The 72,089-nt window shown below is 43.9% G+C and overlaps 1 long non-coding RNA gene and 1 pseudogene across 1 annotated transcript in view; one reads left to right on the top strand and one right to left on the bottom strand.

The window, feature by feature from the left end:
- Positions 1-2,045, bottom strand: part of LOC137348467 (uncharacterized) — a 13,766-nt gene extending 11,721 nt beyond the window's left edge. Inside the window, exon 1 of the long non-coding RNA XR_010969112.1 lies at positions 1,852-2,045. This is a non-coding gene — a long non-coding RNA (uncharacterized lncRNA). The remainder of the gene's footprint in view (positions 1-1,851) is intronic.
- A 29,348-nt stretch (positions 2,046-31,393) lies between these two features.
- LOC137348927 (Ig heavy chain C region-like) lies at positions 31,394-44,083 on the top strand (annotated as a pseudogene).
- Positions 44,084-72,089: the final 28,006 nt, after the last annotated feature.

Below are 72,089 nucleotides of genomic sequence, written 5' to 3'. Positions count from 1 at the left end.
ATGCAATGTGTTGTAGGTCCCTAGGAAGTACAGAGAGTCACAAGGGCCTTGGCGGACTTGTCCATGTATCACTGAAGACTGAAGGCAGCAGCACAGGTAGATAAGGTGGTTAGGAAGGCATTTGGGATATTTGCCTATATTATGCGAGGCATAGAATATAAGAGCAGGGAAGTTATGATGGAGTTGTATAAAACACTATTTAGGCCACAGCTGGAGTACTCTGTACACTTCTGGTCGCTACACTATCGGAAGGATGTGATTGCTCTGGAGAGGGTGCAGAGGAGCCTCACCAGGATGTTGCCTGGGCTGGAGCATTTGAGCAGTGAAGAGAGAGTGGATAGGCTAGGGTTGTTTTCCTAAGCGCAGGGAAGTCTGAGGGGGGACTTGATTGAGGGGTAGAAAGTTATGAGGGGCATAGTTTGGGGAGATAGGAAGAAACGATTTCCCTCAGCAGAGGTGTCAATAACCAGTGGGCATTGATTAAAGATAAGGGGAAGGAGGCTTAGATGGGATTTGAGGAAAACAAACCACCCAGAGTGCGGTTGGAATCTGGAACACACTGCCTGAAATTTTGGTGGAGGCATGAACCCTCACAACATTTGCGAAGTTTAGTTTAGTTTAGAGATACAGCACTGAAACAGGCTCTTCGGCCCACCGAGTCTGTGCCGACCATCAACCACCCATTTTTACTAATCCTACACTAATCCCATATTCCTACCACATCCCCACCTGTCCCTATATATTTCCCTGTCACCTACCTATACTAAGGGAAACTTATAATGGCCAATTAACCTATCAACCTGCAAGGCTTTGGCATGTGGGAGGAAACCGGAGCACCCAGAGGAAACCCACGCAGACACAGGGAGCACTTGCAAACTACACACAGGCAGTACTCAGAATCGAACCCGGGTCCCTAGAGCTGTGAGGTTGCAGTGTGTATTTTGATGAGCACTTGAAACGCCATAGCATACAAGGCTATGGGCCATATGGTGGGAAATAGGATTAGAATGGATAGGTGCTTGATGGCCGACGTGGACAAGATGGGCCGAAGAGCCTGCTTCTGTGCTCTATCACTCTATGATTCCAGAAAATCGGTTTTAAAAGATTGTTGATTTGTAAGTGTATCTTCCTCTCAGAAATAGAACAAATAAACAAGTCTCTGTAAGTTACGATTCTTACGACTTCCAATACACTGCAGTCAAAATTCACTTGCAGTCTTCCATGGTCCCATGAGAAAAAGGATACCTCAAATATAAAGGTTCAGCAGTTCGGCAGTTGTTGCATTAACCTCTTCTTTTTTTTCCAGCGATGAACACAGCAGATATCAATAACTTGTTGTGAAAGAAGAAGCCTTTTCTTATTTTTTATAGAATTAATTCGGCTTGACGCTTTGCAGAATTTTGAGAGAGAAATAACACAGTTTTTTTCATTTTAAATTGTCTCTGAGCTCCGCTTCTGACAGTTGTTCGGCTAATTTTAAAAGTCTAACCTGTAACATTGAATCTCGTGTCCTCTCTTTCTCTGTGGCTGCTGTTTGGCAATCAGAATGCACCCTGGCTCACTGACCCTCCGGAACTTACTGCCTGAAAGATGCACTGCTCTTTTACAGTCTTAAAGGAACAGCACAATATTTCCCAAAGAGAGAAATAAAACACAAGACCGTGATAATATTTAGGTGTAAATGAAAAGTAAGAGGGAAATAAACAGGCAGAAATTATTTTCAGATTGAAGACAGACTGACTCGAAACGTGAACGAAATATACAGACACATTTAAATAGATCTGGAAGCAGCAGCATTATGAAATGGTTTTGCATCCAGCACAAATTAAATTAAGAAATTAACACCGATACCTTCAATTATATCAACAATGGCTCCGGAGCTCGCAGGTCCTGTTGCTTGATGGTCTAGTGGTTAGAATTGGGAGTTCCTGCCGCCACGGCCGGGTTTGTTTCCTGACCAGGGAAGCAAGCGTTCAATAAAAGGAAAAACTGCCGATGATGGAAGTCTGAAATGAAAATAGAAAATGCTGATCTGTGTTCTGAGTTAAGGCCACAGACCTGAAAATTTAGCTCTGCTACTCTCTCCACAGATGCTTCCAGACCCGCTGAGTAATTGCAGCGCTTTCTGCTTTTATCACAAAACAGTTCATCTGTCAGGCGAATGATAATAGTTTACATTACTGTTAGTAAACCAGCAACATCCTGTCACAAACTGAATGAAATGTTTCCCAAGTGACCAGGGACCTTTCCCGTGTCAGGTAATGCTGATATCAGCTACACTACATCAACATCTAACTTCTTGGCCTCAGGTGCTGAGGAAGAAGGTGAAATACTGAATCCTCTGAACTCACTCATTCAAACAAACATTTCCCTGTTCCAAACCACACAAATCGCACGGAAAAATATCCATGACAAAGTTTCCGCTGGCAGGAATGTTGACAACGAGAGGACACAGATTTCGATTCAATGGTAAATGAAGAAGGGAGAAGATGAGGAGTTTTTTTTAAAAGTTCAGCGAGTTGTTATCAGCTGGAATGAATTACCTGAAAGGTTGGTGTAACCACTTAAAATTGTAACTTTCAAAAGTGTATTGTATAATTACATGAAAAGGAAAGATTTTCAGGACTTTGGAGAAAGACCAGGAGAATGGAACTGATTGGATAGCTCTTTCAAGCAGCCGCCACGATGGGCCGAATGGCCTCCTTCTGTGCTGTCAGATTCCATGATTCAATGAATTTCAATTGTATCAATCAAAAGTTTTGTAATTGTAATCCAGAAGTTGCTATTTGTGATATCAGTATACGGAAGCGTAACAGCAATGGTATTCACCAATGTGGATATAAAATGTCACCTGGACACAGGAAACATTTCAGCAGCAACTTGGGTAACACAACTTGACTCTGATTTCAGAATCAGTAATTTGTGGATTCCATGTCAGCTTCAGAAACTGAGTATATTAACCAGGCTTCAATGGGTCCATTAATGAAAGGGCAATATCATTCCAGGGACATTTTGAAACAATAATCTCTCCCCCACCCCTTTTTTGTTGAGGTGGACATTAAAAGTCCCATAGTTCCACACTGTGTCCTGGTCAACACTCCTCCCTTGAACCAAGATCAACAAAAATACATAAACTGGAATTCAACCGCTTTGCACTGTTCCTGATGTATCGAGGCACAAATCGGCCACGTTCATCTGGAATTAGTTGAGTTGTTTCTTGACACATTACGACAGAAACAGTAAGCGACATTGACATTTTCACAGTAGGAGCAATGGCAATGTCTGGCCAGCGGATGGCAGTGAAAGTCTATTTTATTTAGATTAGATTAGATTAGAGATACAGCACTGAAACAGGCCCTTCGGCCCACCGAGTCTGTGCCGAACATCAACCACCCATTTATACTAATCCTACACTAATCCCATATTCCTCCCAAACATCCCCACCTGTTCCTATATTTCCCTACCACCTACCTATACTAGTGACAATTTATAATGGCCAATTTACCTATCAACCTGCAAGTCTTTTGGCTTGTGAGAGGAAACCGGAGCACCCGGAGAAAACCCACGCAGACACAGGGAGAACTTGCAAACTCCACACAGACAGTACCAGGAATCGAACCCGGGTCCCTGGAGCTGTGAGGCTGCGGTGCTAACCACTGCGCCACTGTGCCGCCCTAATTATTGGTTTAATGGGTTGTGGGTGTCGTTGGCCAGGCCAACATTAATTGCCGTTCCATAATTGCCTTTGAGAAGGTGATCGTGAGCTGCTTTCTTGAACCGCTGCAGTCCCTGTGGAGTAGGTACACCCACAATGCTATTAGGAAGGATATTGAAGTAAAAATCTCTCTTCGTTTATTTTATTTGAGGTCATGCATCTTTATTAGCATCACTTGGCCCTCTCTCAGTTCTTGCTATATTAACTGGTGATTCTGTTTACAATAAAATTGACTGTTTATGTCTCTATTACTCGAGAACATGTCTCTGGTTACATTACACAAGGCCCTCACATACTTTTTATTTAAATGACCTTCTTTTTGTTTATATTCCACTAGGCCGCCCCCAGTCCTTGCTTATATTACACTAAAACATGTCCAGATTATTACTCCGCTAGACCATGTATCTGGTTATTTTACACTCGGCAATGTCTCAGTTATTACTGCACAAGGCCCAGTCTCAAATTATATTACCCACAGCCCTGTCTCAGTCAAGACTGCATTCTCTCCTGTCTCTTTTTATAGTACACCAGGTCCTATCTTATTTATTGCTGCACTGTAAAACATCTCTGACAAAGATTGATAGATAAACAGCCACATTGATGGATGGATAGATAGATAGATAGAGGGAAAAACGCAAATGTAACACCAAGATTCAAGAAAGAAGGTGACAGAAAGCAGGGAACTATAGCCAGGTTAGCCGAACATGTGTCATTGGAAAAATGCTAGAATTCATGATTAAGGAAATAGAAACAGGTCATTTGGAAAATCATTTGGCAGACAATGAGGATGATACAAATCAACTACAAAAGTACATAGATAGGCAAGTATAACGGACAGGCAAGTGGCAGATGGAAGTTATTACAGAGATATGTGAGGCGATGCATTTTGACAAAAGGGGTAAGCCGAGGCAGTATAGACCAAATGTTACAGTTCCAAAGAGTGTCCAGGGGCAGAGGGAACTGGAGGTTCATGTGTATAGATCTTTCAACGTAGCAGGACATAGTAAGAGAGGAGTTAACAAAGCATTTGCGATCTTGGGCTTCAAAAATAGAAGCATTGAGCACAAAGGCAGGGATGTTCTGCTGAGCCTCTGTAAAGCTCGGGTTAGGCCACAACTAAAGTATTGCATCTAGTACTGGTCACCACACTTAGGAAGGATGTGAGGGTGCAGAGGAGATTTATAAGAATGGCCCCAGAGATGAGGAATGTTAGCTACAAGGTTAGGTTGGAGAATCTGGTGTTGTTCTTCTTGGAGCAAAGGCGACTGAGGAGAGAGTTGATAGAGGTATGCAAGATTATGACAGGGTTGGATAGAGTAGATAAAGCAAATCTGTTCCCATTCGCTGATGGTGCAAGGATTAGAGGATACAATTTTAAGGTTTTTGGCTACAGATGCAGTGGTTATATAAGGAAGAACTGCTTTATACATCGAGTGGTAATGACATGGAACTTGTTGCCCACGAGAGTGTGGAAGCAGAGATGATGAATGATTTCAATAGGAAATTGGATGAGCACTTGAGAGAAATACATTTTCAGGGCAACAGGGATGGAGCTGGTGAACAGGATTGATTGGATTGCTCTCCAGAGAGCCAGCATGGACTCGGTGGGCTGAATGGCCTCCTCCTGTACCGTTATGACTCTATGACTCTATCATGCAGCCAGGTAGAGTCAACATGGTTTATGAAAAGGAAATTGTATTTGGCAAATTTATTACAGTGCTTTGACGATGTAACAAGCAGGGTGTATAATATGGAACCAACAGATGTGTTTTTGGATTTCCAAAAGGCGTTCGATAAGCTGCCACAAAAAAGTTTATTACACAAGATAAGAGCTCATGGTGTTGGGGGTAATATGTTCGCATACATAGAGGATTGGATAATTAACAGGAAACAGAGAGACAGGGTAAGTGGCACATTTTCAGGTTGGCAAACCATAACTAGTGGACTGCCACAGGGATCAGTGCTTGGGCCTCAACTATTTACAATCTATATTTATGACTTGGATGAAAGGACCGAGTGTATGTAGCCAAATTTGTGGACAATTTTTCGGAAAGCAAGTTGTAAGGAAGACACAACTGTCTGCAAAGACATATAGATAGGTTAAGAGACTGGGCAAGAATTTGGCAGATGGAGTTTAATGCAGGAGGATAGAAAAGCAGAATAATATTTACAGGGAGAGAGACTGCAGAATGCTGTGGTACAGAGGGATCTGGGTATCCTTGTGCAGGCATCACAAAAAGTTAGCATGCAGATACAGCAAGTAATAAGGAAGGCAAATGGAATGTTGGTGTTTATTGCAAGGACGGTGGTGTATAAAAGTAGGGAAATTTAGCTGCAACTGTACAGGGCATTGGTACAGTTTTGGTCTTCTTACATAAGGAGGGATGTACTTGCATTGGAAGCAGTTCAGAGAAGTTTCACGAGGCCGATTCCCTTTCTTTTATTTGTTCATGGGATATGGGCATCTCTGGCTAAGGGAACATTTATTGCCCATCTTTATTTGGCCTTGAACTGAATGGCTTGCGAGGCCATTTCAGAGGGCATTTTAAGAGTCAACCACATTGCTCTGGGCCTGCAGTCACATGTAGGCCAAACAAGGCAAGGACGGCAGATTTCATTCTCGAAAGGACATGAGTGAACCAGATGGGTTTTTAGAAACAATCGACATGGTTTCATGGTCAACATTAGACTAGTATTTACAATTCCAGGTTTATTAATTGAATTCAAATTTCACCATCTGCCGTGGTGGGATTCTAACCCATGTCCCCAGAGCACTAGCCTGGGCATCTGGATTACTAGTCCAGTGACTGGGATGAAGGGCTGTCGTATGAGAAATGGTTCAGTAGGTTGGGCCTATACTCATTGGAGTTTAGAAGAATAAGAGATGACCTTATTGAAACATATAAGATTCTGAGGGGGTTTGAAAGGGTAGCTGCAGAGAGGATGTTTCCCCTCATGGGGGAATCTAGAACTCGGGGGCACAGTCTCTAAATAAGGGGTCTCCCATTTAAGACGGAGGAAGAGGAATTTCTTCTCTCAGAGGGTCGTTAGTGGTTGGAATTCTCTTCCCCAGAGGGCAGTGGAAGCTGGGTCATTGTATATATTCAAAGGTGAGTTGGACAAATTTTTGCTTTATAAGAGAGTCAAGGGTTATGGTGGACAGGCAGGAAAGTGGAGTTAAGGTCATGAGCAGATCAGCCCATAATCTGATTGAACAACAAAGCTAGCTCGAGGGGCTGAATGACCGACTCCTGCTCCTATTTCTTATATTCTGATAGATAGATAGACAGATAGATAGATAGATAGATAGACAAATAGCCACACAAATAGCTTGACAGCTAGCTAGCCAAATAGCGCGACAGACAGACAGATAGATTGGGAGATAGACAGACATATAGCTAGATGGGACGACAGTGACAGTCATACATATTAATACATATAAAGATAAACATTTGTGTGTGAGGAATTATTCATTTTTCGTACGAAAAATACGTTTAGTTTTGTGAATAATTATCAGCAGCTGTTTTCAATTTCTAATTGCTCTTTATTATGTGGGTAATATTGGTGTTGAAAGGATGGGTTGAATCCTGCAACAGTCTCCCAGAGATGAACTGGGATTGAGGGACAGGACTAAAGGTGAGCAATAGTGCACTGCGCTTTACATTACTTAGTGACACACTCTGTTGTGTCAAAGTTTACTAATACATATTCTGAAAGGGGAGGGGAACAGTCAGAGGTCGTAGTACACTTTGGCACCAACGACATAGGTGAAAAGAGGGATGAGGTCCTGTAACAAGAATTTAGTGAGCTAGGAAGAAGATTAACAAGCAGGATCTCAAAGGTTGTAATCCCTGGATTACTCTCGGTGCCACGTGCTAGTGAGTATAGGATTAGAAGGATAGAGCAGATGAATGCGTGGCTGAGGAGGTGGTGCAGGAGGGAAGGCTTTAGTTTCCTTGATCACTGGGTCTGTTTCCAGCAAATTTGGGACCTGAAGAAGTTGGACGGGTTGCACCTGAACCAGAACGGGCCAACATCCTTGCTGGGAGGTTTGCTGGTGCTGTTGCTGGGTGTGGGGGTGTGTGGTTTAAACTAACTTGGCAGGGGGATGGGATACTGAGTGTAGGTATCGTGGAGGGTGATGCACAGTCATCGACATAAACTGAGTCAATCTGGAAGGCAGAGCAAATATAGACCTGTTAAGGCACAAGTGCAAAATGCAAGGCTGGATTGCATCTATTTTAATGCAAGGAGTCTTACAAGTAAGGCAGATGAATTGAGGGTGTTGATTAACACATGGGAATGTGGTATTATTACTGTCATAGGGTCATTGTTGAGGGAAGGGCAGTGCTGGCAGCTCAGTATCCCAGGGAATAGAATCTTCAGGCATGATAGGGGAGGGTGTAAAAGAGGAGTTGGCCTTGCACTGTTGATCAAGGAGTCAATTATTGCAATGAGGAGGGATGATATCTTAGAAGGTTCCTCAAATGGGTAGAACTTAAAAACACAAATGGGGCAATCACTGGGCTGGGAGTGGACTACAGGCCTCCAAATAGTCAGGGAGAGATAGAGGAGCAGATATGTAGGCAAATCTCAGAGAGATGTAAAAATAATAGGGTAATAATAGCAGGGAATTTCAACTTCCCCAATATCAACTGGGATCGACTCAGTGCAAATAGCTTAAAGGGGGCAGAATTCTTAAAATGCATACAGGAGAGCTTTTTGAGCCAGTACGTAGATAGTCCAAACAAGAGAAGGGACAGTACTGGACCTAATCCTAGGGAATGAAGCCAGACAAGTGGGAGAAGTGTCAGTGGGGGAACATTTCGGGGATAGTGTCCATAACTCTGCAAGATTTAAGGTAGTTATGGAAAAGGACAAAGATGGACGGAAAATAAAGGTTCTGAATTGGGAGAAGGCCGATTTTCGGATGATAAAACATGATCTGGCCAAAGTGGACTGAGAGCAGCTACTTGTAGGAAAGTCGACATCAGATCAGTGGGAGTCATTCAAAGAGGAAATAGTGAGAGTTCAGAGCCAACATGTAACCAGTAAGGTGAAGGGTAGAACCAACAAGTTCAGGGAACCCTGGATGTTAAGGGATATAGAGGATTGGATCAGTAAAAAAACGGAAACTTATGGCATATTCAGTGTGCTGAAAACAGTGGAGGCACTAGAGGAGTATAGAAATTGTAGGGGGGTACTTAAATTAGTAATTAGGAGAGAGAAGAGGGGACATGAAAAAACACTGGCAGGCAAGATAAAGGAAAATCCTAAGGCGTTTTGCAAGTATATTAAAGGCAAGAGGATAACCAGGGAAAGAGTAGGACCCATTCGGGACCAAAGTGGCATTCTGTGTGTGGAGCCGGAGAACATAGGTGAGGTTTTAAATGATTACTTTTCATCTGTGTTCACTATGGAGAAGGACGATGTAGGTGTAGAGATCAGGGAGGGGGATTGTGATATACTTGAACATATTAGCATTGAAAGGGAAGAAGAATAAGCAGTTATCTCGGGCTTAAAACTGTACAAATCCCCACGCCCAGATGAGATGTAACACAGGCTGTTATGTGAGGCAAGGGAGGAGGTAGCAGGGGCTCTGACTCAAAGTTTCAAATCCTCTCTGGCCACAGGAGAGGTACCAGAGAATTGGAGGGCCGCGAATGTGGTACCATTATTTAAGAAGGGTAGCAGGGATAAACCAAGTAATTACAGGACAGTGAGTCTAATATAATTGGTTGGGAAACTATTGGAAAAATCTCTGAGGGACAGGATTAATCTCCAATTGGAGAGGCAGGGATTAATCAGGGATAGTCAGCATTGCTTTGTCAGTGGGAGATCGTGTCTGACTAGCTTGATTGAATTTTTTGAGGCGGTGATGACATTTTGTAGATGAGAATAAAGCAGTTGATGTAGTATTTATGGACTTCAGTAAGGCTTTTGATAAGGTCCCACATGGGAGATTGGTCAAGAAGCAAATTGGCAAATTGGATCCAAAATGGGCTCAGTGGCAGGAGGCAGAGGGTCATGGTCGAGGGTTGTTTTTGTGAGTGGAAGCCTGTGACCAGTAGTGTACCACAGGGATTGTTGCTGCGACCCTTGCTGTTTTTAGTGTACATTATTGATTTAGACGTGAACATAGGAGGTATGGTAAGTAGGTTCGCAGATGACACGAAAATTGGTGGTGTCATAAATAGTGAGGAGGAAAGCCTCAGATTACAGGCCGATGTTGATGGGCTGGTAAGATGGGTGGAGCTTTGGCAAATGGAATTTAATCCTGAGAAGTGTGATGTGATGCATTTTGAGAGGACTAACAAGGCAGGGGAATATACAACGGATGGTGGGACCCTAGGAAATACAGAGGGTCAGAGGGACCTTGGTATACTTGTCCATAGATCACTTAAGGCAGCAGCACAGGTAGATAAGGTGGTTAGGAAAGCATATGGGATACTTGCCTTCATGAGCCAAGGCATAGAATTTCAGAGCAGGGAGGTTATGATGCAGCTGTATAAAATGCCAGTTAGGCCACAGCTAGAGTACTGTGCACAGTTCTGGGCACCAGACTATAGGAAGGATGTGATTGCACTGGAGAGGGTGCTGAGAAGATTCACCAGGATGCTGCTTGGGCTGGAGCATTTCAGCTATGCAGAGAGACTGAAAAGGCTACGGTTGTTTTCCTTGGAGCAGAGAAGGGTGAGGGGAGATATGATTGAGGGAGACAAAATTATGAGGGGCATTGATAGGTTAGATAGGAAGAAACATTTTCCCTTAGCCGAGCGGTCAATAACCAGGGGGCATAGTTTTAAGGTAAGGTGCAGGAGGTTTAGAGTGGATTTGAGGAAAACATTTTCACCCAGAGAGTGGTTGGAATCTAGAATGCACTGCTTGAAGAGGTGGTAGAGGCAGGAACCCTCACAACAAGAAGTATATAGATGAGCACCTGAAACGCCATATTATACAAGGCTCTGATCCAATGGCTGGAAAATGGGATTAGAATAGTTAGGTGCTTGATGAACGGGAAAGACACAATGGGCCGAAGGGCCTGTTTGTGTCCTGCATAACTCTATGATATTTGTGTTGTACTGTCTCCATTGCTGATAGTTTTTTTTTAATGTTAAGGATTTTTTTTTTCTGCAGGAATTTCTGTTTAACTTTCGCCTGACCCACAGATTGTGTTGGACAGAGTCTGGAACCGTGTCCTCCCAGCACCACCAGATGGGCTGCCATAGCGTCCTAATGTCCACCCGATTAGATTTTCATCAACTAGTTCAGTGGTGCAACTGAAACCAGCTAAAACAAAATGTTTCTGTGTGTGCGTATGTGCATGTGTGTGGTATGCTCTGTGGGTGTGGGTGTGTGGTTTGTGGGTGACCGTGTGTGAGGCACATGTGTGCGTGTGTGTGTGTGTTGTGTGTGGATACGGCGCGCCCAGAACACATACTTCTCAATGCATGCAATGCATTGCACTAACATAAGTGAGAATGTGCACAAAGCGTTTTACAACATTTTATTCAATTTCAATTTATTCAAAATGTAATAGTATTACGTATCATTCAATAACGATAACACCTATTCACAACACATTCTGTTGTGTGGTCTTGTTGAGAAAGTGATCTCACACAGACTCTTCCAATTCCCAGGCGAACACGTCTGTCACTGAACTCATTGAACCTCTCTCTCAGATGCAATGAAGTCACTGAAGCTCTCTCCTCTCTCAGACTGAACTCACCGAATCTCTCTCCTCTCTCTCAGACTGAACTCACTGAATCTCTCTCCTCTCTCTCAGACTGAACTCACTGAATCTCTCTCCTCTCTCTCAGTCTGAACTCACTGAATCTCTCTCCTCTCCTTCAGACTGAACTCACTGAATCTCTCTTCTCTCGCTCAGACTGAACACACTGAATCTCTCTCCTCTCTCTCAGACTGAACTCACTGAATCTCTCTCCTGTCTCTCAGACGGAACTCATTGAATTTCTCTCCTTTCTGTCAGACTGAACTCACTGAATCAATCTCCTCTCTCTCAGACTGAACTCACTGAACCTCTCTGCACTGTCTCAGACTGAACTCATTGAATTTCTCTCCTCTCAGACTGAACGCACGGAATCACTCGCCTCTCTCTCAGAATGAACTCACTGAACCTCTCTCCTCTCTCTCAGACTGAACTCACTGAACCTCTCTCCTCTCTCTCAGACTAAACTCACTGAACCTCTCTGCTCTCTCAGACTGAACTCACTGAACCTCTCTCCTCTTGCTCAGACTGAACTCAATGAACCTCTCTCCTCTCTCGCAGACTGAACTCACTGAATCAAATGTGAATTAAATGTGAATGGAGGTGAACGCGATGTTGAGACCAGAAGCAATTTGTGAGCTTGTTCTTGGTGCTGTCAGATTGAATCCACCCTCACAGGCAGGAAGACTGTTCATGGTGACGACCTGAAATTGACACCTGCTATTTCATTCTCAGGCAACACAACTTCCTGTTTCTCTTCTGCCGGTTCCAAACCACACATCTCACTTCTGAGCAGAAAATAAATCCAGGGGCCACAATCTGATGGAAACATATGCCAAGGCGGCCTATATCTGTCCACAGAGTCGGTGCAGAGTCACACAGATCACATTGTGGTGACATTTACAAATGAACCTGTTGTTTCTGTTTCGAGTCTCCATTTCCGGACACAACTGACCATGTCTGTGGATCAGTCACTGAGCTCCCTCTGCTCTCTGAAACCGGCAGCTGGCAGTTTGCTCCCTTTAATTTTATGCCATTCTCTCTGTGTGTTCCTTGTTTTCTCTATTTCTCAGCTTTTATCTCTCACCACCTCGTGTTTCTGCCTTTTTAAAAGTGTCTGTTTTTCTCTCTCTTTCTCTCTCTCTCTCTCCACCTGCGTGTGTTACTATTTAATAGAAGTGTTCAGAATAGGGCGGGTGTAATCATTTTCTGTCTGGAAGAATATCTTTAACCTTGTTAATAGCTATCAGTAGCTGTTTGAAATTTCTAATTGCTCTGGTATTATGTGGGTAATATTTGTGTTGAAAGGATGGGGTGAATCCTGCAACAATCTCCCCTCTCCCCTCAGGTATTTATCCAGTTCCCTTTGAAAGTTACTGTTCAATCTGCTTCAAGCACCCTTTCACGGTGTGCATTCCAGATCACAGAAAATCTCTGTATTAAAACAAAATTCTTGTCATCTCCCCTTTTGATTTTGTTGCCATAAAGATGGTTGTGGTGGAGTGGGGGTGGGGGGTGCAAATTGGCAGCGATATGAACAATGGGATTAATTGGACAGCTCACTCATTTTTGCACAACTCTGAACTTTCCTCTGGTGAGGTTTGAACTTTGAATTTAATTGGCTTTAGCAAAAGATTTAAAACATTGGTTTCTACGAATTGTCAGATCCGGCCCCGATGTTCCTGTGCAACACAGCGACTGCAAAAAGGAAAGGAAAGACTTGCATTTATATCACGCTTTTCACAACCACCGGACATCTCAAAATGCTTTAGAATCCATGAAGTACTTTTGAAGTGTAGTCACTGTTGTAATGCAGGAAACATATCAGCCAGTTTACAAACAGCAAACTCCCACAAGCAGCAATGCGATAAAGACTGGATAATCTGTTTTTGTGATGTTGATTGAGGGATAAACCTTGACCAGGACACTGGGGATAACTCCTTTGTTCTTCTTCCAAATAGTACCAGAGAGCTTTTACATCCACCCGAGCAAGTAGATTTGGGCCTCGGTTTAACATCTCATCTGAAAGACGGCACCTCTGGCAGTGCTGTGCTCCCTCAATACTGCACTACTGCATCAGCCTTGATTTTTGCTCTCAAGCCCCGGATTGGGTCTTGAACCTGGAAGCTTATGACTCAAAGGTGAGCGTTGTAAAAACTGAGGCACAGCTGACAGATGAGAAGAAACAGTTTCTTTTCAGTTCCTCTGAGACATGCACCATTGCCACCTCAGATATCAGAAATCTCTGGAGTACGCCCTGTCCTCATGGTCACCCCCTTTTGTGCATCAGCTTAGTCAGGTGGAGTCAGCCACATGTGCCTGTCATGATGTTTCCATTCCTATTTTTTCACACTACTCCATGTTTCACTCACCATAACACAGAAGCCTGTACTGGGCCCAAAACGTCAGTGCTTACCTACACTTTGTCTTCCTATTACAATCGGGTGTTTATTAGACCCCCTGCCTCTCTCAAGGTAAGAGTTCCTGCAGTAAAGGCAGCCTTTGTTATTGATACCCTTGAGCCGGCCTCTGTGATTATTAGTGGGAGAGGGGGAAGAGGTCTTTTAGGAGTGGGCAGTCACGTCAAACTTGCAATTATGTCACCAGAACCCCTGCCTCGCTGGATGGCGAAATTGCCTAGAATTGCTCCATCTGCCATTCCCCTCACTCCTTCTGAGTCTAACAAAATAGTGGGCAAAAGAACAGAACGACTTGCATTTATATTGGCAACGGGAGCATCGGCCTAGATTATGCAGTCGAGTGTCTGGAGTGGGGCTTGATCCCACACCTTCTGACTGAGGCTGAGAGTGTCAATGCTGACATGATCTTTTCCCAGCTCCCATTACACCAGACAGTGCCTGCGTTATTACACTAAGCCCATCCCATTCAAACTGCAGTGGACATTGACTCTGTTATGAGGTGTTAGGCAAAGTATTTGATGTTATGTCAATAGATTCTGACTCACTTGCACTATGAGAGGAGACCAAAGCTTTGGTTTTGATGCACTGGATACTGACTGTGTTATCATCACACTGGATATAGTGATGTGTTCAGTAATACACTGCAGCCTGCCTCTGTTATTATTGGATCAAACACTGCCTTGGTTACACTCAAAGTAAGCCACATCTTTGCTGTTATACTCTGGATCCTGCCTCTACTCTTATTGTATTAGACCCTGTCTGTGTAATTGTTACACATTGCCATTCTTATTTTTAGAAAAATAACCTGTCTGTTATTCCAATTCCAGTGCACACCTCTATTATTATTGCTGGAGACTTTGTCTCTGTCACTTTTCTGTAGGACCATGTTTCTGGTATTGTGAATGCTAACCCTGCTTCTGTTAGTCTTGCACTATAACCACTTTCAGTTATTATTGTACGAAGTATTGTTTCAATAACGATTACATCAAGACATGGTTCTTAAAGTTTCACCTGATGTCCTGTCTCTCTGTTATAATTGCACGGGGCCATATCTCTGTTTATATCACACGGTATTAAACAATCTGCAATTACAGTTTGAATAAAAGGAAATAAAATGCAGAAACAATCTAGTGAAATAGATTATATCACGATGTGGAACCACCTTGCAATCATTAAGGATGATTTATTTGACACACACACACACACACACACACACACACACACACACACACACACACACACACACACACACACACACACACACACACACACACACACACACACACACACACACACACACACACACACTCGCCGATATATAACATTGTGTGTTTTCATTTCAGTTGTCCCTGTTGATCAGATGATTGAACTTGGTGGACATTAGGACCCTGCGGCAGCCTGTCGTTTGGGTCTGCGGGGTCACTGTTCCAGGCTGTTTCGAACACAATCACGAGGTCAAGTGAACTCGAAATTGAAAATCCCGCAGCGACTAAAATATCCTGAACATTAAAAAGTGAGGAATTGTCACAGTACAACACAAGTGTGAATTAGTACACTTTAACACAACAGAGTTTGTTACCAAGTGTTGTAAAGTGCAGTGCACTATTACTGACCTTTAGTCCTGTCCTTCAATCCCACCCAGTCCGTCTCTGGAGCTTGTTGCAAGATTCAGCCCATCCTTTCAACACAAATATTACCCACGTAATACCAGAGCAATTAGAAATTTCACATAAGCTACTGATAGGTATTAACAAGATTAAAGGTATTCTTCCATACAGAAAATGATTGCACCCGCCCAACACACAAACACATAAGATGGAAATTGGTTTCAGGCAGTGGCACAGAAAGCGTCACTATCGGATTGACCGCCCGGGAGACACAGCAACTCCGTTGACTGCAATGAAATTGAACACCAGGCCCTGGGTCGAACAGGCGGCCGAGCCAAAAGGGTCCGTTCGGCCGTAACCTGATACCAATTTCCAGTCTAACATCCTTATTTATAATAATATCTCTTCATCTACTGGAAACATGGCCTAGTGCAGTGAAAAACCAACATGGCCCAGTGTAATATAAACCGAGAGAGGGTCCAGTGTAATATAAACAGAGACAGGGACTGGTGCAGTAAGAACAGAGATAGTGTCTGGTGTAATATATACAGAGATGCAACGAAGTCCAGTCATAACTGAAACATGGTCTAGTGTAATATAGTGTAAATGTTGTGAGGGTTCCTGCCTCCACCACCTCTTCATGCAGTGCATTCCAGATTCCAACCATCCTCAGAGTGAAAAACAAATTCCTCAAATCCCCTCTAAACCTCCTGCCCCTTACCTTAAATCTATGCTCCCTGGTTATTGACGCCTCCACTGAGGGAAACATTTTCTTCCTATCTAACCTATCACTGCCCCTCATTATTTTGTAAACCTCAATCATGTTCCCCCTCAGCCTTCTCTGCTCTCAGTAAAACAACCCCAGCCTTTTCAGTCTCTCTGCATAGCTGAAATGCTCCAGCCCAGGCAACATCCTGGTGAATCTCCTGTGCACCCTCCCCAGTGCAATCACATCCTTCCTATAGTGTGGTGCCCAGAACTGTTCACAGTACTCCAGCTGTGGCCTAACCAGTGTTTTATACAGCTCCATCATAACTTCCCTGCTCTTATATTCAATGCCTCGGCTCATAAAGGCAACAATCCTACAGAGTCATAGAGTTTTACTGCACAGAAGCAGGCCCTTCGGCCCAGCGCCCCTGCGCTGACCATTAAGCACCTGTCCAAAACTAATCCCACCTGCCCGCACTTGACCCATAGTCTTGTATGCTTTGGCATTTCAAGTGCTCATCTAAATACTTCTTATATGTTGTGTGTGTTCCTGCCTCTACCGCCTCTTCAGGCAGTGTGTTCCAGATTCCAATCAACCTCTGGGTGAATTTTCTTTCCTCCACTCCCCTCTAAAACTCCTGCCCCTTACCTTAAATCTATGTACCCGAGTTATTGACCTCTCCGCAAAGGGAAAATGTTTCTTCCTATCTATCCCATAAATGCCTCTAATAATTTTCATATGCCTTGCTAACCATCTTATCTACCTGTGCTGCTGCTTTCAGTGATCAATGGACAAGTACACCAAGGTCCCTCTGACCCTCTGTACTTCATAGGGTCCTACCATCCACGATATATTCCCATGCCTGATTAGTACTCCAAAAATGCATCACCTCACACTTCTCAGGATTAAAATCTATTTGCCACTGTTCCGCCCATCTTACCAGCCCATCGATATCGTCCTGTAATCTAAGGCCAACCTCCTCACTATTTACGACACCACCAATTTTCATGTCATCTGCGAATTTACTGATCACACCTCCTATATTCACGCCTAAATCATTAATGTACACTACAAACAGTCTGGGTCCCAGCACCGATCCCTGCGGTACACCACTGGTCAAAGGCTTCCACTTGCAAAAACAACCCTCAACCATCACCCTCTGCCTCCTGCTACTGAGCCAATTTTGGATCCAATTTGCCAAATTGCCCTGGATCCCATGAGATCTTATCTTTTTATGTGGGACCTTATCAAAAACCTGACTGAAGTCCATGTAGAATATCAACTGCTTTATCCTCATCTATACATCGAGTCACCACCTCGTAACATTCAATCTGGTTAGTTAGACACGATCTCCCCCTGACAAAGCCATGCTCCCTATCCCTGATTAATCCCTGCCTCTCTAAGTGGAGATTAATCCTATCCCTCAGAGTTTTTTTTCCAATAGTTTCCTTACCACTGATGTTATACTCACCGGCCTGTAATTCCCAGGTTTCTCCCGACTACCCTTCTTGAATAATGGTACCACATTCGCTGTCCTCCAATCCACTGGTACCTCTCATGTGGCCAGAGCAGATTTGAAAATTTGTGTCAGAGTCCTTACTATCTCTTCCCTTGCCTCACATAACAGCCTGGGATACATCTCCTCTGGGCCTGGCGATTCATCCACTTTTAAGCCCACCAGAACCGCTAATACTTCCTCCCTTTCAATGCTAATATGTTCAAGTATATCACAATCCCCTTCCCTGATCTCTACACCAACATTGACCTTCTCTATGGTGAACTCAGATTAAAAGTAATCATTTAAAACCTCACCAATGTCTTGCGGCTCCACACAGAGATTGCACCTTTGGTCCCTAATGGGTCCTACTCTTTCCCTGGTTATCCTCTTACCCTTAATATGCTTAGAAAACGCTTTAGAATTTTCCTTTATCTAGCCTGCCAGTGTTTTTTCTTATCTACTCTTCCCTCTCCTAATTACTTTTTTAAGTATCCCCTGCTGCACTTTCTATAGTCATCTATTACCTCCACTGCTTTCAGCGCTGTGAATCTGCCAAAAGCTTCCTTTTCTCCTGATCCAATCCTCTATATCCCTTGACATCCAGGGTTCCCTTCACCTTCACGGGTACATGTTGGCTTTGAACTCTCACTGTTTCCTCTTTGAATGACTCCCACTGGTCTGATGTAGACTTTCCTCCAAGTAGCGGCTCCCAGTCCACTTACGCCAGATCCTGTTTTATCGTATTGAAATCGTCCTTCCCCCAATTCAGTACCTTTATTTCTGGTCTATCTTTGTCCTTTTCCATAACTACCTTAAACCTTCCAGCGTTATGGACACTTTTGCCGAAATGGGTCTCGTGAAATATAAACAGAGACAGGGTCAACTGTAATATAAACAGAGTCAGCGTCCAAAGTAATATAAACAGAGACAGGGCCTAGTTTAATATTAGCAGAGGCACGGTAGAGTGTAATGCTATCAGAGACAGGGTCGAGAGTAATATAAACAGTGACAGGGCTTGGTGCAGAAAGAACAGAGATAAGGTCGAGTGTAATATAAATCGAGACAGGGCCTAGTGCAGAAAGACCAGAGATAAGGTCGAGTGCAATGTAACCATGGCCAAGGCCTGGTGCAGTAAGAACAGAGATAGGGTCGAATGTAATATAAACAGAAATGCAACGAAGTCCATTCGTAACTGAGTCATGTTCTAGTGTAATAGAAACAGAGAAGGGGACAAATTGAATATAAACAGAGGCAGGGTCTAGTGTAATATAAAAAGAGACAGGATCAAGTGTCAAATAAAAAGAGACAGGGTCCTGTGTAATATAAACAGAGAGTGTTCTAATTGCAATATAAACACATTAGTAATGAAAAGACAAGGCTTATTTTAATATGAACAGGGACATGTTCAAGTGGAGTATTAACAGGGACATGTTCCAGTGTAATATGAACGGAGACATTGAATGGTCCAGCACTGATTGAGACTGGGTTTAGTGTACTATAAACAGACACAGGGTTTGGTGCAGTAATAACAGAGACTTTGCCGAACTTAATATAAACAGAGACCTAGTCCTGTGTAGTAGCAGCTGAGATAGGGTCCAGAACAGTAATAACTGAGAGAGGGACTGGTGCAATATGATCAGAGACAGGCACTGTGGTAATATAAACAGGGACAGGGCCTTGTGCAGGAATACTGAGACAGGCTCCAGTGCACCAATTATTGATACAAGATCTACGGTAATATGAACCAACAATGCGTCTAGCTCAGTAAAAACTGAGATTGTGTCTCGTGTAGTATTAACAGACATGTTCTGGTGTAAGTTAAACAGATACATGATCAAGTGTAATCTGAAATCTGTCGAGTGCAATGATAATTGGGACAGAGTCTTGTGTAATGAGAACAGGGACATGATAGAATGTAGTCATACGTGAGACAGGGTCCATTAGAAGAAAAACCGAGAGAAGGTCCAGTGCAGTATTATTGATACAGAACCTAGATTTCAATGATCTGAGACATGGACAAGTTCAGCACCAGGTGAGACAGAATTCCGTGTAGTCGTAACAGAGAGATGGTTCATTACAGTAATAGCAGAGACAGGGCTTTGTGTGATAGAAACAGAAATGTGATCTCGTGCAGGAATGACCGACACAGGGTATTGTGTGGTGCAAGCAGAAACATGGTCCAGAGTATTAACACTTGAGATTGGGCCAATGTAGGAAGAGCTGAGCAATGGACTGTTTTTATATGTTCAGAGACAATATTTGTTGCAATACGAATAGGAAAATGACCGAGTATAATATAAACAGAGACAACATCTAGTGCAATAGAAACAGAAACAAGATCTGGAGCAGTAATAATGAAGGCAGCACCTGTTTCAAGTAATGTAAACAATCGGGCTTTCACTGACACCTTGTGGTTGTGTTTGGCTATTGCACCTCTTGTGAAAATGTCGATGTCAGTTCCTGCTTCTGATATTAATACACCAAGAAACAACTTGCGTTGATGTACCAGCCCATCACCTTCTCTAGGAGGTCCCAAAATTTGAAGTGCAACTAATTCCAAGTGAATGTGGCCGATTTCTGCACAGAGAAATTTGTAATAGAGCAAAATGGCTGAACGTTTGTTAGTTTAATTTGTTGATCTTGGTTGAAGGGGTTCCGCCACTTGTGGCAGAACCTGCCTCTCAAGGAATGGCCTTCACAGCTAGGTCATCGGCATCCTGGTGTACGAATGGGAGGAGGACATGAGGCCAGGCACAGTTGCACCAGCTGCTGAGACAGAAGGGTACATTGTCTGTACAGGTCATCCCTCCTCTCCTGGATCTCCTCCACCAGGACCGACAAGACTTTCTGAGAATCTGTGCAGCCACTCAGTTGGTTCCTGAGCCATCCTGAAACTTGTTACCGTGTGTCAGGCCAAGTGATGGTAAAAATGAAACTACCTGTACATGATGTGAAGTTAATAAATCTGTAAATGACTGATTCATTATTTCCATTGTTTGTAAAGGAATGAAACACTTGCTGCTTTAAGTGAATTTCGCACCATTTCTGCTTCCATAAAATTCATTTTAACGTTTTACCGTCACCATTTCCTCTCCGACATCTTCCAATATTTTTTCTGGTTACTTCACTAAAAACTGAGACACAAACTGCAACGTTATAGAATGTGACATCGTTTAGTGGAATGAATAGAAGTATGGCCTCGCCCCGCAACGTCTGAGGCAGCTGAGCAGAATAGAAACAAACAACATGGTCTAATGTAATATAAACAACGAAATCGATGTGTTCAATAAATCTCGAGCCTTGGCCAATTGTATTAAATGATCTGCAATTACGTTTTGGGTAGAAGGAAATATAATTCTAAAATATAATTTAGGACTTGAGATATTCTCCTCAGAACAAAGGAAATGTAATAAAGGTGGGACATGATTTAGTGCAGTAATAACGGAGCAAGGCCGAATGTATTATAAACAGAGAATTGGTCTCCTGCACTAATAACAGCACATGGTCTTATGTTGTCAGCTGAGACAGGGCTTTGCTTACTAGAAACAGAGATATGGCCCAGTGTAGTAATACGTGAGACAGGGCCTTGTGAAATGTGAGTAGAAGCGTAGTCTGGTGCACCAATAAAGGAAGCAGCGTCTCTAGTAACATAAAGTGGGACAGCGAAATATCAGCAGAATTAATTTAGTTGAGGAATAACAGAGGCAGGGTCTGGTGCAATGGGAATAGAGACATGGTTTTGTTACTGGGAAAGGAGGTGGTGCATTATAAACAGAGAGGGAGAGAGAGAGGGAGTTGGCCTCGTGCAGTAATGACTGGAACAGAATCTTGTTTGCTATACTAAGAGGCAAACGTTTCTGCATTTAAAACTGAGACAAGACCACAGTAACATCAACAGAAATAGGGCCAAATGTAATGTAAACAGGGCCGAGTGTCAAGTAATGTGTATTACCGGACCATGTATCTGTTTATATTTAAAATAGGCCTTGTTTCATTTCTCATTTCACGAGGCCGTAGACGACGAGTAGAAAAATAATGATGTTGCTAAATTTTACAAACAATGGTCAGCGTCAACTGGCGTAATGTAACCATCTCCCAGCGATCAACTGGGATTGAGGGACCAGACTAAAGGTGTAATGAACTTTACTCTACTTAGTGATAAACTTTGTGTTAAAGTTTACGAATTCACTGTTGTGTTGTACTGTGAAAATTGCTCACAGATTCCTTTTATTGCTGAGGGATGTTTTTCCTGCAGGATATTCTATTTAGCTTTCGTCTGACGAACGGACTGTGTAAGCCTGGGTCTGGAACCGTGACCACACAGCACCGCTAGATGGGCTGGTGCAGGATGCTAAAATCCAGCTAATGCCATAACTCTCAGAATAACATTGCACACTTTAAAATTGCAATTGGACAATAGCAATAAAAAGAAAGAAAATTACCCTATCACACAAAGTCTAAGTTGATTGAAATAGATGTTTAAAACTAATTTCAATGCATGAAAATAATCAATGAATCCCTTATGGTCATCCATTTCTCAAGCTCCCGTTCAAAGTTATTTCAGAGAGAAGCACGAACGAGTTCAAGAACCGATTTGTCCTGCATTCCCTGAACGCTTTGAAAAGTAAGATTGAGACAAGGGGCGATTCTTAATGTTCATAATGTTGTTTTGTACAAATTTTTTGAGAGCAGATGTTGTCAAGAAATATTTGCTCATCACTACCATTCCTGCTTGGTTCAGAAATCTCTGTACCCTTAAAGTATCTACATTCCGAAGACAACAGTACCAGGAAAGACATCCAAAAAGGACAGCACCCTCAACAACAACCGTATAGAAGAGTTTCATGATTACGGGTTCTACTCAAAAGGATTTTAATTTTCTGAGTAGTATATTGGTGTATGTCACTTGGCCACCACATCTCCACACTGTTCTCTCCAATTCAACTTATCATCAATAAAATGGAATTGAATTGAATTGAATATCGCATCAAACCATAACTCTGTTTAATTACATTAAACCATGTCTTTGTCTTTTGTTTATACGAGGCCGTGTCTCAGTTATTTTACGGCACCAGACCATTTAACTGTTATATAGATAGATGGATAGGAATATAAATGAAAATATATGTCTGTGTGTGGTGCAATCATTTTTGGTTGTAAGAATACGTTTAATCTTGTTCATAGCGATAAGCAGCGGTGTGCAATTTCTAATTGCTCTGGTATTATGTGGGGAATATTTTTGTTGAAAGGATTGGGCGAATCTTGTAACAATCTCCCAGAGATGAACTGCGTTGAGGGATAGGACTAAAATTAAGCAATTTACACTGCTTACTGACAAATTCTGTTGTGTTGATGTTTACGAATCCATCACTTGTGTTGTACTGTGATAATTTTCACCATTCTTTTCTATTGTGAAGAATTGTTTCCCCTGCAGGATTTTCCATTTAGGTTTCATCTGACCGAATGACGGTGTCAGACAGAGTCTGGAACCGTGACCACACAACACAATCCTATGGGCTGCCGCAGTAATAACTGGGACAAGACCTAGCATAATATAAACAGCAACATGGTCTAGCATAACATTGGTGGGATAGGATTTCGTGTAATATAAGTGGGACATGATCTAGTAGTAACAACTGAGCAAAGCCTATGTATTATAAACAGACAAATGGTCTCCTGCAGTAATAACTGCACATGGTCTAATGTAGTATGCTGGGACAGAGTCCAGTGTAATATAAACAGAGATATGGAGCATTGCAGAAACAACTGAGGCAGGGCCTTGTGTAATATAAGTTGAAGCATGGTGTAGTGCAGCAGTAAACTAGAATGAGTCGTGTGCAAAATAAACAAAGAGATGTCTCATGCAATGCCAAATGAGATAATGTCTACTGTAATATACATTGCAGCAGTGTCTAGTGCAGCAACAAAGGAGGCAGAGTCTAGTGTAAATTTTAACCTAATTCCATAGCTCTCAACTGCTAGATGGGAACAAACGAAAACTAATCGAGCACACACAAACACACATGTAAGTGTACGTGTATCTGTAATTGTATATGTGTATATGTAAAATGTGTGCGTTTGTGTAGAAAGCACATCATTATTAATACTTCTCAATGGATTCAACAAAGATGGATAATTACCTTCACAAATTATATTTTAGCATTTTATTTCCTTCTATTCAAAACGTAATTGCAGAACATGTAATATATTTAAGCATGGCTCTAAACCTATTACACAAAATGATTCCGCTGTTTATATTACTGAATGTCACATATCCATCTATATTACGCTGGACAATGTCTCTTTTATTCTTGCATTGCATAATGTGTCAATTTATATTGCACTAGATCCTGTCTCAGTTATTACTACACCGCACCATCCATCTGTTTATATTACATTAGTCCTCACCTCAGTTCTCATTGCACCAAGTTATAGACGACTCCAGCAGAAAAATTATGATTATGCTAAACTTTTACAAAACACCAGTAGGCCTCAGCTGGAGTACTGTGTTCATTTCTGGGTACCACTTTTTCAGATCGACATCAAGGCCTTGGAGATGGTCCAGAAAAATGTTCTAAAATGGTACCAAGGATAAAGATTTCTGTTAGATGGAGAGACTGAAGCAGCAAAGTTTGTTCTGCTGAGAGAAGAAAAGGTGAAAAGGAAATTTCATAGAGGTGTTCAAAATCATGAGGTGTTTTGATTTTTTTTTTAATCATGGGATGTGGGCATCCCTGGCTAGCGAGGCCAGCATTTATTGCCCATCCCTAATTGCCCTTGAAAAGCTGGTGATGAGCTGCCTTCTTGATCCACTGCAGTTTATGTGAGGTAGCTACACCCAAGGTGCTGTTAAAAAGGGAGTTCCAGGATTTTGACCCAGCGACAGTGAAGGAACAGCGACATAGTTCCAATTCAGGATGGTGTGTGATTTGAATGGGAACATGCAGGTGGTGATTTGATTTTGATATCCAGCACTGAAACAGGCCGTTCGGCCCACCGAGTCTGTGTCGAACATTTACCACCCATTTATACCAATCCTACACTAATCCCATATTCCTACCACATCCTCACCTATCTCGATATTCCCCCATCACTTACCTATACTAGGGACAATTTATAATGGCCAGTTTACCTATTAACCTGCAAGTCTTTTGGATGTGGGAGGAAACATCACTGGGAGAACTTACAACCTCCACACAGGCAGTACCCAGAATTGAAGCCGGGTCGCTGGAGATGTGAAGCTGTGGTGCTAACCACTGCGCCACTGTGCCACCCTGTGATGGTCCCATGCATCTGGTATTCTTGACCTTCGAGGTCGTAGAGGTTGTGGGTTTGCAAGGTGCTGTCTGAGGAGCCTTGGTGCGTTTGATAGAATATGTAAATTGTAAATATTTCCAGTGGTAGAAGGGTTGATAACGAGAGGACAAAAATTCAAGAAAAATTGCAGAATAACCAAAAGCTACGTCGACTTGAATCTTGGAATATGGAGTAGAATCTCCAAATTTGCTTATGACACCAATCTTGGAGGTATGGCAAATAGTGAGGATGATATATAACGACTGCAACAGGTCAGAGATAGGTCAGCAGAGTGGACAGCCAAGTGGCGGGTGATGCATTTTGGCAGAAGGAAAAGGGAGAGGCAACATTTACTTAATGGCATAGTTCTGAAGAGTGTACAGGGACAGGGGGACATTGGGATGCATGTGCATCGATCTTTGAAGGTGGCACAACATCTTGAGAGTGTGGTTAGTCAAGCATATGGGATCTTGGGCTTCATAAACACAGGTATTTAGTACAAAAGCAGGGAAGTTACGCTGAACATTTATAAAGCCCTGGTCAGGCCAATACTGGAGTATTGCGTCCAGTTCTGGTCACCACACTTTTGGAAGCATGTGAGGGTCCTTGAGAGAGATTTATTAGAATAGTTCTGGGGATGGAGGATTTTAGTGACAAGGTTAAGTTGGAAAAACTGAGCTTATTCTTCTTCAAACAAAAGAGATTGAGGGGAGATTAATAGACATGTACAAGATTATGACAGACTTAGACAAGTTAGAGGTGGAAAATAAAAGCAAAATACTGCAGAAGCTGGAAATCTGAAATAAAAACAAGAAATGCTGGATATACTCAGCAGGTCTGGCAGCATCTGTGCAGAGATAAACAGAGTTAATGTTTCAGGTCAGTGACCCTTCATCAGAACTAACAAATATTAGAAATGTAAAAGGTTTTAAGCAAGTAAAGCGGGGGTGGGGCAAGAGATAACAAAGGTGAAGGTGTTGATAAGACAGGATCACAGAGAATAACTGACCAGAAGGTCATGGAACAAAGGCATTAACATACCGTTCTGAGTACAAATGCTGCTGAGTATTTCCAGCATTTCTTGTTTTATTTTATATTAGAGGAGGAAAAGTCGTTCACATTAACTAATGGTACAAGGACTAGGAGACACAGAATGAAGGCTTTGGGCAATAGATGCAAGGGGAATATGAAGAGGAACGCTGTAACACAGCGGGTGGTAATGACTTGGAAATTGCTGTCGACAAAGGTGCTGGAAGCAGAGACAATAAATGACTTCAAAAGGAAATTGGATGGTCATTTGAAGGAAATAGACTTGCAGGGCTACGAGGATCGAGTGAGGCAGTGGGGCACTGACTGTAAAGCTCTGTGGAGAGCCAGCATGTACTCAATGGGCCGAATGGCCTCCGTCTGTGCCGTAAATGACTCTCTAATTCTATGACTCTATGAGGGGGAAGAGAAATGACAGAGGAAATTGTTATGATCTGGGATGCAATTCTTGAAAGGGGGGAAGTAGTTTGAACAATAACTTTTGAAAGGGATTTTCATAGATATTTCAAATGGAAAAAGAATGCACGGTTTTGGCAAAATAGCAGGGGGGAGTGGAATAATTGGATAGTTTGTCAAAGAGCTGGTACAGTCCTGAAAGCCTCCTTCTCAGCTTTATCATTCGAGCAGTGTATGATTTACTTGCTCAATCCATCACTCCTTTTTACAACTATCGTTAGGAAAAAAGACCAAAAATTGTTGCATTTCTCTCGGGCCTTTCACGACCACAGGACGTCTCAAAAACGTTGCAACTAATGAACTACTTGTGAACTACCGTCACTTTAGGAATGTCAGAAATGCAGCAGCCAATTTGCACAAAGCAAACATACGAACATGCGAATTGGGAGCAGCAGCAGGCCACTCGGCCCCTCCAATAACAGCAATACGATAATGACCAGATAGTCTGTTTTTGTGAGGTCGGTTGAGGGATAAATACTGATCAGAACACCTGGAAGAACTCTCCGGCACTTGTTCGAAATAGTGCCATGGGATCCTTTACACCTGAGAGAGCAGACAGCGCCTTGGGTTCTTGTCCCATCCGAAAGACGATACCTCTGACAGTGCAGCATTCCACTGTAGTTCCAGTGTAATTTTTGTGCTCAGGTCCAAGAGTAGAACATGAAACTGGGACCTGCAAACACAGAGCGGAGAGTGCTACCAACCAAGCCACGGCTGATGTTCAAGGATGATCATTAAAATACAGATCAAGGAGGTATAAGTAAATGGAACTCCAGGCATTCACAGTTAAATTCCATTATAGATACAGTGTTAAATCAGGCAGAATCCGCAACCCTCAGGTCATTCCCCCGTATGGTACAGAACGGCAGGTAGTTAGTTCAGAGTGCAGGAGGAAATTCTTTTCTAAACTTTGCCAGTTTTGATGAAAGGTCACAGACCTGAAACGTGAACTTTGCTTCTCTCTCCACAGATGCTGCCAGATCTGCTGAGCTTTTCCAGCACTTTTTGTTTTTGTTATAGTTAGTACAGTCACTGTCTGTGGGTGTGACCTTGAATCCAACACGAGAATAACTCTGCCATTTTGGGAATTGTATTGTAATTGTATTGTAATATTCAACCAATTTTTAATTAGTTCCTGCGATGTGGGCGTCGCTGGATAGGCCAGCATTTATTGCCCATCCCCAATTGCCCTTGAACTGAGTGGCGGGCTCGTCCATTTCAGAGGACAGTTAATAGTCAACCACATCGGCGTGGGTCTGGAGTCACATGTAGTCCAGACCAGATAAGGACAGCACATTTCCTTCCCGAAATGACAATAGTGCATCAGGTGGGTCTTCACAACAATCGACAATGATATCATGGTCACCCATTTTTGATCGACAAGGGAATCAAGGGTTATCGGGGATTGTTGGGGGAGGGTTTCGGGGTAAGCAAGAAAGTGGTGTTCAGGCCACAACAAGATCAGCCATGAACTTCTTAAATGGCGGAGCAGGCTTGAGGGGTTGAATGGCCTACTCCTGCCTGTATTTCTTATGTTCTTATCACAGTGACCCTATACCATCAGCCTCAGGAAATCTGACTGATGTACTGAACTCGTGAACAATAGTGCATGAATGGACTAAATGGAGAGGCTCTGGGGAATGTGGCTGAAGGAGTTAAGGACATTTGAATTTGGGACCACAGTGTGCTCTACCCACATGTTATATTTCACTGTGGCCAATGACTGACACTGAATATATGTCGGTAAAGAAAGTTACAGTTTATTCTCCTTTTATCCGTGTTCTTTAGAATGGCGTGAATGGACCAGTATAACAGAGGAATAAGTATGTACAGAGAGAAGTGGAGAATGTATCCAATGATTTTCTATATTGCTGATGTGTTTGAAGTAATTCGAGTTGAGTGCTTTGATGTACATGAAAGGACCACATGTTCAGAAATATTACAATCGTCCCTTCATAACCCATTCATATTCTCCCTTTATATCTTTGTGATAAATGTGCCCCATTAGTAGAGATACCGCAGGGATATCACCAGGCTTTTTGTGAATTGATTTTGTTACTTCTGGATATCCGAGGGATTGAAATGATCCAGAAAATCAGGAAGAACTGGAAGGCGTCAAAGTAATTCAAATGAAATAAAGAGGCGGCTTCCTGTTAGGAATAGTCAATCACAAAGATGTGGTTGTAGAACAGCATCTTTCAGACCCATCTATCTATCTGTCCATCTGTTCATTCCACGCATCCATCAATCTGTTCATCAGTACGTGAAACAAAACGTTTAGACATTCAGGAGATCTCTTCTGCTCTGTGCCAAACCTTCCCTTTTGTTCTATTCCTCACCAACCCCACCACTTTCACACAGCCTATTACATGTCTAACCTTTGTCAGTTCTGATGAAAGTTTATGGAGAAGCAAACAGCACTGAAACTGGCCCTTCGGCTCACCGAGTCTGTGCCAACCAACAACCACCCATTTATACTAATCCTACATTAATCCCATATTCCCTGCCACATACCCACACGGAGTAATTTACAATCGCCAATTTGCCCATTGACCTGCAAGTCTTTGGCTGTGGGAAGAAACCAGAGTACCCGGCAGAAGCCCACGCGGTCACAAGGAGAACTCCACAGAGGCAGTACCCGAATCCAGGTCACTGGAATTGTGAGGCTGCAGTGCTAACCACTGCGCCACTGTGTCACCTAGTGCACAGACGTTAAATGTTAACTCTGTTTCTTTCTCCACAGTTGCTGCCAGACCTGCTGAGTATGTCCAACACTTTCCACTTTGATGTCAGATTTTCAGCATCAGCAGTATTTTGCTTTTATTCAGATATCCAACCATCTAGTCATCTCTGCATCGTTGCAGCTATGTCTCCATCCACGCAAACAAGCATATTTATCAATTCCAGAATGTATTTTCTCTCTGAGGCCCACACTATCTATCCATCCATCCATCTATCTATCTATCTATCTATCTATCTATCTATCTATCTATCTATCTATCTATCTATCTATCTATCTATCTATCTATCCATCTATCCATCTATCTATCCATCTATCTATCTGTCTATCTATCTATCTATCTATCTATCTATCTATCTATCTATCTATCTATCTATCTATCTATCCATCCATCTATCCATCCATCCATCTATCTATCTATCTATCTATCTATCTATCTATCTATCTATCTATCTATCTATCTATCTATTACAATGTTATGATATGCTGCACAGTTCCTCAGACTTTTGGTCCTAAAAGGGGGTCTGAGACACTGGATATATTTCCTTTGCTGAGAGATGGGAACAGTTCACCTCGGCAAGCAACTGAAAAAAATAAAATTAACTCCAGTATTGTTGCTGGGCAGATTTGTTTATGAACTCGCCTCATTGACAATGGTAAGGGTTTGAAGTTGGTTTGGAGCCAAGCGGTCAGTAACGAGGAAACAGATCTTTGATTTACTGCACAGAACCCCAGATGCTTCCTGTAAATGACATTGCTGTTTGAGTCTCCCTGATGGCAGTCGGCTGGGTTGGTGCCAAATACTGTGTGGGGCAGATTAGTGTGAATATGAATGGACAAAGATGGCATTTAACCATTTAAATATTAACTATTCAGCAGCGCTCTTACAAAAAATAAATCATTTCACGGTATCACGTCTAAAGAATGATTTTCGGTAAACTCACTGCTCATATCATGATAAACTGGGAGCGCAAAATAAAAAATTGACACGTGACAATTAAATATTATTCTGGATCATTAAGACCATTTATTTCTACTGCATGAAGTTCTAGAGAGAGATTTTAATGACCCCCACACCCACATCGGAAATAGAAAATTGGGAATCGTAAACTAAATAAAGAAATAGGTGGAATTGCTCTGAACCCGCTGCATTTCCTTGAATTTTCTCACAGAGCTGTGTTCAACATTCAAACTATAAAGACTCTTTCATTACTGACAACAGCTGCGGACAGTTTAATATCTGATAATTTGGATTGCATATCCATCCCTCTCAGTGGAGATATCAGTGGTCAGAGAAATGCCCAGTTTGTGATCCGTTTCCACAACAAATAAAGCGTTTCTTTTTGTGATATTTTGTAGCATAGCTTTAAGTCCTGATATACTGTGTTCCTGATACCAGTGCGTGTTAAACAGTCTGTCCTTATTAATGTTAGCTGCAATGATCTGGGTATCAGGGATAGATTCCCTGATTACCGTATTGATTCTGATTCACTAGATTCTCTTTTTCAAAAGCTGATATGAATTTTACGTGTCAAGGCAAGCGGACTTCTGCATTCGGTAATTTTAAAAGGACTGGCGTCAGGAGCAGCTCGAGAAATGCAGACAGAGAGAGAGACTTGTATAATACGAGGCGTTTCTATTCATTCTGATCCGAAATCGTAGAACTACAGCCATTCAAATTGAAAATAGAATCACTTTCCTTATGTCCCGCATTTAATTGCATAAATTGTTAACAATTCAAATTATTGGGGATACTTCACTGGTATATTTCGAAGGGATAGATAATGGGAGATGAATTGAAACAAACTATCAGTAAAGTTTGACCTTGGTAACGGAATTTAATCTTAATGATTCACATCCCCTGTGATGAGTTGAGGAAATAAAGGGATTTAATTCACAGTCCACAATGCACTTGTTTATTACTGTCACATTCCTCACTGCAACAGTTCCATTTAGTACCAAGTAACACATTGCATTGAAACCATACAGCCAATTAACTATCCCTGGATACAGATAAAAAGTTCACATTTAATAATAACTCAGTGTAATGATGTCACTCCATTCTGTTGATGATGTGGAAGGTGGGACGTGGATCCAGTAACCGCCTCTATCAGGGAATCTATAGGCGGCGCCTGTAACCTCGCCCCCTTCTGCCGGGTATTTAAATGCCGGTCACTGAGACCGCAACACAACAGTGTGGGAGCCGGTTTGCTCAGTGTGTTCTTACCAGAACCATTTTCCCCGAATTGCCAGAAGGATGAGGTCGGCGATTTCTCTCAGTCTGTTGCTGGTTTTCTTATCCCGTGAGTAGTTTTTATTGTCCAAGTCTCTCGCTGTTACTGCATCAGTGTTAGTCTCTCTCTGAAATGTTACAGAGTCAGGAATCATTTCACCAGGATTAATCCTCGGGGTTTTTGATATTTTTTACAGGTGTCCATTCGGATATCGTGTTGACTCAGCCAGAGGCAGAGACCGGGAAACCCGGAGGCTCCCTGAGACTGACCTGTGAAACCAGCGGGTTCACTCTTGGCAGCACCTGGATGAGCTGGTTCCGGCAGGTTCCCGGACAGGGGCTGGAGTGGTTGGTTAGCTACTACAGTTCATCCAACAACTACTACGCCCCAGGGATTAAAGATCGATTTACTGCGTCCAAAGACACTTCAAAAAACATCTTCGCTTTGGACATGAAAAGCCTGAAGTCTGAAGACACCGCTATATATTACTGTGCAAGAGATCACAATGAGAGGAACCAGGGCTGGACATGTACAAGAACATATGGAGAGAGAATTCGATATCTTCCATCATGAACTGACGGTCAGTAATTTTATTAAATACAATATTAATGGCAGTGTTCAGAACCAGACCATAGACTCTCTCTCACAGAACTAGCACAGTGAAAATTCAATGGTACAAATCTAAGACACGAACCGAAGTACTGATGAGTAATTTTGTCTGTGCTGATTTTTAATGTTAACAGTGTCAGCAATTGCAGATCTGGATATGATGCTGGTTTTAATGTGACTGAGACCTGGAGGGAGTTACTTGGTTCAATTACTACTGCATGGTGTAAACTTTTGGATATATTCTGAATTAGATCAGAAGTGAATTTTTATTTGAAGTGAATATTGGGAGGCAGTACTGAACAGAGAGTGAGTGCAGTATTTGTGCAGGTTCATGTCACTGTGGGCACAGCAGTGGGTCACGGTGCTGTACAGAGCGAGTTCTTCATACAAAAACCCCAGACAGGGAGTTTGCTCAAACCAGCGATCACTAACACGGCGGATGGTCCGTAAACAATGAGGATTAAATAAAAAATTGGGGAAATGCAATAAAGATTTGTAAAATTGCATAAAAGTCTCCTGCTTTATTAATGTTGACTGTCACGCTAAATCAGCACAGATGATTCAGAAATATTCCGATCTCCTTTATAAATATAATGACTGGTATAAACTGAATTATCTCACTGATGTACTCTTAGGGGAATCGGAATCATGTTTTTGAGAGCGCTGTGAAATGTAATCTCTGTATTTTACAGTTAACAGTCCGCCGCAGTATTTGACACGGTATGTCTCACTGTGATATACTGGGTGGCACAGCAGTTACTGTCAATACAAAAACTCCCTCAGCACTAATTGATGAGTCTGGGTCAGTGCTCGCTTTGACAATCCAACTATATATACAGTGAAGTTCTATTTGTGTCCAGCACTGTCCTCCTAGCACGGTTTATTATGGATAAACGGATTAATTATTCATTCATCAGTTGGTGATTTCAATAATTGCTGATATGTTACTGTGTGAAATATAAAACATCAGGGAAATTTAGAAAGAGTGAAAAGAATTATTAACGCAGTTATAATTTTACAAAGAACCATCAAGATTTTACTTTGCCTCTGGGGTGTGGATATTTAAAATAATAATGGATTTCTCACTATCCTGTGCAGAGCCAGTTATTGTGTGACCCAGCCCAGGGAATGTAACACTGTGACTATCTTGCCGACTGGGGACAAGGGACCATGATGACGGTGACTGCAGGTAAGAAACATACATTTATTCATTAACTGTTTTATTTGTGTTTTTAATTTTATATTTCTGTTTATTGTAATGATATATTCGTTCACTGAAAAGTGGATTTGGTGGATTCTATATTGCGAATTTTATGCAATGTTTTATGTGATTCTGCTGCAAAGGGATTAAAGAACTTAATGGTTTCTTTATACACGGTGCTGTTGAAGGATTCAGCTCCAGATTGATGTGATTTGGTGTTTATTTGTTGATGGGACTGAATGTTTGTTAAACCGTTTGACGTTTCTGCTTTGTTGAAGCCGGGTGACATCGAGCGGCTGCAGGTTTTCTGATCAAATGGATACATTCTATTTGTTTGAAACTGCTTCAAAGACGATTCGAAAGCCGGATAACAGGCAGATTTCAGAAATAAAAAAAAGGATATTTCAAGGCATTTAAAAAAATTTAAATGATAATTGCAGATTGAACTGTTAAGCCATGGTTTGTGACGCTCCTTCAATACGTGAAATGTTACTGCAATTACAAACTGAATAAGTAGCAGTTTTGTAGATTGGAGAGTAAAATTAATACAATTCAAACAATTAAAATGCGGCAATATGTCCTCATATAAATCAAATATGCTTTCATATTAAGATCGATTCATTATTCAAGAATCGTCTTTTACAGTTCTGGCGTGTCAAGCGCACAATTGTCGTGACCGGAAAACTTTACGGCTGGAGACTATTTTTAATTATGCTTGAAATTATTTCAATAAGAGTGTACTTATTCCAGTGCTGTTTTCAGGTTAATGAGCGCTTTTAAATTAATTGTGATATTCCTGATTAAAACAGGTGAATGTCAGCTTGTATTTACTGACAACTTAAATAGGCGTTGTAAATTGCAGTTTGTCAGTGTAATATATCTGTCCGGTTATTACATTCTTTGCGTTCATGTTCTTCCATGTTCTTTCTTCAATGTCATTTGTTGTTGGATAGTGAGATAATTATCACTAATCTAATATTAACCATTTTCCTGGGACAAGAGGTCAATGGCAGTCAAAGAATTGTGCATATGATTTTATTTAAATTGAAGAAACTTGCAGACTGCGTAAGGCTAAAGACAAACAAATAACACCTGGAAATTCAAGCAGATTCAATTAATTACAAAAGTTTAATGTTAGTTTTGAATTCAGTAACAACATCCTGTCTCCCATAGTTGTGCTGCACGCAGGATGGAATGATAGACAAAGAACAGATTATACCTGAGAGTTATGCTGAATTCTTAATAAATATTAAATTGATCCGCCAAATCTCGGCTGCATTTGCTCATTAGGTTTCAATGTCACAGATGATCTGAAAGAGTTGTTTACGTCCAGTTTTGCAGTGATCATTTTGGAACTTCTTTCAATAAAAATCACAATATATTTAGCAATTAATTTACAGGGACTGTGTGAATTACGGGAGTAAAATCTAAAAACATCGTGTGATTAAATAGTGGCAGCACAGTTACTGATCACAAAGTGCCCGGATGTTTCAGATATTTTATCTCATAAAGTTAAGATTTATAACGATATTTAAACACGGGAGAGCTGCTTTCACAAACAGGCGATGTTGCAGCCCAGTTAGTGACATGTGACCCCGGCCAGGCTAAATCCATTGTGTGAAATACTCACTGAGAATGGAAGGAGCTTATAATATATCAACGCATTCAGATACCTGCGCAGTTTACAAGTTTGTAGAGAGAAAGCAGGGCGGGACTAGAAGTTATTGTTCATTTTAAATTATTGCACTGTGATTCGATTTCAGCATGAAGTAATATATTTGTCTGAAGGTTTTCATCTATTAATATGACGTTGATTATTTAATATTGATAAAGTGTCATAATGACTTAATTAAAACTCCATTAATTCACAAGGTGCCAGGCAGAAACTGGTCTTGAAGTAATATTAACTAATTTATTTTTATTTATTTATAAATGATAAATGCAGTATAAAATCAGCGAACATGAATATTAGCTTAGAATATAATAGTGCTAATTCACTAAACATAAATGACCTCCCACAATTCAATAGTATACTTGCCAGGATTCCAACGAGTGCAAAATCGCAAGAATCGGAGAGATTAATTCATTATGTCTGTCAATAACTTAGAGAACAATACATTTCTTACTCAGCTGTTCTCAGCTCAATCAAGTATCACCGCAGATTTTAATGAATTAACTTTGAGCAGTGGTTCAACTATTATTTTTTGTAAAATTGAATTATGAAATTGTGTCAAATCAGTGGGTAATCAGTTTGCAAGATAAATATCTCCTGATTTTCTAAGTTCTTACTCTGTCAATGTGTTCTGGTTATGGATATCTAATTTTCCTGAATGTGTATTCTTCTGATGTACTCATTTTAAGCGAAACTTTCTGGCATGCTTTTAAGATTGTAAACAGACAGGGAGAAACAGTTGGAGGTCGAAGGGAGTTTTTGAAATGAATATCAGTTTAATTTCAAAGAGTATACAGACTTGGAGTGGTCACAATTTGACAATTGATGAACTAGAATAAAACAGCTTCATTGAAATTGACAATTGAACAGATCTAACTGCTGAGAGCCCGATTGTTGCACCGTTTGTGTCTGTTCTGTTTCTGTGCGCCTGCTCACTGTGTCAGGACGAGGAATCCTCCCTGCAGGTTGCAAACAGACTGGTTCGTTTCATTTCAAGGAGTGCAACTTGATCCATTTAATTAAGAAACTTGTACCCCCGAGAAACCTAAAAGTTTGACTTTAAGTTTGATGAGGCGCCTCAGCAATGAGATCATAATTCCAGTCTGTGGCAGTCAGAAATAACAGTTCGGAGACACAACAGACGGACTGCAGAAGGAGATTTGGTCAGTTTGTAATCAGTAATGTACCTCCCTTGGGAGTGATTGATTCGGCAATGTAGAGGAAGTCTTACTGTATATTTAATCTATATTGTAACTGTCCTGGGACTACTTGATGGGGACAGCGTAGAGGGAGGAATTACTCAGTATCTGAACCGGATTGAATCTGTTCTGGATATATTTGATGGGACAGCGTAGAGGGAATTTTTATTTTATATTAAACTGATGCTGTAGTTGACCCAGAGTGACAGTGCAGTGTAGAGGCAGCTTTCTACTGAATATAACACTTGCGATGTCTGAGATTACAACTCATGATCGGGCCGTATAGATGGATCTTTACTTTGCAGCTTAACTGTCCTGTACCTGATCTGAGAATGTTTTCCCCACAGTGTTCAAGGAATCTCAATCTGCATCTAACTCATAAGCTGTGAGTCCTCGACCCAGATATATGAATATAAATTATTCAATTGTCCAGATGAAACAACGCACATGAATTGACTTTAATAATAATTCTTGGCCAAATTTTAATGTATTAATAATATTTAAACATATTAAGTTTCAGATAATTATTGAATGCGATTGGCCTGATTTTGAGTGCACTTTCAGAACAAACAGTTTCAGGAAGTGATTGTAACGCTCCAGAGACCAACGCCTGTTCTGATCTGATGGGAGACTGGAAGTTATTTTGGCGCTTGAAATGGAGATAGTCGAGACTCCCACTCCGAATAACCATCATGATATTCTCATGTTTGAAATCATTATTTAGTTCAAGTATTTTCAAAAGGTCACAGTCAGTGATAAACTCTGGTGAGAGGCAATTATTGGATTGTGTCACAGCAGAGGGCACACAGCCGCTGAAGTAAGCTCTTGTGAAATTTTTGAAGTGATACAATTAGCCTGCAATCAATGTCAATCGCAATATGCTTTAAGTCTCTGACAGTATCTCATTGACTCATTTGAATGAAATTGCTCAGAACCTCTTATTTTAAAAACCCTCTTTCATTATAAAAAGCAACAAAATATATGTCACAGAGATGTTAAATTTTATGAAGCTTTTCGTCCCATTAAATTGGGGATAACTAATACTACTGAGTCGGGTAGAATGATAGAAAGTTCTCGCAGAGAATTTGGCCATTCAGCCCGTCATGCCTGTGTTAGCTCTCAAAGCGCTCTCCAATTTAATCTTACAAGCCAGTTTTTCCCTCATAACCACGCAAATTAATGTCCTTCGAGGATATGTCTGGTTGCGCCTGCAGAGATCCTGCACAGACACGACCGGCTGAATGGCCTCCTTTTGTGGTGTAATCGTTCTCTGCTTCTGTGAAAAGCACCCTCTGTCAGGAAAGAAACCTTTTTCCGCAGCCACCACCCGCCCACGCTCTTTTTTGATAATTAATTATTTTGTTACTGACCCACTTTTCAGAGGAAATAGTTTTTCCTTACCTGCTATATCAAAACATCCCATAATTTTGAACATAACTAATCGGTAATCGCCTGACGAGAACAATTATCTCGTATAATAACTCTATATAACTGAACTCCCTCATTCCTGGCATCAGTCTGATAAACTCCCTCTACACTCCCCCCAATGCCTTGACATCCTTTCGAAAGTGTGACAGCCAGAATTGTGCAAAAATACTCCAGCCTAATTAGTGATTAGTAATACTTTATTATGACTTACTGGTTTTTTGTAATTCGTACTACTTTTACAAGACCAAGTATTCCATTCGCTTTCTTAACGACCTTGAAAAAAAAACATTGTGAAAATGCAACTCTGGTCCCTCTACATTTCGACCCCTTGAATATCGGACCATTTAGATTGCATTAACTTTCCGTGTTGTTCCTCAAAAGGTCCAGCACTTCACATTTAACCGCATGAAGTTGTATTTGCTCTGTCTCTGAACATTTCACCTGCCCATGTCCTTCTGAACTCTGATACTATCCTGCTCACTATTTGTTTAGTATCGTCTTTGACCTTCGAAATTCTACGCCCCATACCCAATACCACGTCATTATATTTAACAAAAATAATAATGACCCTATGACCGACCCAAGGGGGGATCACAATGCTTAATTCTCTCCAGTCAGAAAATCATTGGCTCACCGTCACTCTCTGTTTCCTATACCTGAAAAGGTTACTGAGACCCCTTTAATCCACGTGCTTCCATTTTCCGAATGTTCTCTTACGTGACATGTTATCTAATGCCATTTGAAAGCCCATATGTCCTACTGTTGCGCCAGCATAACCGGCATCCTCTTTCACATCATATTGGTGAGCGAGCTTCCAATATCTGACGGATAGGCCTCAGGTGTTTGAATTATCCGCACAAATCAGAAGTGAGAGTTGACCATGTCAGCAATAAAACTTCAGGAACTTTTGTCCTTCCTTCCATGGAACCGACTGATATTCACTCGATTTATAATGTGTTCTTCTTTTGGGCCTCCTTATCTCGAGAGACAATGGATACGCGCCTGGAGGTGGTCAGTGGTTTGTGAAGCAGCGCCTGGAGTGGCTATAAAGGCCAATTCTGGAGTGACAGGCTCTTCCACAGGTGCTGCAGAGAAATTTGTTTGTTGGGGCTGTTGCACAGTTGGCTCTCCCCTTGCGCCTCTGTCTTTTTTCCTGCCAACTACTAAGTCTCTTCGACTCGCCACAATTTAGCCCTGTCTTTATGGCTGCCCGCCAGCTCTGACGAATGCTGGCAACTGACTCCCACGACTTGTGATCAATGTCACACGATTTCATGTCGCGTTTGCAGACGTCTTTATAATGGAGACATGGACGACCGGTGGGTCTGATACCAGTGGCGAGCTCGCTGTACAATGTGTCTTTGGGGATCCTGCCATCTTCCATGCGGCTCACATGGCCAAGCCATCTCAAGCGCCGCTGACTCAGTAGTGTGTATAAGCTGGGGGTGTTGGCCGCTTCAAGGACTTCTGTGTTGGAGATATAGTCCTGCCACCTGATGCCAAGTATTCTCCGAAGGCAGCGAAGATGGAATGAATTGAGACGTCGCTCTTGGCTGGCATACGTTGTCCAGGCCTCGCTGCCGTAGAGCAAGGTACTGAGGACATATAATGTGTAAGTAATGACAATATCAGATATTTGTAGAAGACACCTGTCCTGATGTTCACATTATTGTCGGTGCAAGCAGCAAGAAGATGTGTCTGTAACGACACAGTCAGCAACACCAGTTCTCACTGGTGAGGGCTGGGAAGATACTTTGGAAAGTTAAATGGACCATTTAAAGCGCATCAGTCCAAATGACCGATTTTTAGGAATCGGATTTAATTCGGTTTATTATTTGAGTTGGAGGGAGAAGCAAACTCCAGAGAATCCATTCAGTCGAATAATATAGAACAGAAGTCACAATCTTCAAGTACTGAAAAGGAAAGTGGTAGCTTAGAGTCATTGCCGAGTCATTAAAAACTTTAATTCCAGAAACTAGGCTGTGTAAAAATTCCCCTCTGAAATCTGTGTACTAAATGATTCAGTCCATATTTTAAAGTAGACTTCAACTATTTATTGTAAAAGTTCTTCATTCTTATGGGAACATAGAAGATTAAAATGAAGTCTGCTAGAGGTGTTTTGAATAATGAATTTTTTATACAGAAATTCAGATACCAATTTGCCCAGATCAGTGAGTTGGTCTGTAGAGGGCACTGATTTAAAATCAGCGTCAAAAGAATGAAGGAAGAGGGGATGAATCTACTCTTCTACACAGGGGGTTGTTAGGATCTGGAATGTCCTATCAGAAAGAGGGCTGTAAATAGAATCTAAAATAGCTGGATAAAATGAAATTTTGAAAAGAAGATTAGGAATTGGAAGGTCAGCGGGATCGCTGGAGTCATCTTTCACAGGCCTGATGGAGCGAATGGCCTTCTTCTCAGCTATCATGTCTATGAATTTATCACCCTGGGTCATAAGCATGCTCAGATGTATTGTAGGTTTTTATGGGAAAATAATGGAATGAATTTGCCTGGTATTCAAGTTTACAGTCTTAAATTCATTTTATAAGCACGCATTCCAATGGCACTTTTTCAGAGTAGTTGCTATTTTTTTGGAGGGGGAGTGGGGGTTGGGGGGGTGCGGGGTGCTCTGCTGGTGGTGGGGAGGGGCGCTGGGAGGAGGTGGAGGTGCGGCGAAACCCAGATGTCAATTTGCAGAGAAGAAATTTCCAAAAACTAAATGCCGCGTGTTTTTTGACCAAGTGCTGTTGATTTAGATATAAATATTGGCCGAACAAAGCGGGGAAACTCCTCTTTCAGTTTAATCCAATGAAAAATACCTTATTGAGATAACTTCAAAAGGCTCTTACTTTTGTAATGTGACAAGTCCTGAAAGAGAGGTGTGTTCTTGACCAGGGGACCGACAGGTGATGATCACCAAATGATGTAACTGATCGAAGCTCAAATGTGGATGAAGGTTTTAATCGGAAAATGTTGGAATCAGTTTCCAGCTGGAGTCGAATTGCGAGATGTCTGGTTACTGAATAAGCATGAATCACAGTCTAAATTGTTCAATTTGACATTCTTTCCTAGCGACACCGTCTCCCCCAACCCTTTACGGCCTGTGCTCCTGTGAACAACCCAACACCGACGGCTCCATGGCCTACGGCTGTTTGGCGATGGACTACATCCCCCAAATCACCAGCGTTTCCTGGAAGAAAGGTGAAGAACCGATCACCACTGGTTTGAAGACTTACCCGTCAGTGCTGAACAAGAAGGGAACCTACACCCTGAGCAGCCAATTAACCATCACCGAGTCAGAGGTGGGAAGCAGCAAAATCTACTGCGAGGTTCGACGCGGAGAGTCGCTCTGGATCAAGGAAATTATAGGTTAGTGTTGTGGAAACTGTGGAAAAACAGAAAAGCGAGAAGGATCTTGTGTAGAACTTTGGCTATTCCACATTTAGAGTGTTGTGCACAGTTCAGACCCCTGGAAACATCAGTTAGTGCCTGCTTGATGCAAATCACCTGTTAAAATATCAGAACAGTTTGTATTAGTTATTAAGTTCTTCTAGAAATGTCTAACATGTTTTTTCTTGAAGATTGTAAAGGTGACATCGTCCATCCAACTGTTATCCTCACCCAGACTTCCAGTGAAGAAATCAGAAGCAGCAGATTTGCGACTGTCGTGTGTTCAATCATCGATTTCCATCCAGAAGCAATAACCGTGAGTTGGTTGAAGGATGGACATCCCATGGAATCGGGCTTCGTCACCTCTCCCGCCTGTGAAACGAACGGGAACTTCTCAGCGACCAGTCGGCTGACAGTCCCCGCTCGGGAATGGTTCACCAACACGGTCTATACCTGCCAGGTCTCCCATCAAGCGGTCACCCAAAGCCGAAACATCACCGGATCTCCAGGTAAGAGGCACAGTCCCAGGAAACTCCACATCTTTCTGTACTCCATGTTACTGAAAGTCAGGAATTTATTGGAGTTTGTACAAAGAACAATTTCTAAATCGCCATCGTGCAGTTTTTATGTGTCATTTCGCTGTGAGTTTAGGATTTAGAAATTAGAAATTAGGATTGCTCACGGTTCAACATGTCATCACATCATGAAAGAATGTTTAGCTCTACTGTGATGTCATATAGTGAGTGAGGTGGCCTGCATATCAGCTTTCTCCTGAATGGGCTAATCATACACGGAGCAGCAATCGGCATCTGGAACCCTTTCTTGGTAACGGCCTCGGAATCAGGTGCCAGAAAGAGCATCTACCCTCTTTAGAAAACTGTGTTCAATTCTGGACTGCAGAGCACAGGAAGAATGTATTGGCCTTGGGAGTGGTGGAACAAGAATTGACCATAATGATAACGGGGCTGATCGGGTTAAGTTATGAGGACAGGTTTCACAGGCCAAACTGGTATTGCTTTGAGTATAGAAGATTAAAGTGTGATCTAATTGAGGTGGTTAAGATGTTTACTGGAATTGATGGAGTCAATGGAGAAAAATATTTCCTCTGGTGAGGAACTTCAGAACCAGGGGGCATAACCTTCAGATTAGACCATGGTCATTCAGGAATGATATCATGAAGGGAGTATTCACACAGTAGATAGCGGTAATCTGGAATTCTCACCCCCAACTCACTTTAGAAGCTTGACATCCATTGAAAACTTTAATGTTGCGAGTGATAGATTTCTGACAGGTAAGGGTATTAAGGGTTATATATGGGTAAACAGAATTAAGATACAATTCAGCCATCGTGTAATTGAATGGCGGAACGTGCTCGAGGGGCTGAATGGCCCACTCTTATTCTTATGCTCTTATTACAGTCCTGTGGTCAGATCGCCTTCTATCTCCAGGCGGACACATGAGAAATACTCACTCGTGGCAGATATTAGAAAACTATCTCGTCCAGTATTGCGAATTATTCCTCACCACACAAAAGCAAAAACCTTGGGACTGCATTTTACCGACCTTTCGCCCCTCCTCTGACTGGTTGCTGAACATTTTCATCTCCCCAAATATACTGACAAGGCACCAGAACATTAACTTTGTTTCCAGTTGGTCCTAAAATTCGTAATTTCATTCGTTTTGAGCCAGTATGAATTTCATGTGTAGCTCATGTCCTCGGGTGACAGAGCCATTATATTCAGCAGAGATGTGATCCGCTTGGATGTCCCAGATTTTACAAATCGTTGCCCTTCCCATGAACGACAGTGTTGAAGTGAAAGGTGTTTTTCCCCTCCTGAAGAAAGTGATAGTTAAATACTCGCGTCCTGATCCTGAAGATGGAGATTTCTTTGACTCTCATTTCTGTTCTACAGATTCTTCCGAGTGCAATCATCCAGTAATTAAACTACTGCCACCATCAATAGAACAGGTCTTACTGGAGGCGACGGTCACCTTAACCTGCGTCGTGTCTAATGCTCCTTATGGTGTCAACGTGTCCTGGACACAAGAACAGAAGCCTTTGAAATCAGAGATTGCCGTCCAACCCGGAGAGGATCCTGATAGCGTGATCAGCACTGTAGACATCTCGACACAAGCCTGGCTGAGTGAGGCTGTGTTCTACTGTGTGGTGAGCCATCAGGATCTGCCGACTCCTCTCAGAGATTCCATCCACAAGGAAGGTGAGCAATGTGATTGAAGCAATAAGTCAGAGGTTGTGCTTCTTGCCGGTGTTTGTGCAAGGCCCAATTAAGTGGTTGAATGGATTACGCTGATAATTTAATTGTAATTCACTATTGAACCTCCCTGGGGCCAGAGGTGATGCATTTCAGGTGATGCTAGATACGTAGATTATGGAGAAAGGAATAGAAAGAGCTGAAGTAAGGTGGGAGGAGGTCCGTGTGCAGCATAAACACCAGCAGAGGCTAGCTCGTCCTAATGGCCTGCTCCTGTGCTGCAAGTTCTATGTAATTTTCCAGTCAAATCCTTTATGTTCTCGGCGAGCAGGATTGCAGCGCCTCTGCGCCAGCTGGAAAACAGCACAGGCCCCAGAGAGGAAAAGGAAAACCTTCACAATTTCTCTCACATTTAACAACCGGTGTCATTGTCTCTGAAATTGTCCAGTTTATTGACATTTATTTTAATTTTTCAGCATGGAAAGATCTGCGGGAACCGTCTGTGTCTGTTCTCCTGCCCCCAGCAGAAGAAGTCTCCGCTGAGAGGTTCCTCTCCCTCACCTGCTTAGTGCGAGGTTTCTCCCCCCGAGAGATCTTCGTCAAGTGGACTGTCAATGACAAGTCGGTGAATCCCGGCAACTACAAGAACACCGAGGTGATGGCGGAGAACGACAATAGCTCCTTCTTCATCTACAGCCTGTTATCCATTGCAGCGGAGGAGTGGGCCAGCGGCGCTTCTTACTCCTGTGTGGTGGGACATGAAGCGATCCCCTTGAAGATCATCAACAGAACAGTTAATAAATCCAGCGGTAAACCGAGTTTTGTGAACATTTCCCTTGCACTGTTGGACACCGTTAATTCATGTCAATGAGAATTTCTCGATTGCATTTCAATTCTTAAATAAAAAAACACAACAAAGACCTTTTCTTCCAATCGCGATTTAAATACACAACAGCTCAATTAATTGTGCTTCCCACATTTGCTAAGTGTAGGTCTTTTCATCAAAGCATGATATTTGCAGGTCTCGGGCCCAAGTCTTCTACAACCAGTGTTTCCAGCACATAATAATTCACAGAGTAAACCTGATTCATTATTGGATTCTGTGGAAGTATTTCAGCAACTTTCCTCCTGTTGGAGGAGGGGGAGGCGGTGGGGAGCATTAGAGGGGGACAGGGGTGGGGGGCCGGGAAGGAGGAGATGGGGAATCTGGACATTTCTCCTTACCAACAAAAATACGCAGTGCATTTAGATCTCGGTGTACCTGCTTCTCGTGTTGGCCATCCCTTCAGAATAGGGTCAGTTTTTAGTTGCAGCATCATGCGCACTGGGAACTGAAGTGATGGCCACACACGAATACGAAATCTTCCCAAAATCCCCCATCAGAAAGAGGGGGAAGAGGAATTTACTAAAACACTGCACCCCACTTCCCAAACAGAGAAGAGGAAAGGGTACTTGTGAATCCACTGCAACGGTACTTCTGCAACAGACAGACGGGAAAGAGAATTGTGAACTGACTGTAGCTCCTCGCCACATTTCCTCCAACAGAAAAAGGGGCAAGGACATTTGTAAACCTTATACTCCCACTCCCCCTGCTCTCTATTAAATGGACTCAAATGCCATCAGTACAAAGTCGGCTTCGAGCGCAGTGTGCGAAGATTTTAAACTTTCCACATGGGAATCACATTGTAAAATATATATTTATGTAACGTAATATCATTCACGGTTTCCTGTTAAATTCTAATAACATAATCATCTAAATCTAGCTGAAGATTTAATCATCTCCTGTTCCTGATGTTTCTGTGGCCCATCAGTTTCATGGAAATAAAAGCAAAATATTGCAGATAGGGGAAATCTGAAATAAAAACAGAAAATGCTTAAATACTCAGCAGGTCAGGCAGCATCTGTGGAGAGAGAAGAAGAGTTAACATTTCAGGTGTGTGAAAAGGGCACCGACCTGAAACGTTAATTCTGCTTCTCTGTCCACAGCTGCTGTCTGACCTGCTGAGTATTTCCAGAACTTCTTTTTTATCCATCAGTTGCATTGTTACAGTCATTCAGATGATGTCAGATGACATCTCGCACAGAATACATTTATACACAGAACAGTGAAGAATATTCTCCATAATGCACACGGTCAGGGTCAGACCCGGTTATTTATTCTCTGTAAAACTTTGAACAAGAATAAAGATGCACAGGCACACAGACAAAAACACACACATAAACACACTCAAATGCACAACCACACACTTACACCTACACACACAAACAGACTCAAACGCAGATATAAACACTTCACAGTCACCCACGCAAAAATAAACATAAATGTACACATTAGTACAGTCTCACAAACACAGAAACATAGACGGAAAAGCTTTCATTATCATAGACATAAACACAGCTAGATGGAAACATACTCGCACATTAACAGACAAACACATCTGCACACAAACATTTAAACAGACACATTAACACGATCACTCACACACAAATAGACACCAACATTAACATTATGACACATACATGGATGCAAAAACATGCACATAACACACACATTAGCACACATGTACACATAATCACACATATTAATGCATAAACGTAGACATCAACACAAAAGCAGACGCATTATCACACTTATGGGGACAGAAGCACACAAAAACAAACATTAACAAACGCATACGCACACATGGAAACATAAACACACATTGACGCACAGGAAAACATAAAGACATCTGTCAACACAAATGCTCACAACATGAAGCACGCATGGGGACCAAACCACACACAAAAACAAACATTATCATGCTCATGCACACACATGGATGAATGAAGACAAAACATTAAGGATGATATATTTTATACACACGCACATGCACATACACACACACGCGGCCACTTGAAAACACACATTGATACACATTGGCACATAAGCACATACTAACATACAGGGACACAACACACAGGCATCAAGATATAAATACGCACATTGATACATTCACAGGCGGGTGCACAAAGAAATGCATTAAAACATACATTAAATCTCACACACACAAGCCATGGACACGCACTGAGTGATGCAAAGTAACAGATACTTATGCACACATACACATGTATTAAAGCGTACAAATAAAAGCACCAGGCGATATGTGAAAGTTGCATTCAAATGCACTGTTTGAATGGGCACCTTTTCCAACATATTCCCTCATACATGTTGGACCTACAAACACAGTGAAGCAAAGTTTTCACTTAGAAACTGAGGTCAGTTAATGATTGACCAACAACTTCCATCACAAATAAACAAGATTAGAACTTGCATCCAATCTCTTACCCAGCACCAATGAAAATCTCAAAACTATCGATATTGATCAGTAAAATTCCATCGATATCCCGAATGATAGAACAAGATTGATCCAGACTAGAATAGCGCCTGACCCTGAAGAAAGAAATATCATATTTTCCAACAGGGCCTGGACGAGGATCATATGGGAAGAATGGCTGTGGGGTTAGTAACAGAGGTAGATTGCTGAGAGTGATTAACTTCACAATGGATACAAATTGAAAATTAAATTAGAGAGCAAAATAATGGCTTAAGGAAGAACTCTGCGAGTGCAAATTGACAATCTTATATCCTGGATTAATGAACGATCTAAATATATTTCTCCTCTAAAAACCCGAAGATTACTCAGGCCACATCTGGATTGAAGACAATGAGGAAGAGAGCGGCAACATCTGGACAACCGCTTCCACATTCATCATCCTGTTCTTCCTGAGCATTTTTTACAGCGCTGCCGTCACTCTGGTGAAGGTGAGAATATTCAATCCACTCACATTTCAAATTAAATGAAGCTGTTTAACAAATCTCTAAAATGTCATCGTTCTGAGATGAATGTCCAAGACCACGAAATCTCTGCTTCATTCTTTTATCCCTCTTTTACAGGTTAAGTGATCGATCGAATTTCGGCCGCCCTGGATTTTCCTTATTTTTTAACATCTCTGCATTATCAAACAAACTGTAAAAGTAAATTGCCGTCAGTTTATGGTTCAGAATCTGTAGCTGAGAAGATCATAAACATTGTTTCCGTTTTTCTCTTTGAATTGTGTCAGATAATCTTACCGATAATGTCTATGCACCTTCGAGTTTCACAATAGTTTGAATTTCATCTGTAAATAAATAACTATCCCTTATTTGCAACTGTTTCCTTCTCTTTATGTTGAGCCCCTGTTTTCTCTCTGATCTGTAACAATTTTAGAAGTAGTCTACAGCTCAGATCGCATGTGTTTTGTCCTCAATGTGACTCACAGGTGCTAAATTCACTTTGGACCCTTTAAAAATGTTTCTGTAAAATGTTTTTTTTGAAATTGTGAATAAATCTTGAGTAACAAATGGACTAACTTGACTTTGCTCAATTCCCTGCTCCAAGGCCCATTCACACGCTCCATTTTACCGATTACACATTTTCCCTTTTCCTGACAGCTGTTTTCCACCAGTCCTGTCTGGTTTGTGTTTGAACCAAAAGTCTTTCGGTGATGGTGCTGCTGTGCCATCCAGTGGCTCATCAGAATATAGCCACCTTTCCTTCTGCCTCAAAATGCCAATGCCCAGGGTCGGAATGGCCGCACAGCGAAGAGGAGCACCTCCCATGGTCTGTCACAGTCAGGTGCCAGGTTGCATTAAAGAGCAGTGTAGTATATGAAAGAATACTGTCCATCAAACACTCCCAGGATAGGTAGTTTACGGGATAATGCAGAGGACAGCTCCCTTCACACTGCCGCAAAACACACTCTCAGGGCAGGCACAGCCCGGGTTAGATACACAGTAAAGCTCCCTCTACACTGCACCAGCAAACGCTCCCAGGGCAGGCACTGACCAGGTTAGAAATATAACACAGACACGAGAGACAATAAACCCTGGGAATGATTCCTCAAGACTAATGAATATCTGGAACGATAGACCATTAAGAATAAATGCTGGGAATTATCCCAAGAGCCTGGGGTCCATTTTCCACAACAGGGAGCCCACATTCAAGGGACTATCGAATACATCAGAGAGGACAACCCCTGGGAATGACTTCCTGATCCTGAAGCCTATTAGACAAAGAAGGAGGCACAATTCAAAGAAAAATGAACAATGCTTGTCTAAACTAAAACCTTCTGCACATCCGGGGACCGTATCCCTCTATTCCCATCCTATTAGTGCATTTGTCAAGATGCCTCTTCAACGTCACTATCGTACCTGCTTCCACCACCTCCCCCGGCAGCAGGTTCCAGGCACTCACCACCCTCTGTGTAAAGAGTTTGCCTCGCACATCATAGAACATAGAACATAGAACATAGAACATAGAACATACAGCACAGAACAGGCCCTTCGGCCCACAATGTTGTGCCGATCCTTTGTCCTCTGTCAAGGACAATTTAATCTATACCCCATCATTCTCCTTTATCCATATACCTATCCAAAAGCCTTTTGAAAGTCCCTAAAGTTTCTGACTCAACAACTTCCCCGGGCAAGGCATTCCATGCCTCGACCACTCTCTGGGTAAAGAACCTTCCCCTGACATCCCCCTTATATCTCCCACCCTTCACCTTAAATTTATGACCCCTTGTAACGCTTTGCTCCACCCGGGGAAAAAGTTTCTGACTGTCTACCCTATCTATTCCCCTGATCATCTTATAAACCTCTATCATGTCACCCCTCATCCTTCTCCTTTCTAATGAGAAGAGGCCTAGAATGTTCAGCCTTTCCTCGTAAGACTTATTCTCCATTCCAGGCAACATCCTGGTAAATCTCCTCTGCACCCTCTCCAAGGCTTCCACATCCTTCCTAAAATGAGGCGACCAGAACTGCACACAGTACTCCAAATGAGGCCTTACCAAGGTCCTGTACAGCTGCATCATCACCTCACGGCTCTTAAATTCAATCCCTCTGCTAATGAACGCTAACACCCCATATGCCTTCTTCACAGCCCTATCCACTTGAGTTGCAACTTTCAATGATCTATGCACATAGACCCCAAGGTCTCTCTGCTCCTCCACATGCCCAAGAACCCTACCGTTAACCCAGTATTTTGCATTCATGTTTGTCCTTCCAAAATGGACGACCTCACACTTTTCAGGGTTAAACTCCATCTGCCACTTTTCAGCCCAGCACTGCAACCTATCCAAGTCCCTTTGCAGACGACAATAGCCCTCCTCGGTATCCACAACTCCACCAACCTTTGTATCATCTGCAAATTTACTGACCCACCCTTCGACTTCCTCATCCAAGTCGTTAATAAAAATCACAAACAGGAGAGGACCTAGAACTGATCCCTGCGGCACGCCACTGGTAACTGGGCTCCAGGCTGAGTATTTACCATCTAAGACCACTCTCTGCCTTCTATCAGTTAGCCAATTCTTAATCCAACTGGCCACATTCCCCACTATCCCATGCCTCCTGACTTTCTCCATAAGTCTACCATGGGGGACCTTATCAAATGCCTTACTAAAATCCATGTACACCACATCCACTGGTTTACCCTCATCCACTTGCTTGGTCACCTGCTCAAAGAATTCAATCAGGCTTGTGAGGCAAGACCTACCCCTCACAAAACCGTGCTGACTGTCCCGAATCAAGCAGTGTCTTTCCAGATGCTCAGAAATCCTATCCCTCAGCACCTTTTCCATCAACTTGCCTACCACCGAAGTAAGACTAACTGGCCTGTAATTCCCAGGGTTGTTCCTATTCCCTTTCTTGAACAGGGGCACAACATTTGCCACCCTCCAATCACCTGGTACCACCCCCGTCAGCAGAGAAGATGAAAAGATCATTGCCAGCGGCTCTGCAATTTCATCCCTTGCTTCCCATAACATCCTTGGATATACCCCGTCAGGCCCGGGAGACTTGTCTATCTTCAAGTTATTCAAAAACCGCAACACATCTTCCCTCCTAACGAGCACTTCCTCGAGCTTACCAGTCTGTTTCACACCGTCCTCTTCAGTAATACACCCCTTCTCATTCGTAAATACCGAAGAGAAGTACTCATTCAAAACCTCACTTATCTCTTCCGGCTCAACACACAGTCTCCCGCTATTGTCCTTGACCGGACCTACGGTCCCCCTAGTCATCCTCATATTTCTGACATACGCGTAAAAGGCCTTGGGGTTTTCTTTTATCCTACCCGCCAAGCATTTTTCATGCCCTCTCTTAGCTCTCCTAATCCCTTTCTTCAGATCCTTCCTGGCCATCTTGTATCCCTCCAGAGCTATGCCTGTGCCCTTTTTCCTCAACTTTATATACGCATCCTTCTTCTTCCTAACAAGACTCTCAACCTCTCTTGTCAACCACGGTTCCCTCACATGACCATCCCTTCCCTGTCTGACAGGGACATGCTTATCAATGGCCCCTACTATCTGCTCCTTGAAAAAGTTCCACATTTCGACCGTGCCCTTCCCTGCCAGCATATGCTCCCAACTTATGCTCCTCAGTTCCTGCCTGACAGCATCATATCTACCCTTCCCCCAATTGTAAACCTTGCCCTGTTGCACATACCTATCCCTCTCCATTACCACAGTGAATGCTACAGAATTGTGATCACTATCTCCAAAGTGCTCGCCCACCAACAGCTCTATCACTTGCCCTGGTTCATTACCTAGTACCAAATCCAATATTGCCTCCCCTCTGGTCGGGCAGTCTACATACTGAGTCAGAAAAGCTTCCTGGACATACTGCACAAACACTACCCCATCCAAACTATTCGATCTAAAGAGTTGCCAATCAATATTTGGGAAGTTGAAATCCCCCATAATTACTACCCTGTGACTTCTGCTCCTTTCCAAAATCTGTTTCCCAATCTGCTCTTCCACCTCCCTGCTGCTATTGGGGGGCCTATAGAAAACTCCCATCAAGGTGACTGCTCCTTTCCTGTTCCTGACCTCAACCCACAGTGCCTCAGTCGGCAGATCCTCCTCGAAAATTCTTTCAGCAGTTGTTACACTATTTCTAACTAACAATGCCACCCCCCCCCACCTCTTTTACCACCATTCCTAATCTTATGAAAACATCTATAACCAGGTACCTCCAAAAACCATTCCTCCCCCTCACCTATCCACGTTTCAGTGATGGCCACAACATCGTAGTCCCAAGTGCCCATCCACGCCTTCAATTCACTCACCTTATTCCTGATGCTTCTTGCGTTGAAGTATACGCACTTTAACCCTTCTCCGTGCCCATCTGTCCTCTGTGACAGTGCTACCTTCCCCAATACCTCACTACACTCTTTGTCTTTCTGAGTGGACCCACTGGTCCCTGGATTACAAGTCCGGTTCCCATCCCCCTCCCAAACTAGTTTAAACCCTCCCGAACAGTACTAGCAAACCTCCCTCCCAGGATATTGGTGCCCCTCTGGTTCAGATGCAGCCCGTCCTGTTTGAACAGGTCCCATCTTCCCCAGAATGCAGTCCAATTATCCAAGAACTGGAAGCCCTCCCTCCTACACCATTCCTGCAGCCACGTGTTCAGCTGTGCTCTCTCCCTATTCCTAGCCTCACTATCACGTGGCGCCGGCAACAAACCAGAGATAACAACTCTGTCCGTCCGAGCTTTCAGCTTCCAGCCTAACTCCCTAAACTCACTTCTAACATCTGTGCCACCCTTCCTTCCTACGTCGTTGGTGCCAATGTGCACCACGACCTCTGGCTGCTCCCCCTCCCCTTTAAGGATCATGAAGACGCGATCACAAACATCACGGACCCTGGCACCAGGGAGGCAACAAACCATCCGTGCGTCTCGCCTGCGCCCACAGAACCGCCTGTCCGTACTCCTCACCATCGAGTCCCCGATGACTAGTGCTCTCCCATTCTCCCTCCTTCCCTTCTGAGCCACAGTGCAGGACCCCGTGCCAGAGGCCCGGTCACTGCAGCCTGCCCCCGATAGGCCGTCCCCCCCAACAGTATCTAAAACTGTATACTTGTTGTTGAGGGGAACGACCACAGGAGATCCCTGCACTGACCTCTTCCCACCTCTAACTGTTACCCAGCTGCCTTTGATTTGTGGAGTAACGACCTCCGTGTAGCTTCTATCTATCAACCCCTCAGCTTCCCGAATGATCCTCAGTTCATCCAGCTCCAGCTCCAATTCCCTAACACGGTCTGATAGGAGCTGGAGACGGATGCACTTCCAGCAGGTGAAGTCGGCAGGGCCACCGGAGGTTTCCCTCACCTCGAACATTCTGCAGGAGGAGCAATACACTACACTGGCTGCCATTTCTTTTATTCAATTACCCCTTAGTTAAGTACAACTATAGATATTAACAAAAACAGTAAATAGCTTACCTGTTCAGTCCTTTTTGGTTAGAGGAGGAGGGTAAAAAGGGTCTTATTATTAGGTTAGAGGAGGAGGATGGGTGGGAGACACTACATGTGTAGTGGCTCGGGTTTACTCAGCTCCGCACCTTTGAGGAAAATACCTACCCAGGAGTCCTCGCTGCCGACCAGCGCCAAAAGAAACTCAAAGACAAGGAAAACAGTAAGTAAAACAGTAAGTACTTACTTTTAAAACACAGCTCCTGATGCCTTCACTCACCCACCGAAGAGTCGCTACCTTCTCCTGCTGCTCCGCCGGGAAATGAGGCCGAGTCCACGGAGCTCCGCACCTTTAAGGAAAATACCTACCCAGGAGTCCTCGCTGCCGACCAGCTTCCGGTTCCTCCGGCGCCAAAAGAAACTCAAAGACAAGGAAAACAGTAAGTAAAACAGTAAGTACTTACTTTTAAAACACAGCTCCTGATGCCTTCACTCACCCACCGAAGAGTCGCTACCTTCTCCTGCTGCTCCGCCGGGAAACATCCCCTTTAAACTTTGCCCCTCGCACCTTAAACCTATGTCGTCTAGTAACTGACTCTTCCACCCTGGGAAAAACCTTCCGACTAAGCACTCTGCCCATGCAACACATAACTTTGTAAACCTCTATCATGTCACCCCTCCACCTTGTCGTTCCAGTGAAAGCAATTCGAGTTTATCCAACCTCTCCTGGCAGCTAATACCCTCCTGACCAGGCCACATCCTGGTAAACCTCTTCTGTACCCTCTCCAAAGCCTCCATATGCTTCTGGTGGTATGGCGACCAGAATTGTATGCAATATTCCAAGTGTGGCCTAACTAAGGTTCTGTACAGCTGCAGCATGACTTGCCAATTTTTATACTCTATGCCCCAACCGATGAAGGCAAGCATGCCATATGCCTTCTTGACTACCTTATCCACCTGCTTTGCCACTTTCAGTGATCTTTGGACCTGTACGCCCAGATCTCTCTGCCTGTCAATACTCCTAAGGGTTCTGCCATTACTGTATACTTCCCACTTGTATTAGACCTTCCAAAATGCATTACCTCACATTTGTCCGGATTAAACTCCAACTGCCATTTCTCTGCCTATGTCTCCAACCGATCTATATCCTGCTGCATCCTCTGACAATCCTCATCACTATTCTCAACTCCACCAACCTTTGTGTCATCCGCAAACTTACTAATCAGACCTGCTACATTTTCCTCCAAATCATTTACATATACTGCAAACAGCAAAGGTCCCAGCGCTGATCCCTGCAAAACACCATTAGTCACAGTCCTCCATTCAGAAAAGCACCCTTCCACTGCTACCCTCTGACTTCTTTGACCGAGCCAGTTCTGCATCCATCTTGCCAGCTCACCTCTGATCCCGTGTAACTTCACCTTTTGTACCAATCTGCCATGAAGGACCTTGTCAAAGGCTTTACTTAAGTCCATGTAGACAACTTCCACTGCCCTTCCTTCATCAATCATCTTCGTCACTTCCTCAAACAACACGATCAAGTTAGTGAGACACGACCTCTCTTTCACAAAACCAAGCTGCCTCTTGCTAATAAGTCCATTTGTTTCCAAATGGGAATAAATTCTGTCCCGAAGAATCCTCTCTTATAATTTCCCTACCACTGACGGAAGGCTCACCGGCCTCTAATTTCCTGGATTATCCTTACCACCCTTCTTAAACAAAGGAACAACATTGGCTATTTTCCTCTCCTCTGGGATCTCACCTGTCGCCAATGAGGATACAAAGACTTCAGTCAAGGCTCCAGCAATTTCCTCCCTTGCCTCCCTCAGTATTCTGGGGTAGTAGATCCCATCACGCCCTGGGGACATCTCGATCTTAATGTTTTTCAAGACACCCAACAGCTCCTCCTTTTTGATATCGACATGACCCAGACTATCTACACTCCCTTCCCCGGCCTCATCATCCACCAAGTCCTTCTCTTGGGTGAATACTGATACAAAGTACTCATTTAGTACCTCGCACACTTCCTCAGGCTCCACGCATAGATTTCCTCCTCTGTCCTTGAGTGGGCCAACCCTTACCCTTGCTACCCTCTTGTTCTTTATATACGTATATAAAGCCGTGGGATTCTCCTTAATCCTGTTTGTCAAAGACTTTTCATGACCGCTTTTAACCCTCCTGACTCCTTGCTTAAGTTGCTTTCTACTTTCGTTATATTCCTCAAGGGCTTCGTATGTTCCCAGCCTTCTCGCCCTTACGAATGCTTCCTTTTACTTTTTCACTAGGCTCACAATATCCCTCGTTATCCAAGGTACCCAAAACTTGCCAAAGTTATCTTTCATCCTCACAGGAACATGCCGGTCCTGGATTCTAATCAACTGACGTTTGAAAGACTCCCACATGTCAGATGTTGATTGACCCTCAAACAGCCGCCCCCAATCTAAATTCTTCAGTTCCTGCCTAATATTGTTATAATTAGCCTTCCTCCAATTTAGCACCTTCACCGGAGGACTACTCTTATCCTTATCCACAAGAACCTTAAAACTTACGGAATTATGGCTACCGTTCCGGAAATGCTCCCTTACAGAAACTTCGACAACCTGGCTGGGCTCATTCCCCAATACCAGGTATAGTACGGCCCCTTCCCTAGTTGGACAATCTACACATTGTTTCAAGAAGCCCTCCTGGATGCTCCTTCCAAATTCTGCCCCATCCAAGCCCCTAACACTAATTGAGTCCCAGTCAATATAGGGGAAGTTTAAATTACCGACCACAACAAACCTGTTGCTTTTACATCTTTCCAAAATCTATCTACATATATGCTTCTCTCTCTCTCCCGCTGGCTGTTGGGAGGCCTGCAGTAAACCCCCAACATTGTGACTGCACCCGTCCTATTCCTGAGCTCTGCATAATGCCTCGCTGCATGAGATTTCCGAGGTATCCTCCCGCAGTACAGCTGTGATATTCTCCTTAACCAGTAATGTAACTCCCCCACCCCTTTTGCACCCCCCTCTATCCCGCCTGAAGCTTCTAAATCCTGGAACATTTAGTTGGCAATCCTGCCCTTCCCTCAACCAAATCTCTGTAATAGCAACAACATCAAGTACTAATCCAAGCTCTAATTTCATCTGCCTTACCTGTTATACTTCTCGCACTGAAACAAATGCACTTCAGACCACCAGTCCCGCTGTGCTCAGCAACATCTCCCTGCCTGCTCTTCCTCTCAGTCTTACTGGCCTTATTTACTAGTTCCCCCTCAGTTGCTTCACCTGCTGACCAACTGCTCTTGTTCCCTCCCCCCTGCCACACGAGTTTAAACCCTCCCGAGTGACGTGAGCAAAAGTTGCGGCCAGGACATTTGTGCCCCTCCAGTTTAGATGCAACCCGTCCTTCTTGTACAGGTCCCACCTGCCCCGGAAGAGATCCCAATGATCCAGATATCTGATACCCTCCCTCCAGCACCAGCTGTTTAGCCACGTGTTCAGCTGCACTATCTTCTTATTTCTCGCCTCACTGGCACGTGGCACAGAGAGTAATCCCGAAATTACAACCCGAGAGGTCCTGTTTTTTAACTTACAACCTAAGTTATTCCTCCTGCAGAACCCTGTCACTCTTCCTGCCTATGTCGTTGGTACCAGTGTGTACCACAAACTCTGGCTGTTCACCTTCCCCTTCAGAATGCCCCCTGCCCATTCAGAGACATCATTGAACCTGGCACCAGGAAGGCAGTATCCGATCCTAGAGTCTCTTTCACGACCTCAGAAGCGCCTATCTGTGCCCCTGACTATAGAGTACCCAAGAACTAATGCTCTTCTGCGCTTTGTCTCTCCCTGTTGAACAACAGAACCAGCCGTGGTGCCACTGCTGTGGCTGCTGCTGTTGTTTTCCCCTGATAGGCCATCCCTCCCAACAGTATCCAAAACGGTATACTTGTTAGAGAGGTGGACAGCCACAGGGGATTCCTGCACTAACTGCCTGCCCCTTCTAGCGGTCACCCATCCATCTGCCTGCACCTTGGGTGTACCCACATCTCTAAAACTCCTGTCTATGATGCTTTCCACCACCTGCATGCTCCTAAGCGCATCCAATTGCTGCTCCAACCGATACATGCGGTCTGTGACGAGCTGCAATTGGGTACACTTCTTGCAGATGACGTTGTCCGCAATGCTGGAAGTGTCATGGACCTCCCACATCTCACAGGTGAAGCACTTTACCCCTCTAACAGACATTTCTAGCACTAATTAATACATTAATTTAAAAGAAATACTTATTAAATCCTTACTAAATAAAGTTACAATTAACTATATGGTCCCTAGCGCTAGCTTTCTACTATAAATATTAAATGCAGTAATCTCCTCCCTCCGGATTAGTTGCTCCTCTATTTATTAATTAAATAGTTAATTAGGGTTTCAATGAATTTGAATCAATTCAATTGCTGGGATGACTCCCAGAGTCTGGTAGACACAAGAGGGAGGACAAACGGTAGGAATGAGCCCCGGATTCTGAGGTCTATCTGACACATAGACTCTAACTTCAAATTTACTGTTATATACACAAACCACACTGTCCACCTGTTCTGTCAGATACACACACAGTGTCCACTTTTCTGTTATGCACATGTTGAATCACTGCCTCCATCATTTCTACTATACCTCGTTATTTGCCCTCCGCACCCCCCTGCCTCCACCCCCCCCCCCCCCCCGCCTCAGTTGAACTTCCTCTTTGTTCTGCTCTATTCCCTCTTACACCATCTCCTTGAACTCACCGAAGATCACCCCAGGAATCTTCTCTCCATGCTCCATTCCCTCTGATACCATCTTCCTGAACTCACTGAACACCAGCCGAGGGATCCCCTCACATTGCTCCACTCCATCTCCCTTTAAAAGAAGTCGCTGTAGAGATAGTGGATGTATTGGTTGCAATCTCCCAAAATACCCTAGATTCTGGAAACCTCCGAGAGGATTGAAAACTCGCAAAAAGGGGTGTGACAGACAGCAGGAAATTATATGCCTGTTAGCTTAACAGCTGTCCCCACTATTGAAAAAGAATCTCAAGACATTGGTGCGAGTGCAGAGGAAGTAAACCAAAATGGTAGCAGGAGTAGAGCATCAAGGAGCCTGAGCAAAACGGGTGCCCATGAGAATCAAGGGGGAACATTTCCGCTGGTTGGAGTCATACCTGGACAAATGAAGATGGTTGTGGTTGTTGGAGGTCAATCATCTCAGTCCCAGGACATCACTGCATGAGTTCCTCAGGGTAGTGTCCTAGGAAAGACCATCCTCAGCTGCTTCGTCGATGACCTTCCTTCAATAATAAGGTCAGAATTGGTATATTCGCTGAGGATTGCACAATGTTCAGCACCATTCGCGGCAGTCCGTATCCAGATGCAGCAAGATCTGGACAACATCCAGGCTTGGGCTGATAAGTGGCAGGTAAACTTCACACAACGCAGGAGCCAGGCAATGACCATCTCAAACAAAAGAGAATCGAACCATCTTCCCTTGATGTACAATACCATTGCCATTGCTGAACCCCCCACGGACCTAATTCTGCAGGTTATCATTGACCAGAAACTGAATTGGACCAGCCATAAAAGTACTATGGCTACTAGAGCAGGTCAGAGGCGAGGAATTCTGCAGCGAGTGACTAACTTACTGTCTCCACAAAGCCTGTCCTCCACCTACATGCATAAGTCTGGAGTGTGATGGAATACCCTCCATTTGCCTGTATGCGTGCAGCTCCAACAACAGACAGGAAGCTCGACACCATCCAGGAGAATGCAGCCCGCTTGATCGGCACCACATCCACAACCTTCAGCATTCACTCACTCCACCACCCATACACAGTAGCAGCAGTGTGTACCATCTACAAGATGCACTGCAGCAACGCACCAAGACGCCTTGGACAGTACCTTCCATTCCCGTGATCTCTAACACCTAGAAGGACAAGGACGGTAGAAACTTAGGAATGCCAGCAGCTGCAAGTTCCCCTCCAAACCACACACCATCCTGACTTGAAACGAAAGCGCCGTTCCTTCACTGTTGCTGGGTCAAAATCCTGGAGCTGCCTTCCTAATAGCACTGTGGGTGAACCTGCACCCCCAGGACTGCGGTAGTTCAAGAAGGCAGCTCACCACCACCTTATCAAAGGCAAGTAGAGACAGGTATTAAATACTGACCTCACCAGAGATGCCCACCTCCGATTAAAGAATAAGTAAAATGATGAACGTTTATGCAGAGGGACGAGAGAAAGCTGGGATTGTTCTCCATATATCAGTATAGAGTAGATTGCACGTAACTGTTTCCACTGGCATAAAATTGTGTATCCCAAGGACTCCAAATTAAAAGAGTTGCAGAAAAATGACAGGGAAAATTGAGTTATATTTAATACACGGTGATTTGTTAAGATTTGGAATGTACTGCTTGAAAGGGTGGTGGAAGCAGATTGAACAGTAATTTCCGAAAGGGATTTCTATATATACTTGAAAATGAACAACAAAACAGGACAATGCGAAAAATGTAGGGGGTGAGGTATGAATTAGTGAACTCTTCCAAAGAGGCATAGGGAGTATAGGCCGAATGGCCTCACTCTGTGCTCTCAGATTCTATTATTCTGGTACCTTCATTCTCCTTCCACTCTAAATTTCCCAGTCAACTGAACAGTAAGCAGGTGGAGAATAGCCACAGAATTCTGGAGATTCAACAGACACTATTCCCGCTCAATCAGTTCCGAGTGCAGCAGAGTGTCGCCTCACACTTCACTCAAATTTTGAGTCTGCGGCATCCTCGCCCACAACTTCCGTTTGCTGCTCTTGCTCTGAACCGATTGTGTTATTGGAGGGAGTGCTGCCGCGGGTCCATTCTTGTCATTGGTTGGATCAGCAGTGTTGGGGGAGTGGGATTTGTATTTCTGCTCCGTCAGAGATGCTCCTGCATTGCAGAGTTACAGATTCAGGAAATATCATGGGAAACCGTCCATCTCCGACACTGCCCTTCCCTTCCTCGACTTCTCTGTTTCCATCTTTGGGGATAGGCTATCTGCTAATATCCATTATAAGCCCACCGACTCCCACAGCCACCTTGACTACACTTTATCACACCCAGCCTCCTGTAAGGACTCCATTCCAATCTCCCAGTTTCTCTGTCTCCGATGGATCTGCTCTGATGATGCTACCTTCCATGACAGCGCTTCTGATATGACTTCCCCTTTTCCTCAACCAAGGAATTCCCCCTTCTCTGGTTGACAGGACCCTCAACCATGTCCGGCCCATTTCCCGCACCCCTACCCTCACTCCTTCCCCCCTCTCAGAACCGCGACAGGGTTCCACTTGTCCTCAGTTTCTACCCCATCAGTCTCCATATTCAAAGGGATCATCCAGCGCCATTTACGCCACGTCCAGCGTGATGCCAATACCAAATGCATCTTCCCCTCCCTTCCCATGTCTGCATTCTGAAGGGATCATTCCCTCCGCGACACCCTGGTCCACTCCTCCATTACCCACTCCACCTCGTCCCCTTCCCAAGGCACCTTCCCCTGCAATCGCAGAAGGTGTAATACCTGCCCCTTTACCTCCTCTTTCCTCACTATCCAATGCCCCAAACACTCATTTCAGGTGAACCAACGATTTACTCATACTTCTTTCACTGTAGTATACTGTATTCGCTGCTCACAATATGGTCTCCTCTCCATTGGGGAGACCAAACGCAAACTGGGTGACCGCGTTGTGGAACACCTCCGCCAAGCCTGAAAGCATGACCCCGAGCTTCCGGTTGCTTGCGGTTTCAACAGTCCCCCCACTCTCAAGCTCACATCTCTGTCCGTTCCAGTGAACATTAACTCTGCTTCTTCTCCACAGATGCTGCCAGACCTACTGAGTATTTCCAGCATTTCTTGCTTTCAAAAACTTGAAGGTCTTGTTTGCTGATGTCAGATGGCTCACGACCCACACATTCGCAAATGCAATATCATTGACTGAAACGTCACTGTCAGCGACATCCCAGGCGTTTGATAGCTGCTGTGAATTGTGGGAGCCTCAGCCCTCCTCTGCCCAGTCAATCACGGAGTCATTCCAAACAGAACCTCCTTTCTGCCGGGAGGTTCCTGGGTCCCGACAGGTGTCCTCTTGAGCGGAGAGGATCACTGAGAGGATTGGAGACTGAATCCAAGGTGTTGGGGGTGGGTGGGCGGGGCATTCCCAGGAGGAGGTGACCGCTCATCAACACAATCTGGTAAAATGGACTGTAACAATGCAAAGCAAAGAAGAAGCTCTGCTTTTCCCTGTGGAAACAGCGACAATAAAGATAGCCAATAGTGTGAGCTTTCAAACAGCAGAAGATTGACTTTTCAATAAAAGGAAGTCTATCACAAAGTAAGAAGTATGAATGTGGAATTCTGTGCCAGAAATGGTGTCATTGATTCTGACGCTGACTCTTGCGGAGGAATGAAGGAATTTGGGAGTCCAAGTGTTTGAGATATCGGTAATTTGTGGTCAACAAAAATAAAATCCTTTGGGTGCACAATGTTCGATAAAATTGTCAATCTGTCCGTTTATGATACACTGAGGGAAAAATGGATGAAAGAATTGTTACGCTTCTCCATTGGACCATTGCACTCAGTAGCGATCATGAAAGACAATGATACCGCGAGTTCACTGACACAGTATTCTTGTCATTACATCTTCAGTTTATGTACAGGCTCTTTCCCAACCTACACGGCTGTGTGCGGTGTTAAGACTCAGAAGTATTTCCTGGTATCGGCAGCTGCCACCTGTGAAACTGTTTCACTGATGGCTGTGTATTTTTTGACCAAAGATGTGGTGAAGCGCCGAGTTGCAAAAGACGAATTGTCAATGAACCCGTCGGTGCAGTGGATGAGAATTTCTCCGGATCCACGGAGAGACCATCCCGGTACCAGTCCAGGCAAACTCTCGTCACCTCAGTATAGGAGCTGGTCATGGTGGAGATCACTCCTCCCCGAGCTGTCACATTTTCTTTTGGTTGATGAGTGATGCCTTCAAGGCCGCTCTCTGCAGGATAGAGAGAGAAACATTTAGAGAATGTGTGAATAGTAAATCCCAACAAAAGCAGGATAAAATTTAAAGAATAAAAGATCACTGAGTGACATTTGAAAAAAAATGGATTTTGATAGAGTGAATAACGAGAAACTGTTGCCCGTGTGAGGGAGGGTCAGTAACAGCTGGACACAAAAACATTCATAAAAATAAAACGTGATGGAAACACTCAGCATCTGTGGAGAGAGAAGCAGAGTTAACGTTTCATGTCACAGACAATTCATCAGAATTGGCAAAGTTTAGAAATGTAATAGCTTAGATACAAATAAAGCGGGGTTGGGGGTAAAGGGAACAAAAGGGAAAGTGTTGATAGGACAGATGGTCAGCGATTAACAGACAAGGAGGTCATGGGGCAAAGGCAAAGGCAAAGAGAGTGCCAATCTTGTGGTGAAGGACGAAGCATTAGTGCAGAGAGGATGTTAAATGACAGAATAATGAACAGCCCAAGCCAAAAGCACAAACACGAACAAAAAGTGGGCAGACACATGGTTAAAAAACGAAAAGAAATAAAATATCTAACTCTGCCTTAATAATATTCAAAGACTCTGCTTCCACTGCCTTTTGAGGAAGAGGAATCCAAAGACTGCCGACCCTCTGAGAGAAAAATATTCTCCTCATCTCGGTCTTAAATGGGCGACACCTTAATTTTAAACAGTGACAGTTCGAGATTCTCCCACTAGGGGAAGCATCCTTTCCACATCCACCCTGTCAAGCCCCCTCAAGATATTATATGTTTCAATCAAGTCGCCTCTTACTCCTCTAAATTCCAGCGGATGCAAGCCGACCTTATCCTATCTTTCAAAGAACAAAGAACAAAGAAAATTACAGCATGGGAACAGGCCCTTCGGCCCTCCAAGCCTGCGCCGATCCAGATCCTCTATCTAAACATGTCGAATATTTTCTAAGGGTCTGTATCTCTTTGCTTCCTGCCCATTCATGTATCTGTCTAGATACATCTTAAATGATGCTATTGTGCCCGCGTCTACCACCTCCGCTGGCAACCCATTCCAGGCACCCACCACCCTCTGCGTAAAGAACTTTCCACGCATATCCCCCTTAAACTTTTCCCCTCTCACTTTGAACTCGCGACCCCTAGTAATTGAATCCCCCACTCTGGGAAAAAGCTTCTTGCTATCCACCCTGTCTATACCTCTCATGATTTTGTCCACCTCAATCAGGTCCCCCCTCAACCTCCGTCTTTCTAATGAAAATAATCCCAATCTACTCAACCTCTCTTCATAGCTAGCGCCCTCCATACCAGGCAACATCCTGGTGAACCTCCTCTGCACCCTCTCCAAAGCATCCACATCCTTTTGGTAATGTGGCGACCAGAACTGCACGCAGTATTCCAAATGTGGCCGAACCAAACTCTTATCCAACTGTAACATGACTTGCCAACTCTTGTACTCAATACCCCGTCCGATGAAGGAAAGCATGCCGTATGCCTTCTTGACCACTCTATTGACCTGCGTTGCCACCTTCAGGGAACAATGGACCTGAACACCCAAATCTCTCTGTATATCAATTTTCCCCAGGACCTTTCCTGGTAAGAAAGCCCATCCATTCCAGGTATTTGTCTCGGAAACCATCTCTCTACTGCCTCCAACGTATTTACATCCTTCCTTAAATGAGGAACCAGTACTGTACACAGTAATCCAGATGTGGTCACGCCAACGTCCTTTATAGCTGAAGCATAACCTGCTTACTTTTGTATTCAATTAAATGATAACATTCTATTAGCTTTCCTAATTATGTGCTGTATCTGCATACTAACCTTTTGCGATTCATGCACTAGGGCACCCAGATCCCTCTGCATCTCACAGCTCGGAAATCTCTCACCATTTAGATAACCTGCTTCTTTTTTATTCTTCCTGCCAAAGAGGACAATCTCACACTTTCCCACATTATACTCACTTTTCCAGATCTTTGCCCACTCACTTAACCTATCTTCATCCCTTTGTAGCCTTCTTATGTCCTCTTCGCAAGTTACTTTCCAGCCATTTTTGTGTCATCAGCAAGTTTATCAACCACACCTTCGGTCCCTTCATCTAAGTCATTTATATAAATTGTAAAAAGTTGAGGCCCCAGCACAGATCCCTGTGACACACCACTCGTTACATCTTGCCATTCAGAAACTGACCTATTTATGCATACTCTCTGTTGCTGTTAGCTAACCAATCTTCTGTCCATGTCAATATGTTACCCCCTACACCATGAGGTTTTATTTTCTGCAATAACCTTTGCTGTGGCACCTTATCAAATGCCTTCTGGAAACCTAAGTAAGCTCCATCCACTGGTTCCACTCTATCCACAGCACACGTAACACTGCTGCAAGTCCAGGACAGAGAATTCGGCAAGAGAGCAGAGTTGGGGGGTGGGGGGGGGGGGGTGGGTGGAGGAAGGGAGGCGGCGGGACTTTGTATGGGTGGGAGCGGGTGCGGGTAATGAAATGACAAGCGACAAGAAGCTCGGGGCATGTTTTTAGACTGAGCAGAGGTGTTCCCGAAAGCGGTCACCCAATCTGCCTTTGGTCTCCCTCGTGCAGAGGTGACTGCATTGCGAGCAGCGAATACAGTATACTGCATTGTAGGAAGTACAAGTAAATCGCTGCTTCTCCTGAACGGAGTGTTTCGGGCCTTGGATAGTGAGGAGAGAGGAGGTAAAGGGGCAGGTATTCCACCTCCAGTGATTGCATGGGAAGGAGCCATAGGAAGGGGACGGCCTTTGGGGGTAATGGAGGAGTGAACTACGGTGTCGTGGAGGGAATGATCCCTTCGGAATGCTGACATGGGAGGGGAGGGGAAGCTGCGTTTGGTATTGGCATCACGCTGGACGTGGCAGAAATGGTGGAGGATGATCCTTTGGATATGGAGGCTGGTGAGGTGGAAAGTGAGGACAAGGGGAACCCTGTCGCGGGTCAGAAGCGCTGTTGCCGAAGGTTGCATCATCAGAACTGATGCGATGGAGACCGAGAAACTGGGATAATGGAATAAAGTCCTTACAGGAGGTAGGGTGTGAAGAAGTGTGGTCGAGGTATTTATGGGAGTCTGTGGGCTTATATTAGACAGCCAATCCCGAGAGATGGAGACAATGACGTCAAGGAAGGGAAGGGATGTGTCGGAGATGGACCATGTAAAGGAGAGAGAAGGGTGGAAATTAGAAGCAAAGTTGATAAAGATTTCCAGTTCGGGCGGGTGCAGGAAACGGCACCCATTCAATCATCAATATACCGGAAAACGAGTTGGGTCAGGGGGCCTTAGTTGGACTGGAACAAGGAATGTTCGACATATCCCACAAAAAGGCAGGCATAACGAAGACCTCTGTTCAAGGAAGAAGGGGTGAGCCCTCAGACCTTCCTGGTGGGGGATGGAGGTGCAGAAACATTGGACGTCCATCGTGAAGAGGAGGCGGTTTGGGCCAGGGAACTGGAAATTGCCATAAACGATGTTGGGCTTCAGAAGAGTCACGGATGCAGGTGGGAAGAGACTGGACCAGTTGAGAAAAGATAGTCAAGATAGAAAGAAATAAGTTCAGTGGGGCAGGAAGAGGCTGAAACGATGGGTCTGCCAGGACAGTCTTGTTTGTGAATTTTCGGAAGGAGGTAGAAGCGGGCTGTCCGGTGTTGCCAATCTGCAAAAACACATAGATACTTGCAAAAAGAAACAGAGGAAAAAGGAAGAGAATTTTGCCTTTATTCAGCGAGATGTTAAACTCCATAATACACTGCCTGCAAATGTTGGTGGAGGTAGATTCAATCGTTACTTTTAAAAGGAAATTAGATCATTATTTGAAAAGTGAAACATTGCAGGAATAAGGATAACTGTATATTAACATTAATAGAACATAGAACATAGAACATAGAACATAGAACATAGAACATAGAACATAGAACATAGAACATAGAACATAGAACATAGAACATAGAACATAGAACATAGAACATAGAACATAGAACATAGAACATAGAACATAGAACATAGAACATAGAACATAGAACATAGAACATAGAACATAGAACATAGAACATAGAACATAGAACATAGAACATAGAACATAGAACATAGAACATAGAACATAGAACATAGAACATAGAACATAGAACATAGAACATAGAACATAGAACATAGAACATACAGCACAGAACAGGCCCTTCGGCCCAGAATGTTGTGCCGATCCTTTGTCCTCTGTCAAGGACAATTTAATCTATACCCCATCATTCTCCTTTATCCATATACCTATCCAAAAGCCTTTTGAAAGTCCCTAAAGTTTCTGACTCAACAACTTCCCCGGGCAAGGCATTCCATGCCTCGACCACTCTCTGGGTAAAGAACCTTCCCCTGACATCCCCCTTATATCTCCCACCCTTCACCTTAAATTTATGACCCCTTGTAACGCTTTGCTCCACCCGGGGAAAAAGTTTCTGACTGTCTACCCTATCTATTCCCCTGATCATCTTATAAACCTCTATCATGTCACCCCTCATCCTTCTCCTTTCTAATGAGAAGAGGCCTAGAATGTTCAGCCTTTCCTCGTAAGACTTATTCTCCATTCCAGGCAACATCCTGGTAAATCTCCTCTGCACCCTCTCCAAGGCTTCCACATCCTTCCTAAAATGAGGCGACCAGAACTGCACACAGTACTCCAAATGAGGCCTTACCAAGGTCCTGTACAGCTGCATCATCACCTCACGGCTCTTAAATTCAATCCCTCTGCTAATGAACGCTAACACCCCATATGCCTTCTTCACAGCCCTATCCACTTGAGTTGCAACTTTCAATGATCTATGCACATAGACCCCAAGGTCTCTCTGCTCCTCCACATGCCCAAGAACCCTACCGTTAACCCAGTATTTTGCATTCATGTTTGTCCTTCCAAAATGGACGACCTCACACTTTTCAGGGTTAAACTCCATCTGCCACTTTTCAGCCCAGCACTGCAACCTATCCAAGTCCCCCTGCAGACGACAATAGCCCTCCTCGGTATCCACAACTCCACCAACCTTTGTATCATCTGCAAATTTACTGACCCACCCTTCGACTTCCTCATCCAAGTCGTTAATAAAAATCACAAACAGGAGAGGACCCAGAACTGATCCCTGCGGCACGCCACTGGTAACTGGGCTCCAGGCTGAGTATTTACCATCTAAGACCACTCTCTGCCTTCTATCAGTTAGCCAATTCTTAATCCAACTGGCCACATTCCCCACTATCCCATGCCTCCTGACTTTCTCCATAAGTCTACCATGGGGGACCTTATCAAATGCCTTACTAAAATCCATGTACACCACATCCACTGGTTTACCCTCATCCACTTGCTTGGTCACCTGCTCAAAGAATTCAATCAGGCTTGTGAGGCAAGACCTACCCCTCACAAAACCGTGCTGACTGTCCCGAATCAAGCAGTGTCTTTCCAGATGCTCAGAAATCCTATCCCTCAGCACCTTTTCCATCAACTTGCCTACCACCGAAGTAAGACTAACTGGCCTGTAATTCCCAGGGTTGTTCCTATTCCCTTTCTTGAACAGGGGCACAACATTTGCCACCCTCCAATCACCTGGTACCACCCCCGTCAGCAGAGAAGATGAAAAGATCATTGCCAGCGGCTCTGCAATTTCATCCCTTGCTTCCCATAACATCCTTGGATATACCCCGTCAGGCCCGGGAGACTTGTCTATCTTCAAGTTATTCAAAAACCGCAACACATCTTCCCTCCTAACGAGCACTTCCTCGAGCTTACCAGTCTGTTTCACACCGTCCTCTTCAGTAATACACCCCTTCTCATTCGTAAATACCGAAGAGAAGTACTCATTCAAAACCTCACTTATCTCTTCCGGCTCAACACACAGTCTACCGCTATTGTCCTTGACCGGACCTATGGTCCCCCTGGTCATCCTCATATTTCTGACATACGCGTAAAAGGCCTTGGGGTTTTCTTTTATCCTACCCGCCAAGCATTTTTCATGCCCTCTCTTAGCTCTCCTAATCCCTTTCTTCAGATCCTTCCTGGCCATCTTGTATCCCTCCAGAGCTATGCCTGTGCCCTTTTTCCTCAACTTTATATACGCATCCTTCTTCCTAACAAGACTCTCAACCTCTCTTGTCAACCACGGTTCCCTCACATGACCATCCCTTCCCTGTCTGACAGGGACATGCTTATCAATGGCCCCTACTATCTGCTCCTTGAAAAAGTTCCACATTTCGACCGTGCCCTTCCCTGCCAGCATATGCTCCCAACTTATGCTCCTCAGTTCCTGCCTGACAGCATCATATCTACCCTTCCCCCAATTGTAAACCTTGCCCTGTTGCACATACCTATCCCTCTCCATTACCACAGTGAATGCTACAGAATTGTGATCACTATCTCCAAAGTGCTCGCCCACCAACAGCTCTATCACTTGCCCTGGTTCATTACCTAGTACCAAATCCAATATTGCCTCCCCTCTGGTCGGGCAGTCTACATACTGAGTCAGAAAAGCTTCCTGGACATACTGCACAAACACTACCCCATCCAAACTATTCGATCTAAAGAGTTGCCAATCAATATTTGGGAAGTTGAAATCCCCCATAATTACTACCCTGTGACTTCTGCTCCTTTCCAAAATCTGTTTCCCAATCTGCTCTTCCACCTCCCTGCTGCTATTGGGGGGCCTATAGAAAACTCCCATCAAGGTGACTGCTCCTTTCCTGTTCCTGACCTCAACCCACAGTGCCTCAGTCGGCAGATCCTCCTCGAAAATTCTTTCAGCAGTTGTTACACTATTTCTAACTAACAATGCCACCCCCCCACCTCTTTTACCACCATTCCTAATCTTATGAAAACATCTATAACCAGGTACCTCCAAAAACCATTCCTCCCCCTCACCTATCCACGTTTCAGTGATGGCCACAACATCGTAGTCCCAAGTGCCCATCCACGCCTTCAATTCACTCACCTTATTCCTGATGCTTCTTGCGTTGAAGTATACGCACTTTAATCCTTCTCCGTGCCCATCTGTCCTCTGTGACAGTGCTACCTTCCCCAATACCTCACTACACTCTTTGTCTTTCTGAGTGGACCCACTGGTCCCTGGATTACAAGTCCGGTTCCCATCCCCCTCCCAAACTAGTTTAAACCCTCCCGAACAGTACTAGCAAACCTCCCTCCCAGGATATTGGTGCCCCTCTGGTTCAGATGCAGCCCGTCCTGTTTGAACAGGTCCCATCTTCCCCAGAATGCAGTCCAATTATCCAAGAACTGGAAGCCCTCCCTCCTACACCATTCCTGCAGCCACGTGTTCAGCTGTGCTCTCTCCCTATTCCTAGCCTCACTATCACGTGGCGCCGGCAACAAACCAGAGATAACAACTCTGTCCGTCCGAGCTTTCAGCTTCCAGCCTAACTCCCTAAACTCACTTCTAACATCTGTGCCACCCTTCCTTCCTACGTCGTTGGTGCCAATGTGCACCACGACCTCTGGCTGCTCCCCCTCCCCTTTAAGGATCCTGAAGACGCGATCACAAACATCACGGACCCTGGCACCAGGGAGGCAACAAACCATCCGTGCGTCTCGCCTGCGCCCACAGAACCGCCTGTCCGTACTCCTCACCATCGAGTCCCCGATGACTAGTGCTCTCCCATTCTCCCTCCTTCCCTTCTGAGCCACAGTGCAGGACCCCGTGCCAGAGGCCCGGTCACTGCAGCCTGCCCCCGATAGGCCGTCCCCCCCAACAGTATCTAAAACTGTATACTTGTTGTTGAGGGGAACGACCACAGGAGATCCCTGCACTGACCTCTTCCCACCTCTAACTGTTACCCAGCTGCCTTTGATTTGTGGAGTAACGACCTCCGTGTAGCTTCTATCTATCAACCCCTCAGCTTCCCGAATGATCCTCAGTTCATCCAGCTCCAGCTCCAATTCCCTAACACGGTCTGATAGGAGCTGGAGACGGATGCACTTCCAGCAGGTGAAGTCGGCAGGGTCACCGGAGGTTCCCCTCACCTCGAACATTCTGCAGGAGGAGCAATACACTACACTGGCTGCCATTTCTTTTATTCAATTACCCCTTAGTTAAGTACAACTATAGATATTAACAAAAACAGTAAATAGCTTACCTGCTCAGTCCTTTTTGGTTAGAGGAGGAGGGTAAAAAGGGTCTTATTATTAGGTTAGAGGAGGAGGATGGGTGGGAGACACTACATGTGTAGTGGCTCGGGTTTACTCAGCTCCGCACCTTTAAGGAAAATACCTACCCAGGAGTCCTCGCTGCCGACCAGCTTCCGGTTCCTCCGGCGCCAAAAGAAACTCAAAGACAAGGAAAACAGTAAGTAAAACAGTAAGTACTTACTTTTAAAACACAGCTCCTGATGCCTTCACTCACCCAACGAAGAGTCGCTACCTTCTCCTGCTGCTCCGCCGGGAAATGAGGCCGAGTCCACGGAGCTCCGCACCTTTAAGGAAAATACCTACCCAGGAGTCCTCGCTGCCGACCAGCTTCCGGTTCCTCCGGCGCCAAAAGAAACTCAAAGACAAGGAAAACAGTAAGTAAAACAGTAAGTACTTACTTTTAAAACACAGCTCCTGATGCCTTCACTCACCCAACGAAGAGTCGCTACCTTCTCCTGCTGCTCCGCCGGGAAATGAGGCCGAGTCCACGGAGCTCCGCACCTTTAAGGAAAATACCTACCCAGGAGTCCTCGCTGCCGACCAGCTTCCGGTTCCTCCGGCGCCAAAAGAAACTCAAAGACAAGGAAAACAGTAAGTAAAACAGTAAGTACTTACTTTTAAAACACAGCTCCTGATGCCTTCACTCACCCAACGAAGAGTCGCTACCTTCTCCTGCTGCTCCGCCGGGAAATGAGGCCGAGTCCACGGAGCTCCGCACCTTTAAGGAAAATACCTACCCAGGAGTCCTCGCTGCCGACCAGCTTCCGGTTCCTCCGGCGCCAAAAGAAACTCAAAGACAAGGAAAACAGTAAGTAAAACAGTAAGTACTTACTTTTAAAACACAGCTCCTGATGCCTTCACTCACCCAACGAAGAGTCGCTACCTTCTCCTGCTGCTCCGCCGGGAAATGAGGCCGAGTCCACGGAGCTCCGCACCTTTAAGGAAAATACCTACCCAGGAGTCCTCGCTGCCGACCAGCTTCCGGTTCCTCCGGCGCCAAAAGAAACTCAAAGACAAGGAAAACAGTAAGTAAAACAGTAAGTACTTACTTTTAAAACACAGCTCCTGATGCCTTCACTCACCCAACGAAGAGTCGCTACCTTCTCCTGCTGCTCCGCCGGGAAATGAGGCCGAGTCCACGGAGCTCCGCACCTTTAAGGAAAATACCTACCCAGGAGTCCTCGCTGCCGACCAGCTTCCGGTTCCTCCGGCGCCAAAAGAAACTCAAAGACAAGGAAAACAGTAAGTAAAACAGTAAGTACTTACTTTTAAAACACAGCTCCTGATGCCTTCACTCACCCAACGAAGAGTCGCTACCTTCTCCTGCTGCTCCGCCGGGAAATGAGGCCGAGTCCACGGAGCTCCGCACCTTTAAGGAAAATACCTACCCAGGAGTCCTCGCTGCCGACCAGCTTCCGGTTCCTCCGGCGCCAAAAGAAACTCAAAGACAAGGAAAACAGTAAGTAAAACAGTAAGTACTTACTTTTAAAACACAGCTCCTGATGCCTTCACTCACCCAACGAAGAGTCGCTACCTTCTCCTGCTGCTCCGCCGGGAAATGAGGCCGAGTCCACGGAGCTCCGCACCTTTAAGGAAAATACCTACCCAGGAGTCCTCGCTGCCGACCAGCTTCCGGTTCCTCCGGCGCCAAAAGAAACTCAAAGACAAGGAAAACAGTAAGTAAAACAGTAAGTACTTACTTTTAAAACACAGCTCCTGATGCCTTCACTCACCCAACGAAGAGTCGCTACCTTCTCCTGCTGCTCCGCCGGGAAATGAGGCCGAGTCCACGGAGCTCCGCACCTTTAAGGAAAATACCTACCCAGGAGTCCTCGCTGCCGACCAGCTTCCGGTTCCTCCGGCGCCAAAAGAAACTCAAAGACAAGGAAAACAGTAAGTAAAACAGTAAGTACTTACTTTTAAAACACAGCTCCTGATGCCTTCACTCACCCAACGAAGAGTCGCTACCTTCTCCTGCTGCTCCGCCGGGAAATGAGGCCGAGTCCACGGAGCTCCGCACCTTTAAGGAAAATACCTACCCAGGAGTCCTCGCTGCCGACCAGCTTCCGGTTCCTCCGGCGCCAAAAGAAACTCAAAGACAAGGAAAACAGTAAGTAAAACAGTAAGTACTTACTTTTAAAACACAGCTCCTGATGCCTTCACTCACCCAACGAAGAGTCGCTACCTTCTCCTGCTGCTCCGCCGGGAAATGAGGCCGAGTCCACGGAGCTCCGCACCTTTAAGGAAAATACCTACCCAGGAGTCCTCGCTGCCGACCAGCTTCCGGTTCCTCCGGCGCCAAAAGAAACTCAAAGACAAGGAAAACAGTAAGTAAAACAGTAAGTACTTACTTTTAAAACACAGCTCCTGATGCCTTCACTCACCCAACGAAGAGTCGCTACCTTCTCCTGCTGCTCCGCCGGGAAATGAGGCCGAGT

The sequence above is a fragment of the Heterodontus francisci genome, chromosome 34, assembly GCF_036365525.1.
Source record: "Heterodontus francisci isolate sHetFra1 chromosome 34, sHetFra1.hap1, whole genome shotgun sequence".
NCBI lineage: Eukaryota > Metazoa > Chordata > Chondrichthyes > Heterodontiformes > Heterodontidae > Heterodontus > Heterodontus francisci.
This window is presented reverse-complemented; position numbering and strand designations above follow the sequence as displayed.